The sequence below is a fragment of the Epinephelus moara genome, chromosome 10, assembly GCF_006386435.1.
Source record: "Epinephelus moara isolate mb chromosome 10, YSFRI_EMoa_1.0, whole genome shotgun sequence".
Lineage (NCBI taxonomy): Eukaryota > Metazoa > Chordata > Actinopteri > Perciformes > Serranidae > Epinephelus > Epinephelus moara.
Genome location: NC_065515.1, coordinates 5,632,312 through 5,703,977, shown reverse-complemented (window position 1 = coordinate 5,703,977; position 71,666 = coordinate 5,632,312). Strand labels below are relative to the sequence as shown.

General features: G+C 41.8%; 3 protein-coding genes across 10 annotated transcripts in view; all 3 read left to right on the top strand.

Annotated features, from left to right (window-relative positions):
* nek1 (NIMA-related kinase 1) overlaps positions 1-2,628 on the top strand; it is a 26,211-nt gene extending 23,583 nt beyond the window's left edge. For 3 of the 4 annotated variants that reach the window (XM_050055547.1, XM_050055548.1, XM_050055546.1), the window contains one exon: positions 1,672-2,628. In XM_050055547.1, coding sequence (XP_049911504.1) covers positions 1,672-1,685 — 14 coding nt within the window. In that variant the 3' untranslated portion in view covers positions 1,686-2,628. The remainder of the gene's footprint in view (positions 1-1,671) is intronic. The other variant, XM_050055549.1, reaches the window with a different exon arrangement.
* A 9,079-nt stretch (positions 2,629-11,707) lies between these two features.
* Positions 11,708-59,665, top strand: sh3rf1 (SH3 domain containing ring finger 1). Of its 3 annotated transcripts, none has more exons than XM_050054731.1 (12): positions 11,708-11,983; positions 12,867-13,366; positions 36,193-36,468; positions 37,029-37,124; positions 39,064-39,369; positions 45,655-45,765; positions 50,575-50,702; positions 51,467-51,637; positions 53,441-53,724; positions 53,819-54,135; positions 55,197-55,546; positions 55,690-59,665. In XM_050054731.1, exons 2-12 carry the CDS (start codon positions 12,992-12,994, stop codon positions 55,856-55,858), a joined length of 2,583 nt encoding a protein of 860 aa, XP_049910688.1. In that variant the 5' UTR covers positions 11,708-11,983; positions 12,867-12,991; the 3' UTR covers positions 55,859-59,665. The 3 variants fall into 3 exon arrangements, with proteins under 3 accessions (XP_049910688.1, XP_049910687.1, XP_049910689.1); XM_050054730.1 differs by having other exon boundaries at positions 12,867-13,372; XM_050054732.1 differs by lacking the exon at positions 45,655-45,765 and having other exon boundaries at positions 12,867-13,372.
* Positions 59,666-65,162: 5,497 nt separating this feature from the next.
* On the top strand, positions 65,163-69,529 carry cbr4 (carbonyl reductase 4). 3 transcript variants are annotated; one of them, XM_050054552.1, is made up of 7 exons: positions 65,173-65,302; positions 65,423-65,508; positions 66,514-66,671; positions 66,984-67,104; positions 67,356-67,492; positions 68,616-68,750; positions 68,851-69,529. In XM_050054552.1, the coding sequence occupies exons 3-7, from the start codon at positions 66,527-66,529 to the stop codon at positions 69,027-69,029; spliced, it is 717 nt and encodes a 238-aa protein (XP_049910509.1). In that variant the 5' UTR covers positions 65,173-65,302; positions 65,423-65,508; positions 66,514-66,526; the 3' UTR covers positions 69,030-69,529. The 3 variants fall into 3 exon arrangements, with proteins under 3 accessions (XP_049910510.1, XP_049910509.1, XP_049910511.1); XM_050054554.1 differs by having other exon boundaries at positions 65,174-65,302; positions 65,407-65,508; XM_050054553.1 differs by lacking the exon at positions 65,423-65,508 and having other exon boundaries at positions 65,163-65,302.
* The last annotated feature ends 2,137 nt before the right edge of the window (positions 69,530-71,666 follow it).

Here is a 71,666-nt window from a genome sequence, read left to right as displayed (position 1 = left end):
TTTTTACTGTCGTCAGTAGAAGAAATGGAGGATGCATGATAAATGTCAGATATCTCCCCTGAGGACCGATCTCAAGATCTGTGAAAGATGTTTCTCATGGCTCCCATCCGTGCAGCAATAACACTGGGTTTATTTTGAAATATTTTTTGAGGCAGCGAACAGAGAACAAACCCATGTACTGTTGTAATGCAGTATAATCTATCCGCTACAGTCACAGACAAAAAATCCATTACATCCAAGCACCAAGTTTCAGAAGACTTTACTGTCAATTTGAGGTCAATTCTGACGCCTGTTGTTCCCATTAAAGGGATAGTTTGGATGTTTTGACGTGGGGTTGTATAAGGTACTTAGTTCTAGTGGGAGTATTACCTGCAGTAGATGGTAGGCAAGTGACCAGTTTCTAGAAGCAGACAGGAGAACCGGCACAGACGCTAACCAGGGTTTATGCTGGACTTTTTTTTGACGGCCAATATGGCCATTAATGTTCCAGAATTCCAGCCATATAGAACGTTTTAAATATGTTTAAAATAGCCAAATGACAGCCTACATTTGAACAGCAATAAAACACTTCAAATTAAATAATAACGGCGTATCACCAAGCCCCCTATCACCGTCTGGCTCGCTGTGGTGAAGTGTTTCTCCAGTCTGTTCTATGAGAAGACCCATGGTGTGCTGGAGAGCTTGATGTGGAGAGCGTGATCTGTGATGCCGTCACCTAAGACCGTGACTGCTGTGGATGTGGCATATGCTCTGAAGAGGCAGGGACGCACTCTGTATGGCTCCAGTTGATAAATAGATCGGCTGGTAATTAATATCCCAAAATCTGCTCTGCATAATAAATGTTTATATTAAAGTTGTCTTGGCAACATATTATAGACCAGTGGTTCCCAACTGGTCCAGCCAGAGGGTCCAGATTTCTCCATAGTCATTAGGTCAAGGTCCGCACCGTTTGATAAGTTCAGTGTCATACTTGCATTTGGCCATGTCGTTGAGCTAGTTTGCTGTCTCTGTTAAATAGCTGTATGTTAGTCACTCACTCTACAGCATTAAACAGCACTTCACAATAAAACCTTTGTATCAGAAATTCACTGTACTTCAAAATAAAGTGTGTTTTGACACATTTGCTACGTGTAAAATGTAAAAAAAAATCAGTTTGGGTGTACACTGAATTTAGAATATTTTCACCACTTTACCTTGCCGTCAGACAGCCCTTTCTAACAGGGAACTGAAGCAATTATCTATTGTCTTTTCAAAGCCACCAGACTCCTGACGAAAAAAAAAGTAATTTTACCTTGCCAAACATGTAAGCTACCTGTCTACTGCCCCCTCGATCCGTTTGTTTGATTCCGTTCTGTGGCAGTACTCCTGCCTGCTTCTCCAAACTGGGTGAGTGCCAGCCGCCATCTACAGTAGGTAATACACTGACTATGGATAAGTACCTCATACGACCCCACTTTAAGAAATCCAAACTATCCCTTTGAAAAGGATCATCAAAGTCATGAGGATATGTCATCTGGGAACCATGAAAGTCTGTACCAGTTTTGTGTCAATTTAGTCAACTGCTTCCCTTTTGTCATTTCCCATTAAGAGACATGATCTAACCAATGACCTCTGCCTTTCTAATTAATTATCTGTCCCAACACGATTCTCTCTCTCCTCTCTCTCTTGTAGATAATGATGAATAATGACTCGAGCAGTAGTGCTGCTGGCAGCTAGGACAATCTGCTGGCTATCTGATGTCTTCCCATGTCGCACATCATTGGCAGAAGGATCTATGCATGAAGTGTTTGCAGCCACGCATCTAACAGTGTTTCAGGCACACTTGCATGATGAGTAACTAGTTCACTCGAGGCTGTATTTCATACCTTTGACTATCAGCACCTGAAACTATTTTCTAACTAGTGTTCATTCAGAAGTGCATTATCAAATACACGTTATTAATAACCAAAGTTAACTCGAAGGTTCTGTCAAATGTTTATGAAAGTCTGTATCTGTAAATGAATGCAACACATGTATTGTCACGTTGATTAAGAGCATAAATTGTTGTTTTTCAGTTTGTTGTCGGTTCAGTCAGAATCGGCTGAGGCGTTTTATTTTGGTGGGCAAAGATCTGATCCTCTCAGGTGCTCTCTTTCTAATTGTCACATACTCGACCATAGCTTCAAAACATAAACCAGGTCACCCTCAAAGCAGGTGTACCATGATTTACTCAGAACCAGTTGAACCTCCTTTTTCTTACAACTCTTTTCACCAGACACAAAGTGAGATATAATCTAATACATTTTTTCCACATTTCTTACTGTTTCCCTTAACCCAAATTAAATCAAAGGATTTCTGTGAGACTGCTGTGTGTTGCCAAGTACTGTAGCAAGACTGTGGCATCGGAGTGCTTGGTGTGATTTAGTGGGCCCGGTCAGGCTGATGGTGGTGTAAGCAATGGTACAGATGATAATAATAATAATATTAATAATTAATATTTGATTATAAATTAAATGTTGTGAATCTTTATATGAAATAAACACTTTTTTTTAAGAATCTGAGGACTATTATCTTTTTTTTATTCTACCATGCACGCTGTAGGGTATGGCTAAATGTAGACATATCTGTGCTTACAAATCAGCTGTTTATTACAAATGCTTTTTATTAACCCTTTCACACCCCCGTCCATCCCAATACATAACTTTTCTAGAATGTCCAGCTGTGCATTCCAATGCCCATAATACCATACTATATAGCAGTGGTTTTGTTTTTTGGCCATGTCATTGATCTAGTTTGCTGTCTCTGTCACTCTACAACCGCGAACAACACTTCAAAATAAAAGCTTCTGCCGGAAATTCACTGTACTTAGAAAATAAAGGGCCTCTTTTACAAACTTGACATGTTTGTGAGTGACTTGAGGTCCATTCAGACCCACCAGGTTGACCACGACCCACCAGTTGGGAACCACTAATGTGTAGTATACCAGAAAAAGATTTAGTATGTCCCAATCCATAATATGTCGAATACAGTATGCCAAAAATACCAGGATGTTCTACTACATTCGGTCCGATTTTGCAGTATGCAAGCCAGCATGCTTTTCTGGCTGTTCTGACCCACCACCCTCTGCACAGCGGACAATCCGTCACATCAACTGAGCTGCAAACAGATGACGGCTTGACAGCTGATTGACAGCTGGCAGAAGTCACAATGATGGATGACCAGCCGAAACAGTTAAAAAAGGAATAATAACTGATTAAGTCAACAAAATAACATAACTATAAAAATAACAATGAAAGAGAAATGCATTTCTAATTTCACTGTTGCAAATATGTTAGAATCTACAATCTAAGCAGTTCTAACTTTAAATACAAACTACATACATTGCCAAGTAACAACAGCAGAGCTCTCCAGGTTGTTCATCATCTGGCAAATTAAGTGAGTGGCATTTTTTTTTTGTATTTTTGTATCTCCAAGAAATAAAGACAAGACGGTTGAAGTTCAGGGGCAGCTGCAGTACATGAATCAGGACCACCGTAGATTCATGATTACTGGCACCTGACTTCACTCATATGCACAGACTTATTTGATGGTAAATAACCCAATCAAAGTGTTCCACATCATCTAAAGTGGACTGCTGTAGAGCCACGCCCCCTTTTTAACAAGCATGGCCGACTGTGAGGCACATTTCAGTTTATTAGTCATATTTCTTAACCACATATTTGTGTTTAAACTGTTTAAAATATACATGAGCTGTTACTATTAATTATACATTTCAAAATATATAAAAGATTTATAGCTTTTACTTTGATTTTGCCCAAAATATCTGTGCATTAGAATTGATGGGGGATCTGAATGTCACCAGAAAATGAGCATGGAAATACTGATCTGATTTCAAATGACACAGTCAGCTAATAATGCATTGTATCGATTATGTATAGAGAATATTAATCTCAGGAGGTTTTCAATGTACTGTTTTCTGGAGATACTTCAGAAATTGGGGATACTTTAGTCGTGATGACAAAAACTTAACAAAATACTTATAGTTTTCTGTCTCTGTCAAGTAGCTGTCCGTTAGTCACTCACTCTACAGCAAGAAATGACACTTAAAAATAAAAACGCTGTGCTGAAAATTCACTGTACTTTGAAGTAAAGCGCATTTTTTACAAACTTGACTGTCCCTTGTGTCCATTAACAACAAACCCGCAACCCACTTTTGGACCACGACCCATCAGTTGGGAACCACTGCTCTAAAGCATCATTTCATTCAATGATATGAGTTAACAATTAATGAAAAATAAATAAACTCATGTTTTTCTTGTTGGAAAAAAAAGTCTGAGAAGACAAGTCATTTTTACTGTTAGGTGGTTTCTGCGTTCAGATGATCCATCTATTGGAATGGACAGAAAAAACAACACACAACAGTGTATCCTAATCGGGTTTTTCTAATGATTTATGAAAGCATTTGGAATAAAAATCCACCATTACAAATTGTTTGTGTGTTTGGAACATAACTGAACGAGCTGAGAGTCTTAGATTGAAAATGTGAAGGTCTGAAAGAAAATCATTCTGCTTTCCACGTATCATCAGACTGCTGCACCACTGGTGAGTACATGAGACTATTTTCATCCCCAGCCCTTGAACAGACCACTAACCCTTCTGTCAGCTAGCAAGATTTATTTGTGGTCGCAATCCCCGTGGAATAATATAACAAGAGCCTCCAGTGTTCTAACACCATGTCTGATTTAGTGTGACAGGAGAAGAGGGTGTGTTTCCTCTGAGTTGGAGCATAACCAAATAATTGACTGTAGCATCCTCCCAATAAGACTAAACAAACCAATTTGATAATGGAGCTCTGCAGCCTTTCATGACGTTCATGCTGCAGTAATTTAACAAGTTGTAATTGTTTTCCTCAATTCAAAGTCCTGGTAGATGTTTCACTTACAACAGCCCGATAAGAGCTTGCACTCCGAGCTTTGATGGATGACCAGGCAGATTTCGAATACCAACCCCTAGCATGAATCTGCCATTATTAAAATTAAACTGCAAACTTTTTGTCATCTGTGCTGAAATTATGGCATCATAAAATTCAAATGTAAACACCCAGCATGCCTTTTCAAGCTGAGGTTGCACAGTGTATATCATATTAAATATGCAAATGCAAAGTCAAATATATTAGACTTTATTTTAACCATGGTGAGGTTATGTAATGGATTACATTGTAAATATGTGTTGGATGGGTTCTTGCTGGCTCTAGCCTTTCACATTATCCACTCTGATTTTATTTAGGCTGTTAGTCAAAGGACGGAGAGGAATAGCACTTAAAGCTGTTACATGCCGTACGCAGCACAGAGCACTTCATTCAATATTTATGCTGCATGATGCCGTGTTTGTTTGTTGTTCCATTTCAGATTTGGTCATTCTAGTTTATGTCCTGCTATGTGGCTTCCAGTATCCATGGGTGGTAGTTTTATCTCAGCAGTGATTTGCATTTTGTTTGTTAAGAGGCATGTAGTGTACATGAAGGTAGGCAGCTGTCCTACCATGATAAGAGCATGAGAGGTTCTGAATGCTTATGGTGTCTTTGAAGTATTTGATGAGGAAATGACATCATAGGCTGCATTTGGAGTCAGATTAAAGCATTGTTGTTGGTTTTGTTCATCCCTGTCCTATTTGAATGTCAACCTTGTCACTTTTAAATTTGTTGACTGTAAGATTTGTTTTTGATTTGCTAAAATACAACTGTGCTCATAAATGTATCTACCCCTGGCAGAATTTGTGAAAACTGGATGCTTTTTATACCTCCACACCAGCAATAGCCATGGCCGGAGGCATTATGTTTCCATCAATCAGTCTGAGTGTCTCATTCTCATGAACACAATATCTCAAGAACACCTTGAGGGAATTTATTCAAATTTGGCACAAATGTCCACTTGGACTCAAGGATGAACTGATTAGGAGCACCCAGTAACTCACCTGGTAGAGCAGGCGCCCGATGTGCTAAAGCTACGTCCTTACTGCAGCAACTAAGGGTTCAGTTTCAACCCACGCAAAAAAAAAAAAAAAAAGGATAAGTTGGTTAAATTTTGGGGGACATCAAAGGTCAAGGTCGTTGTGACCTCATCTGTCTCATTCTCATGATTGTGATATCTCAAGAAAGCTTTGAGGGATTTTTTTCTTTACTAATTTGGCGCAAACGTCCCCCTGGACTCAAGGATGATATGATTAGATTTTGATGGTCAAAGGTCAAAAGTCAAGGTCACCTTGATCTTGCATCCATCTCATTCTTGTGAACATGATATCTCAAGCACAGCGAGCAAAGCGTGAGAGAATTTCTTCCAATTTGGCACAAACATCCACTTTGTGTCAAGGATGAACTCGTGAGCTGGGTCAAAGGTCAAAAGTCACTATGACCTTATCCGTCACTTTCTTGTGAACTCGATATCTCAAGAACATCTTGAGAGAATTTCTTCGAATTTGCACAAACATCCACTTTGAGTCAAGAATGAACTTATTAGACTCTGGTGGTCAAAGGTTAAAGGTTAAAGGTTAAAGGTTATTGGTTATGAATGTGATATCTCAAAAGGGCCTTGAGGGAATTTCCTCAAATTTGACACAAACGTCCACTTAGGCTCAAGAATGAACTGACTAGAGTTTGGTGGTCGTTGGTCAAAGGTCACTGTGATGTCACAAAACATGTTTTTGGCTATAACTCAAGAAATCATGTGCAAATTACGACAAAATTTCATACAAATCTCTAACAGGATAAAATGATGAAGTGATGACATTTTATATCCAAAAGGTCAACGGTCAGCTTCACTGTGACATCATAATGTTCTGCAAAAAAAACAAACACTTTTCTTTCTGGCCAATATTCAATGTCATATCTCAGGAACAGAAGGAGAGACATTTGGTCAGATACTGAATTAGTGACACTAATCTTGGGTGCCCAGCATAAAACTGTACTGACTGTATAGATCGTCTGTGTTGCCAGGAAAAGAAGCATTCATGTTTTTACAGACATGGATGTGACCTGTACGTGCACCTTGAAGGGTTCACAGAGGCATACAGCGGCATAGTGGTAATTCTTGTTTGATAATGTGACTAATCATGCAGCCCACTTCCAATACGCAAAACAGCACCTAGACAAGCCTCAACACTTCTAGAACAAAGTCATTTGGAGTGATGAGACCCAAACTGAAAATGACAATCACTACGTTTGGAGTATAGTGAACAGGGTGTATAGTGAAAAGTACACCATCCCTTCTGTGAAGCATGGGGGTTGATCAGGTTGACAGTGGAACAAGGAATTTAGTCAAAATGAATAACAGAGTGAATGCAGCATGTTAGCAGAAAATACTGAAGGACAATTTGCATTCATCAGTCTGGAAGCTGCACATGGGATGCACTTGGACTTTCCAAGATGACAGTGATTCAAAACACAAGGCCAAGTCGACCCTTCAGCGGCTACAGCAGCAAAAAGTGAAGGTACTGGCGTGGCCATCACACTCTCCTCACCTCAAGACCATTGAGCCATTTTGGGAAGATCTCAAGCCTGCAGCTCAGAAAGAATACCCAACAATTTAAAGGACCTGGAGGCTTTTTGGCAAGAAGAATGGCTAAATAAAGGGCCTTGTCTACAGCTATTACAGAAGACTGAAAGGTGTCATTGATGCTAAAGAGGGCACTGCATACTGTTAAGAACTAAGGGTATGCTACTTTTGAACAAGGACCGTCTCAGTATTTTCTTTATTGCTATGTTTTGTTTAAAGATTGTGCTGTTATGTGATGCCTTGCAGTTTTTTTGTTTTGTTTTGCTCAAGGTCTCTTTATTGAAATTTAAAGTCATACAAAAGCAGTGAATCCCAAATACGACTGGAAAAATACAATGTACCTCAGTGCTGCAGTGTTTACTGGCATTATATCACTCTTTTGCAAATTAACTTTATTTCCCAAAATTTTGCAGAAGTCTTCTAATAGATTAGGTGTCTTTGATAAGCTAACTAACAGATCAGATGGATATAAAAGCATGTTGTCAGCATATAGTGATACTTAATGCTCCAAACTAGTGATGCGCAGGTCGGGGTTTTTTCCAACCCGCGGGTCCCGCATTTATGAAATAATTTGACCCGCTCCATCCCACCCGCACAACCTTTCCCTCACTTCTTCTTCCATCCTCACCACTTCATTGATTCTGGTTTGTTGTGGCCGCTGCTTAGCGCTTTTGTGATGTCAGGTCGCACGTAACATGCATTTACCTAACCTACAACAGTGTTGTTAACAAGTAGGCTATATCCGACATATTTAATCTTTAATGACCTGCCCCACCCGCCCCGCGAATAAAGTGAACATTTCTTGACCCGACCTGACCCGACCCACGGGTTACGGGTCGGCCCGCGCATCACTACTCCAAACCACTTCTCTGTATTCCCTCGATGCCAGCGTCACAGCCAGCTCCAAAGGTTTCAGTGTGTAAAAAAGATAATCCTACCCCACCCTATCAAATGCCTTCTCGGCATGAAGCGATACTAATATTTCTAGAAAATCGGGTGGAGTGGGATCATAAAGGATATTAAGAATTATAGTAATGTTAAAGTTCCACATCAAGTTTCACCATTTTACACTGGTTTAGAAAACAGTCAGAAGCAACAAGATATAAAGGCTGAAGGTTGAAAGGTTGAAATACTGAAAGAAGAAAAACTGATGATGAATCTTGAAATATGAAATTGAATCAAAGATATTTTTCTATGACACTAAAATTACAATAATATACTTTAAAATTCAAACCTGTACTGTAACTGTTGTTATCTATTTCTAATTATCGTTGTATATCAATAGTTTGTTATTTTGATGTATCCCTGGGTGACACATAATTTCTCACTTTAAAAAAAAAATGAAAGAAATGTCATCAGTGCATGAGCTTCGTAATGAGTGAGATACATGAAATGATATGACAATAAAAATTATTTTAGGAAAACATTATAACAGAAATGTGTGTTTGCCTGATCTCTCACGGTACACATATCACAAATTCTTCCAGGGTATGTAAACTTATGAGCAGAAAAGTCAATACTTGGTTCCTGCGCCTGTGGTGGTTTACTAGTTAAACACAAAAGAAAGATATAAATAGCTTAAGTTCATCTGTATAAACAGAATAAAACAGATCTCTTCAGCTCTTTGTTCACGATTTCTGTTAGATATGATAACAGCACTAAAATTAGACCGGGCTACAAGGAAAACAAAAACATCAGAATAGGTTACAGTCTCACACACTCCAGCCCATTGTCTCTGTTTGACATTATACTTGTGAAGAAAATTAATTAAATTCTCGGTCTGAATTTTCCATAAGGTCGGTGGTTGGCTTGATCCCAGCTCTCAAAGGGAAAATCACCCCACAGAGAAATATACGCACTGAACCGTTATCAGGCAGCATTCATTGACATTCAGCTGTGGTCCCTAATCTAATTTGAAAGCAGGTTGCCTCCGGCTGAGTTAGTAAGTTTGAAAGCCTTATCAAAGTAATACAAATGGAGATCACTGAATGAGTGTCCTGATCTTAATAGCATATTAGGCCCTTGAGAATTCTGGTCTGGTCTCAGTTAAGACATCATTGTTTTAAAAAGTGAATCGTGTAGTATTGTCATCTTGTGAGCAGCACTGTAAATAACAGCTCTGTGATCTGCACTTTGCTTTTTAAAAATGGTCCTTCGCTTTGGTATTCGCTGTGTTTCAGCGCTTTGAATCTTGAACATCTATTTACAGTAATGGACTGTACGAGAGGGGCAATATTTCTGTCAAGGTTCATCCATTCCTGGAAATTGGGACATATGTCTTGTCGTGTCCTCTCCTGCTTCCCTTGTCCCCATTTATAGGCTGTAACACAGCTGTCACCTCCATCATACTAGTGTGTAAGTGTGTTTCTGAGTGTGTGTGCACACACTGATCTTGTTTTGCCCTCAGGTGCCGTCATTATAAAAGATTATTGCCTCTCAAAGTCTACTAATCATTTCTGCTGCCTCTCTGAATAGCGTTAAGTAATGTCTGCTGAAGCCTTTTCACAAAACAACACTGAATGTGTGCAGCATGTGAGCATGTGGTAATACATAGGGGTCAAGCAGAAAAGGAGGGCAGGGGCCATTGTCTCAGCCGAGGTGGAGGGGCGGATTCGCTGCCTCTTCACGGTGAGGAAATATGACCTGAGGGCTCCTGCCAGCTCCCATGGGATCACATGTGACAGAAGAGAGCCACCTCCATATAAATCTCCGTCTTTATTGCTCTTTTCTTCCTCCACTTCATCCCTCTCTCTTGCTCAAGATGCAGTGTCCTCCAAATGAGATAAAAATAAATCACACATTTATTGTCAGACTGCGTCTCACTTGCTCTCCTCTCCCTCAAGTAGTTGTGTGCCTGTGCCTTTGCTGTGAAGGTTATAAGGAGTCAAAGGTCTATTCCAAGTGTATTTTTTGTAATAAAAGCAGTGCCTCTGGAAAAGTGCTCTCCCTCTCCCTGTGGGCCTTTTGTCTATTTTTATATCGGGCAGTGACAGATCCATCAGTTTGCTTTCACCACACGAAAAGATAAAGGATAGAATAATCCAAAGTAAGGTTCTTTGTTTGTTGCAACTTATACTGGAATATTTTTTGCACTGTAAAGCAACATTAAATGAGATAAGGACAGTTGTTATTTCACAGTTTATTAATAGCTGCCTCAATAACATGACATTTCGTCAAGCAGGATTAAAACTAATATAGCATCAACATCCTATATGCATGACTTGGCATTAGTTTGTTGGCCCAAGACTACAAAGTAGACATGTTTGTGCTGCTTGCTGTCACTATAAAATACTGTAAAATATGACCACCAGATGTCCCTATTCACTCTGTGGTTCTCATTTAGCTGCAGTATGTTGCAAAAAATAAGGGCATAAAATAAAAGAGCATCTTAAAGTAAGTAATTGTCCATTTATTGGTACCTATTACATCAACACAACAGTCCATAAATCCTTTAAAGTGTCTGAGGGTTAGATATCTGTGACTGAACAGAGGATGCTGCTGACATGCAACAGAATAACATCCATATCTTGCAGGTAATTTAAGTAGCTATGCCATTTAGCTACACTATCAGGAGTGCATGCTTTCAGCTAACCGCATGACATATCCACGGGGGCAGCCAAATAATAAAATGAAAAACAAGTTATTTTCCACTCCGCCTGGGAAAAGATGCTGCTATTTGACACATCATTACATACCATTAGGCGATTCAGTTCACGCCCGTTTGACAACGCTGGACGCCGCGTTCTATGTCACCTCGGAAATTCCGCTTCTCTACTGAAGGATTCGACTTTCAAGTAGTTGTGGAAGGAAATAATGATATACAGATCTTACAATGTGATTAAGTTAGTGTGTGTAGAAGTTATTAGTTTCAAACGCCACGAAATGATAGTGAGTGGCAGTGATATAAGAGAAGAGAGGACATGTCGGAAATGTATTCGTTGTTTTCTTCATCTGTCTAACTTTTTAAAAAATATAATCTGTCATCGTATCAATGATTAAAACTCAAAAAATCAAAACAAATTTATATGCAAACACTACAACTCGGGTGATTTTTTGTCTCCATTATGCGCACTTACTACTTAACCCCCCGATAATTGCCCCGTTCCCGACAGCCCCTGAAGCCCACACACTCCCTCCCCCTCTCTGCTTGTTTCCAGCAACACAGTCCAGCAGAACAGAAGTAGCGTACTAGCATGGCGCTCGGTGCGGTCGGAGTTCCGTTGTCTCGCCTGTGTCCTTTTCATGTTAGCTTTTACTTGAGTATCTGACGAAAGTGTATTTATACTACAAGCTGTACACCTCAAAAGAAAACCTCTCTCTTGAAGGACGGCAGTGTTCGTGTGGTGAAGACTCCAGATAAGTGGCTGGTTTATTCCAGGTAGCTTGCTAACTAGCAGGAAAGCAAAATTTGGGAGATACGAGGCAACAAGAGGAGGAGTCCTGTTTTGGAAGAGGTAAGCTGAATTGTATTTAGCGGGTAAATGTGTTTAAAGTGTTACAGATGAAGTGCTTTCGTCTGAGAAGTTATAAAAACATTATTTTTTAAAGTACAAACGCTGTAAAAACTTCTTATTGTTAGTTTAAAGGTACAACATTAAAGTAGCCTCCTCGCTAGCGGCGGTATTTGCTAACAAACTTACTTTATTTCCACGTCGGTAGTTTTAATTTCTTTCGTTACCGATAAACCACTATTGCGCGGTCATAAAAAGTCACATAAGTCTCAGTACACGTTTTTCGTGCTTCATGTTACGTAATATTGACATTTTTGCCGGAGTAACGTTACACCACCGCTGCACAGGCTTGTAAAATCTGTGTTTTATCACTGAAATGCCTTATTGTGATGTCAGCACTTACAAAACAGGTTGCATCAGTCTGGTTTGGTGGTGGCTCTGTTATTAACAATCATACAAAGTGAGCTGATGACACTCTTGATACATTTCTCTCCATGTTTTCGCCCCTGAAACACAAATCACAGTCTTTCACTGATGTACGCACATGCACCAGGGTCCAAGGAGTCACCGTTTATAGATGCAATCATCTGCTGTCGAGTACATCAGATTAACTTCAATCCTTTATTTCTTTGCTGTTTTGACAGACAACAGGACAGTAGCTTTGCGTGTTCCCAGTGTTGTCAGCTCATCAACACTTAGCTGTGATATCAAATGTGGCGTGAATGTGTCAGTTTGTCAGTGTGACAGCTGAGATGTAACCTTCCCCATGCTTTACAAATGGAGCAACACTCCACAGTTTGAGCCATATGTGATGTGTGTTGTGCACTTATCGTGACCTCTTTCTGGCCTGCACAGTTGATTAATTTGTTTTGACCCTATTTTATAGCTGATGCAGATGCCATGGCCACAGCCGAGGTATGGGAGTGACGTGACAGTGCTGGTCCTGCATCTGAACAAAAACCTCATCAGCATCATGTATTTCTGCTGAAGTAGTGGCAGAGCACACAGAGAATGGACGAGTCAGTGTTGTTGGATTTGCTTGAGTGCCCTGTTTGTCTGGAGCGGCTTGATGCCTCTGCAAAGGTTCTTCCCTGTCAGCACACCTTCTGCCGCCGATGTCTCCAAGGCATCCTAGGCTCACGCGGAGAGCTGCGTTGTCCAGAGTGCCGGACGTTGGTGGAGTGTGCCGTGGACGAACTCCCCAGCAACATCCTTCTTGTGAGGCTGTTGGATGGCATCAAGCAGCGGCCCCGAAGGGCTGGTCCTGGGGCAGGAGTCTGCACAAATGGGACGTCTGGAGCCGTGGCCAGAGCGCACAGCAGTGGAACCCGGGACCAGGGCACCCCAGGAGCACAACCCCAACGAGCTCAGGCTAAGAGCACCCTTGTACGGGTTAGTATACTCACTGTGACTGCACATGGATCAGTGAGCACGAATCTGTGTTTCCCATTGTTAGGGTCAAGCTGAAACAAAACAGAGAAAATCTGTGTGGATTAAAAGCAGCATGTTGCATTACTGGCTCTCTAATCTTTGCTGCGGATTAACTGTTATCATGGTGATCCGAAAGCCAGCCAGTTGACTAGCAGCCCAACATTACTAATGGCAGTGATTGAGAGCAGTAAACAGTTGCGCCAACAGATGATTCTGCTCTCTGTGCCGACTGCAGCCGGGCTTTTCCTGTAAGAAGGGTTCTCAGTTCTTTCTTAGTTGCTGAGAATGCCATATGCAAAAGTCTTTCTTTCTGTTCAGATCCCTGCTGTAGTGTGGCTTGTGAATGTACGTGAGAATTGCAGGGCGGGACTACAGGGTGGTTGTTTAATCTGCGGTACTGAGAGGAGTTGTAAAGTATAGTTAGAGAAGCAGAAGAAAACGTGAAATGCTGGGACCCTGTTTTTCAGCAGTTTTATTTAAAGAGGTGAGAGAGGGAGAAAGAGATGAGCTTTCCAACTCAGGGAAGTAGGAAAAAAATACTTAAGATTCTTCTTTCTGTAAGCCTCTGTACGGCCAAGTTAACATGGGTGGATTTTAATGAGTCAGTGTTTTTCTCTTAATGGTTATGTGGAAACACTTACCAGTTGAAAGCAGGTGCTGAGGCTAACAGATGTCATGGCATTTATTGCTTTAATATTTTGGTGGCATTTTAGTGGCATTTATTGAACCTTTACCTCCAACAAAAACTGTTTTTTTCTGTATTATTTACACTAATCTCTAGGAAATTCAATTTCCAGTATGTTGTTGCTGCTATGTATGTTATAAAACTCAAAATCACACTTGCTTGTGGATGTGTTACTTTTCTCTGAGCTGCCCAGAATATTTTGTTTGGATTTATAATGTCAGCACGTAACAGAAAAAAATACCGTTGTGAAAAAAAAATAGTGCCTTTATCAATATTCTTGGTATTTCATGCTGTAGATGTATCCAAATGACACTTCTAGTAGTACATACTATGTGTGACGGTTTCAGAAAATGTGAGAGAGCAGAAAAAAATGTGGAAAACCCGCGGGCCCCTTGTTGAGCACCTCTGGTCTCCACGTAGGGAGGATAAGGTAGATGAAAAGATGTCAAGGTCCTGTGTAGAATCATTGGAATGTCAAAGAGCTGATAATGTGTCTGCCTAGCCATGCAGGTACGAAGATCAGAGGCCTTGCTGTAAATCGCTACTGGGAGACCCGCCTCATTTGCCATAGTATCACTTCAGAGGATTCGTGCTCATTTCAAAGCTGTTTGTGCATTGTGGAATTTCCCTCGATTCTGAAAAGCCTGTTTGTTTGAGATAAAGAGGTGGACACTTGAGACTGCCACATTATTTCACCTCTCTTATGTTTTTTTTAAGATTGACAGTTGATTATAATCCCCCAGTGTAGGCATGCGGGGTACAATCCTCCCCCATGCACACACCGTGTATAAAAGCGTTTTGTCTGAGTGTTACAATTGTGGAGTGTATTCAAATGCCGTTTCCTATTTTTCTTGCATTTCCAGCTATTCTGTAGAATGTCATGCTACTTACTAATAGCGTCTCCCAAGTCTATGCCACCACCCTAAGGCATTCAGCTGATGACAGAGAACAAGAAAAGACATGGCTGTGCAGGTGTAACGTTTTCAGGACATAAAAGGCAGAGATCAAAGCCCTTGCTGATTGCCCATTCTGATCTCTGGCCAGTGCTCCATGGGGACTGAGCGGTTCACTGCCCCTGGGTGACACCCTCGGTCCCACTTCTTTATTGTTCGTCATCTGTCCCCCGAATTTTTGGGGTAACTCAAAGCTTGAAGCAGCTCTTCTGGTGCTGTGCCCCCGTTCAAGCAGAGCTCCACCTCCAATTCTTATATGGCCAGAGAAAGGCTGGGAGGGGAGAGCGGTGGGGACTGCCTGACAGATGCACAACAGGGTTTTGTTTCGGGTCCCCTCTGATCTTACTGACTGACCGACACGCGCATAGTAGCCAAGAGAGAATTTGTGTATATGGAAGGCTACCGGGAACAGAAGCTGATGAGTGTTAAGTGAAGGCGTCAGGACCAAAAGGGACAAATGTTTAGCGAGTAACCTCGCGCAGTCAGCTCTTCTGCCCCTCCTCTCACCATCTCCAGGGTTGCAGCAGTTGTTTGACACTCTGCCCCGGCATTTCTTTGATGAGGGGAATGAAAAGGCTCGTCTTGAATGTGGAGCTGTGGTTGTCTGGCCCTTCACAGTCAGGTTTATGACTCACCTCCGTGGTGCTCCATTACATGGATGTTTTGTCTTCCTCTTGCCCTTGTTGACTCATGTAACACAGTATTTTGTTCACGCAGATTGAGAACAGATAGCTCAGTGGTATTTTTGCGTGAGAGTGAGTAAAGCCATTGGAGCTGTCTGGAAGTCAAAGGTTAGGGAGCAGAAGTCATGGCAGTCAGGGGTCGAAGCCAATGAGGAAGAGGGAAGAAGAATTAGGGAGAGCTTTCTGTGGATATCTTCAGTTATCTTCTGTTATGGTCCTCTGGAGAGTTAAGCCAGTACTCCCTCACACTCAAAATAGAGTTCCTTTTATGATTATTTCTGTCTTTGTCATAAAAGCTTTCATGTTCATTTTTTTAAAAACCTTTATTTTATCCATTTTTTTTTCTCAAAAAGCAAACATACAAACCATAATGTTACAGCACTAGTCCATAAAAGATAAAAAAAGAAATGAGGCACTGCGCTTGCATAATAAGAGACACAATATGGTGAAATTAAATGATAATTATTGTACACATGGATCCGATTCATGCCCAATTCAGACATTTGTCCACAGTTATTATCCACTTAACTCCAGATTATATTTAACTCCCTGAGATTCCTACGGTTTCCTCCATTTCTGCAGAACAAGATGAGCTCTTCCGTTGATATAGTGTCCTATTTCTTGCAGAGTCGCAACCTCAGACATCAGAGGTTTCCTTGTGGAAGTAGAAGGAGGGTCATCCCTGGCTCACTTCACTATGATGGCTTTCCTCGTTAGTGTTATAAGCCATTGAACCACTTCCTTGTATTGTTCAAGAGAGTCAGGGACATTTCCAAGCAGACATAAAAGCGGATTTGCTGACTTGTGTTCATTTTTATTTGATGCTGTGTATTAACCAAGCTTAGGTTATATGTAGAGCTCTAACATATGCATTAATGCTTATGTATTAAGGCTTTAATTAACATTAATAACGTCACTCTACCTATTTGATGAGTGTGTTGGTGTGCGTATGCGTGTCTGTCTTTTGTGTGTTTAGTTGATGGGAAATGAGACGCTATTCTTTCCTCGGCTCTTGGGGATGTAATTAGGTCATTGTCTCGTCTTTGGTAATGAGAGCTTTATACAAGGAACATTTTTTTCTTTTTTATAGGCCTCTTACGTTTGATGGATCCCTCCACCTGCCATTACTTCTCATTATCTTCAAATCCACTGAATTGATTCTAAACAAACAGGAAGCAAAACGCAGCCTTTTAAGTTGGTATTATTTGCTACTGATTGAAGGAAGACGTCTAATTCTACCCACAAGACATTGCCAAGTCTTTCGTTTCCCAGTTATTTTTATAATAACGTTGCGGTGTGTTTTGTCCCATCTCTTTGTAGTTGATTTATTTCTTCGGAGAAAAAGAATGTTGTTTATGGGTTCCTTATGTAGAGGTATCTCATTAAAATTCCTGTGCACCTCCCTTGTCTGAGGTCGATGAGTCACACTGGCCCTCTTTGATGACATCATATTGTTGTTGAAGCCTTTCCTCTTGGCCGACTGGCTGACCTCTGCCTGCGCGACAGAACCCCGTCATTACACCCTCACACTGCCCACATACTGGCAAACACATACTTACTGCTTTCCACCGGGAAATTTTCAAGAGGGCTTTGGTTTATTCATTCCTGCTCTCTCAACACGCTCACACTTTTCCCTTGCCTCCTCTGTATTTCCCACGGAGGTCTACAAGTAGCCGTGACCTTCTGGACAGTGTGTGTCAGGGATTTGGGAGCCACCTGTAATTTTCTCTTATGAGACACTGACACAAGCTGTATTTTTTTCCCATAATTTCTGCCATGTACCTCCTCCCTCCTTGCTTTCTAAATCCAGGCTGGAGCCTGTTAGAGGTCTAATGAGATTAGAGTTTATTAGACAGTGAGTCGGCACCGCTCCCCGCTCTCCTCTTACGGCTGACTGCTGACTCTCATTCTGAGGAAACAAAACACTTGTTATTTAGTGAGGCAACCTGTGTGTCTGCATCTCTGGTTGCCACTATTTGTTTATACGCACTTATCTAATACACCTCAAGTCAGTTTGCTTCTTGTTGACAAGTGCAGTTTTTCAGTGCCAGATAATTGATTATATTTTTAAATGAATGTTTTCTGACTGCGTTAAAGTATTCAGAGAGTAAGCAGATAATGAGACATTTTCACACCACCAACTTGTAAGTGGAACATAATGATGTGGAGCCCAGACGGTTGAAAATACATCAATTTATCTGTTTCTTAAACTGCCCATCCTTTACAAGCTCACAGTGGAGTGGAGCCTATCCCGTTATGCATTGGAGGAGAATCTGCAACTTGAACATGTGAGCAGTCTAACACACTCATCATCACTTTCACATTCCTCATCATTCTTACAGTGTTTTAAAAAACATACAATGAATGAGTTACGCTGTGGGAAATTACTGTCCTCTACGTATAGGTTTACATAATCCCCAAGGTGCAGCTCAAAAGACGTAATCTTATGATTAAGGTGCAGCCATTGCCTCTTCATTGTAGGGTAACACTGCTCCCCTGACTAAGGGTGTGTGCCTCTCTTTGTCTTTTAGGGCTTTCAAGATTTTCCAGACTCACAAAGGAATGAGTTGACTTGTTTTGCCCAGTCTCCTTTTAACCTCTTTCCCCCAGACGGAGAAGGATGTTTTGTGTTAGTGAGTGTGTCTCTGAGGAATGCCATGAGTAGTTGCAGGTCACTGTTTCTCCTCAAAACATTGGGCTTGTCTAGTCTCGCCCCAATTGCCAGCTCATGTTCACCTTCTTCAGTAAACCTTCTTTAAATCTCAACGTATATTTATGTGTGCCTTTTGACTGTTGTTTTTGCTGTTCGCTGTAATGCTGTTCTTTGACTTGCTGGTAAGTGTGGTGGATTTGAAAGGATGGTAGAGGCCTGTGTCTGTCGTACGCATGAATTCTGTAGTTCTGGTGATAGTCATTCATGCAGTGATGTGCCTCAGCCTCGGCAACTGAAAGCCCCGGGGCAGACTCAGCTGCGGCAGTTGTGTCTTGTTGCAAGACATCTTTTCATATTCATCCAAAGTGCTAGCCATCTGGCCATTATTTTCTGGACAGTTTCAACTGTCTTGCTCTGTGCGAACTGATGATTACATTTAACCTCACTGTGTAGGTTGTGTTAACAAAGATGTGTTTGTTGTTATTTCCAGCGGTTTTAACAATAAACTCTGGGGTGGTCCACCAACCAAAAATGCCACATTTGCCAACAGCTCAAGCCTGCTTCTTCCGTCCATATCTCATCTCCTGCCAAGTCTGTCAGCATGACAATAGTAAGGGAAGCAGTCATGACCTTCTTTAAACATCCCCCTGTCACACCTGTGGGGGCCAATGAAAGCCTTTCTTTAGCTCTTCTTTATATGTGGGGTCCAGTGGCCAAGGTTCCTGAAAAAATATTTTGTGGACCTGCTCTTATCAGTTGTTTTACACACCACTTTGAGTAGGTGTGCTGTCATATATTAATGCAGTCTACATCAGTAACATTATGTAAGCTGGTCTCCTGGCTTTGGTGTTATGTATTGACACCAAATTGATTTACAACTGTTTTTAGTGTCGTATATTCTTTTAACTGTTTTGTCAGCTGTTTGACAACATGTGTCTCATTGTGTCCCTCCTTTATTCCCAAGGTGCCCCTAATACCTGCCTGGCCTTAACAGAGCAGTTTGACCTCTCACCCTGTGTTGTGATTGGTGGACCAGGATTGGTCATCCATGGGCCGTTTGACCGCTGGCATGTTAAGTGCTCAGTTCCCATCCCTAAGGCAGAATCATGATTTGCTGGGAGTTTCGTTTTTCAGTTGTTTGACCTCTGACCTGGGAGCTATTACTGGCTCTTGATACATCTTCACACAGTGCGGTTGCCTGTGGCTCACCTTGCTGCAGTACAAGAGATGTGTGGTCCCAGACCTCCTTCTGAGATGGAGAAAAATATTTCTATCAAATATTTTAAATGTTTTCCTCAGATCTCTGGCCTTTCTTCTGTAAGCTGAGGGTGTTTGCTGTTCTGCTATATGCTGAAAAGTTTCCTGTTTTTCTTAGAGAGCCCAGAGGTGCAGTTAATCTGCGGCTGTCCCCTGAGTGACATCTTTGTCCCAGCTGTGAGAAGGCACTGGGTATCCGGAGTCCAGAGGATGATGTGTTGCATACTTTATTTTGAGGCATTATGTATTTTTTCCGCATATCTGCTGTAATGAGTGCCAGTGTTACTGCCCAGCCACAGCTTATGCACGATGGGTTGTCGCAACACATTTATTTGCAGTCAAAACAGTAGTCACAATCAAAAGAGACTCGGAAACTGTAGATGGCTCCCTAAAGCATACATTTCTAATCAAGGCTGCTTGTCACAGGTAGTTAAATGCAGTAAAACTGATAAGTGAAACTAAATTGCAGCATTATGTATCTTTGAAGAGAATGATTTTATCAAGATCCCAGGTTAACAATATCTTGTGAAAATTATCAGCATTCCAGGCCTACTATCGATGTGTGTCTGCAACTAATGAATAGTTTTTCAGATGTCTTTTTTTTTTTTATTACTGACAGCAGTCCAAGACTCGAAGGGATTCTGTTTACAGTGATAGAAAAACACAGATAAACAGAGAACCCACCCCAATTAAGCTGGAATCACAGAGTATAGTCCCTTTTGTCCTGCCTGTTCAAGGCGGGAATGTCACGCCATTATTCCACTTCGCCGTTCTTTTTAAAAGGCACAATTGTGGAATGGGGGTACAGAGTTATTGTGCCTTTAATCCGGCAGCAAAGGCAGTAATAGTGCCGAATCGATGTCTGTGAAAAACAGCTGGCAAGACGGGACCATGGACGGGACAGGTGTGACGTTTTGATGGTGTACTATGTGTGCAACCCGATGCTGGGAGATTTAAAAAGCAACAAGCGGCAGTTAGTAGATAACTCACAGAGGATGAACAGTTCCAGAAATGTGCGCAAATTGGGGAGACAATGAGGTCTCAGAGCTCTTTACCCTCTGAGCAGAGGTTAAGATAAACTGCTATATCACAGAGATGGTAAATGATTGATATTTCCGTGTTATGCCATGTGTTATTGATAAGAAAGGACTGCCGACATGCATGTTATATGTCACACTAGAGGTTGACACTAGCTATGTTTCCATCCAAAAGTGATTCAAATCATTGGGAAATGCGCATTAAAAGAAATACGAATCCTGTGTGTTTCCATTAAATGTACGGACTTTGGTGAAAACTACGAACTTGCGCGAGTTTTCCGCAGAACCGGAAACAAAGCAAGTCTCGCATTCTTCCTCTTCTACGTTTTCTGGCGGTTGGCAACCAGCTTGTAAATGCATTACCGCCTTCCCGACCCGGAGTGTGGATATCACCATGGAGAGAGGTGCGCTACGTCAGACTTAATTCGAACATAACTGTTTCCATCCCCCGTTTTGCGAATCAACATTTTTTCGAATCAACCAAAACCCGGCTAAAGCGAGCGTATTTTAGTTTGTGCGAATCAGGGGATTTTAATTCGAATTTTGCCATTTCCATCATAATTTTCCAATGCGATACTTCTAGATTTGCTTCCATCATAATTTTCCAATGCGATACTTCTAGATTTGCATCTAAACAGGCTGATGGAAACATGGCTACTGTTGCATATCCCACCTGACACCCCTCTTTGCTGGCGTATGCTGTCGCAAGGTCCAGACACACCAAACTGGCTCCAGACAACTAGCGGTGACGAAAGCCCTACGCTGCGTCACCTCTCGTTGCCCAAAAAGTTGCACATGAGCACACCGCAAAGACTTCAACTGGGGGCCAACCAGCACATATGTTCTGCATTAGCGTAAGCGGAAATAAATTTTCACACCAGTAGATGGCAGTGGTATGTAAAAACGTCACTCAAAAAGGGAAACTGGAAAACCGTCTTGAGGCTAGTTAGCCAGTTAGCATATTAACAACACCATTCAGTGTTGAAAGAATAAAGCATATTTACAGTGCGCTAGTAAACAGTAACACAAACCATCAACCATCATGAACTATTTCTGCCAGAGAGCTCAATGGCTTAAAAAAAAAAGAAAAAATTACCTTATGTAGCAAGCTTGTTTTGGTCTCACTGCCTCTGGACTCTAGCTGTTTGCTTACTTTCCTCACTTCTGATTCTGTTCTTGTGCACTGAGCTGAACTGCCAGTCACGACTGCCATAGCCGCTGATGCCAATTCAACATGCTGAATCAGCTGAAAAAGCCAACTAGCACCGACAAGAGCCAAGACACACAAGAGGGCCACGGATGCTCACCGAAGCCCTCCCCAATGACCGAACACCGACTGCTTGGTGTGTCAGGGCCTTAAAATCCCACACTGGGGCGACATTGTAGGATCGTTGTCTGGTCCTGTGCTAAAAAGTAAAGAAGGCGCTTCGTAGTGGCCATGTAGTGCAACTTCTGTGCTAAAACAGCTTTCGACAGTTTTGGCAGAATAAAAAACAGTATTTAATAATTTATCAAAGTAGCTTTTTTCAATAGATTCATTGAGATAGTTTTTGAGATTTTCCTTCTCCAATACAGGTGGTAAGAAAATGATTAGTCTGCATTGTATTTTGGAATAAAATAGCATGAATCTTGAAAACCAGGCTACTGAAAGTGTGTGTTTGCAGTTACTCCACATGCGTGGGGTCTCTGTTGCTGACAGTGTGTGATTAATTATTGAAGTGGAGTTGAATATGGGAGAGCGCTAACAAAGACTTGGGGTAGGGGCTTTCATCCATAATATGCTGTCTCCACACACATCCCACCACAAGCGCTGACTGGAGAACTACGTTCCAACTCATATCCCATCATACCTTTTCTGATTAGAGGCCCATGCACTTTGAGCCCAGTTGTTTTACACAACCACAAACCGAGCCCTCTGTGAGTTTGGCCTGATGAAGCCAGGGCGATGTTTGTTTTAATGAGTCACAGACTGACTTTAGATCCACGAGGACCATTATACAGTGCACACCCACAAAAACACAGGTGTGTAGTCAGTACACAAACAGGTCCACGACAACAGCGTGTTGAAATATCAGTGCAGGCTTGAGCCAGCCAGCCTGTGTTTTTATTCTCCATGTTAGAAAGGTGTGATCTTCATGCTGATTATGTCAAGGAGAGGCCCATTAGCTCCCATGTATATGGACATCCTGATTAGTTTTAGAGGCACCAGCATCTGTCTCTCTTTTCTCCCCAGTGCTTAATGGTATTACTGTGGACTGAGTAACCACAGCAACCTGGGATTTTTGTAATGTGAGTCTGTGCCAGCAGAATTGTCTGCTTGTCAAATGTCTCCAGGCTTATGAGCTTTGCTCCGGCCTCTAATGGCCAGTCAAAACCAAGATAGTCATGAAAAGTTTAGATTCTTTACTAACACGTTATTGTATAAATATATGCTACATACTCTCTTTTTATACTGAGCGCCAGAAAACATAGAACTGCTGGCTGTTTTCACATTACATTTCTGCTGTAAAGTGAAAACTGAACTGTCCTTGCAAAGCACAAACCTGAAGACTCCGCCAGAGCAGGAGTGACACAAACTCGTTAAATGGAGAAACTGCTGTAATTGTGCAGCACAGTCCTGTTAAGTTTTAACCACTCAGCAAACCTTTTGCAGAAGAACAAGAAACTAGTGAGAGCTCCAAAATGGAGTTCCTGAGATTTACACTTCTTACTCCAGAACGTGATGCCTCACTTTAGTATTCAGTGGAGAGTAAGGAAAGCTAGCAACTACATGTTACATCTGGGCTCAGTTGAGGGTGGAATGGGCAAACACACTCACACACTTTCTTAAGGAAGTGAAAAATGGTCAGTGCTGTGGTGCTTCTTGAGACGGAAAACAGATGCAGTGTTTGTGCCTTGGCCCTGAGCCAGTACTGTGTCAATATCCTGGCTTTGTTTGTCCACTGTAGAGGAGTACAAATACCAGCCAATGCAAGCAAATGTCCCTCAGTTGCCCACTAGTCTGACATGCAACAGTGGACAATTGTAAGATAATTCACAGACAACAATAGACAGCTGTGATTATAGCAGGTTTTATTTGAGATTTAGCAGCCCACAGAGTGGGTAGTTGTCCAGTTCCTGGTCAGATTTCCCGAAGACTTGCAACTCCCTGCGTAAATCGAAGTCAGCCTAAGCAGAGCAGAGCAGGTGGCTCACCCTGAATGACTAAGAGGAACAAAAGGCCACAGACACTGCACGCTTTCACCAGCACAGTGGAGAGTAATGTGAGGAAATGCTTAGTATTCAGCTCATATTGACTGGTACTCAATACACAGATACTGTGACATTTGTGAACTAATCCCTCTGTAGCTTGGATACAAGCAAACTTCCTATGTGCATCTCCTCTCTTAGTGCTAATCCAGGTTACTAAATACCTGACAAATGAAGGTGCCTATGATTTTACAATCTAATTACTGATTAAAATAATTAGTTTTACTCAAGTACTCTATTGATTAGTGAGGTGCTTACTCAGCTATTGCCACTGGTAGTGGGTGAAAATCTAATTGTACTCACGGGAGGCAACATTGACTCGTCTCCAGTGTCTTTAAATAGTGTTACAGCATGGTCAGAGGCAGTGTTGGCCAAGTTGGCGAGTGTTTTGCTAGATTGAGCAACTTTCCAGATCCTTTCAGTGACTTTATGTCTAAATAGTAACCAGCGACTAATTTAGTGACTTGATTGGACTAAACAGAGAAACAATTTATTCCCATGCATGCTGTAAAGAGTAATCAAAATCCATAGCTCTTCCACCATCAGCCGGGGTCTCTCCCCCTCTCTCCTCTTGTGCTGTGCAGTAGGTGTGGAACAGGCAGGTGGAGATGCGATGCTGCTCGCCGTGGGTGTTCAGTTATAGTGACTTTCTGTAGATAAGTTGACACGCTTGCTGTCTGGATTGGAAGCGCAACAAGGTGTTGCGCTATAGTGTACTGTATATGCGATAGTGTGCCACTCAAATATTTTGTTTAGGATTTTTCTATCGAATCTAATACATTGATTTCTCGTAACCGCTTATCCTGTTGGGGGTCACGGGGGGGCTGGAGCGTATCCTGGGATAGGCAGAGTACACCCTGGACAGGTTGCCAGACTATCGCAGGGCTAAGGGGGCGATCACACAGAAATGAGACGCTAGAGACACGGGTGCTTCAAAGATGCTTGAAACGCTGGAAATGCTTATTCAATGCGCGCTAGCTACTGCCGTCTGATGCTCAAAAAGGTGAAAATATTTTAACTTTTCAGTGTCTACGCGCATCTAAAAGATGCTGGAAAAACACCCGTCTAAAAAGACGTTTGAACGCCGGTCAGACACGCCGTATTGTAGGAAAACAATGGTTTTACTGGCGTCGCATTTATAGCGTTTCATCTCGGTGTGATCGCTCCCTTAGACAGAGACAGACGGCCACTCAAGCTCACATTCACACTTGCATTCAATGTTGGATTCATCAATTAACCTGCATGTTTTTGGGCTCCCCCTCCCAGAGGTTCGAACCCCCCACTCCGGGTTTGAACCAGGAACCCTCTTGCTGTGAAGCGACAGTGCTAACCACGGTATTCAATCTAATATAAGGACGTTTTAATGCTCCGTTAATGCGCAATATAGTCACCAATATGCAAATGAGTGTATGAAGTCATCTGGCAAATATAAGCAACTTTTGGAGCTAGTGCAACTACTTTTATTGGAAACGATTCACCAATACTGGGTAGAGGTTGAGTAGAGTGTTGCAGATAGAAATAGATATTAAATGGACATTGTTATCCACCATGCGCATACATTTTGCTTTTTGACTGATTTCTAGATCTGATCTGTAAAACTCTTGAAAATTATTTGGAAATGTTACTCATCTGATTTTCATCAGTTGCCCATCCCAGTTCCGTTTTTGCTACCCCTAATTGTTCTTACTTTACTAGTCTGCGTGTTCGTGTCACAGAACCATATTATAGGTTCAGAATGGCAAGCCTTGCTTCCTCTCTGTGCCTCATTTCTTTTTGGTCTTTTGATCTCACACTGTTTCTCTCCCACTCTTTTTCTAGTTTGCGTCTAGCTTCCTTGCTCTCTCTGTCTGCTCTGAAATGTGAGTGGGTTCCTGTGAGAACAGTTGTTAAGCCCCGTGTATGAACTGGCACAGAGTTAAAAAGTTCTGTTCTTTCAGTTTCGTAGTCAGACACGCAGACTGGGTGATCCCGGGGCCACCCAGAACCGGCCTTTACTCCTCATCTGAGGCCAGCCAGGTAAAGAAACCAGCCCATACACATAAGGCTCCCCAAAGAGATGTGCCAGTTCATGTGCAAGTGGTTTCGTGCAATTGCATTTTTATAGTAGAGCCTACACATAAACCCAAACACACGAGCTTCATGAAAACCGCATGTGTGACAGCTCTACGGTGTGTGCATACGCTCTCCCATAAATCCATACTCCCTTCCTGCTAAAATGCTTTTCTTCTGATGACTAATCTATAGCTTACTAAGTGCACTCAGCTCAGAAATGTCTTGATTGTATGTCCATGTGTTGAATGTTTTTATAGACCCCACCACCATCACCACCACCTAAACACAGAAATCTCAATGTATTTCCTGGTTTTGCACATGGCTGCCTTATGTACCCTGCCTGTATCCCAACCCCAGGAAGAATGGCTTTGATCATAGTCTAGCACCCAGATTCCCATGAGCCCCCAGACTGCACCTCAGGGTCAGGAACTGGCATAAAAATGGTAGATTGCTGGGGTCAGTGAGTGGTTACCCCTGAGATGTGTTTGTGTGTAACTGGCACTTAGGGGAGTAGTGGCCACTGTCCTGTTTTTTTGTATCTTAGCATGAGGCGAAGTGAGGGATGCTTTCACTGACTCAGGAACATGGAAGAAAATTAGGAGGAACAGCAGGAGAGTTTCGAGGACTTTTGAAAATTTCCTGTTCATCTCATATGTGATCCAAGCTTCCATCTGGGCTCCAGACTGCTCTGAGTGTTGTCGTGCTTGTAGACTAATGTGTGGGACCTCATTTGCTATGTAGTGAGGGAAACAAACAAGCACAGTGGATTGTCGTAGGGTAAAGCTTTTGAAAAGCCTGAATGGTTTATTGCCTCTTTCCCTCCCTACAAAATGCAGTCAAGTAGATAAATGATTCACAGTTCCCCAGGGCTGGGCTTGGATTTGATTGATTCAGATTTCTGCTTGTGGGCTCCGTTTATTGCATTATGGTGCTGGTATAGTGGAAAGTGGTCCAACAAAAAGCATGGAAAGTTGTTTCTCTATGGGAAATGCCAGAGAAATCAATACCTGGGAAAGTTAAGGTAATTTATCATGTTGATTCACAAATACTGTAAATCCAATATTGTAATAATAATTCATTCATTTGTAAACATTTCCTATAATGACCTAGATAAAACTAGGACTCCATAAATGCTCTCATGGGGTCTTTATTTCCTCAGTACCAGTTTGAGTTGCGGGCTGGATAAGTGATCAGTCTGATCAGAGCTGATCAGATTGATGAATGAGAGGATCGGCTGTTGCAGAGGCGAGTGAAAGCAAACTTTCAGACACGGTTAAGTCTCACTTTCACTTTGCCTGGCGTTCTGCTGCTCTGTCTGTATCCAGGGTACACTCTGCACTCCCTTGGTACAACAAATTACCAAATGGTGTCTATATTTCATTAGGGCTGCAACTAACGATTATTTTCGACTAATCTGTCGAATATTTCTTCGATTAGTTGACTAATCATTTTATCGAAAAATGTGTTAAAATGTTGAAAAATGTCGATCTGTCTCTCCCAAACCCCAAAATTATGTCATCTAATGTTTTGTTTCGTACTCACGCCAAAGGGTTTTAGTCCACCGTCATGGGAGTGTCTAAAGCCGCCAATATTTGATGGTAAGAAGCTGCAATAATATTTTGGGGTGCTTTTATAGTACTTTTCTGTGAAAAATGACTCAAACTGATTAGTCAACTACTAAAATAGTCACAGATTATTTTAATAGTCGATTAGTCATCGATAAGTCGACTAATCGTTGCAGTCCTATATTTCATCAGTGCTCATAATGACCGGTCCAGCTCCAAAAATAACGAATCATTATGTGGTGACAGATGTTCTTATCGTGGTGGGCCACCACAAATAAATGAATGTGTGGGAAACCTTGTGTTTATCTGTCAATTACTTTGTCAGTTCATTGATTAGTTGTTTTTTTTGTCTAAAATGGTGAAAATGGTGAAAAATGTCAACCAGTGTTTCCCTAAGGTCAAGTAGACCCCCCCAAATGTCCTGTTTGGTCCACATCCCAAAGATATTCAATTTATTGTCAAAGAGCAGTAAAGAAACCAGAAAATATTCTCATTTAAGAAGCTGGAATCAGACAATTTTGAGTTGAGTTTGACTCATACGATTATCAGATTAATTGGTGATTAATTTGAAGTTAACAACTAATGGATTAATCGTTGCAGCTCTGAGTACAACCATTTGGATTTGACACTTAACATTTGCAGATTCCTGGACTTCATGGCTTGGGGATGTATAAAAATGATGCATTCAGTACCATGCTGCCATAAAGGTTTTGTAGTGTCAGAGGGACTTCCTCCTTTCTACTGAATATTTATTTAATGCAAAATGCACATTTCCCAAAATGTCAAACTGTTTTTTTTGGGGGTTTTTTGTGAAAGCCCATTAACTTCACCACTGCCCAGGGGCCCATCATTGCACTTTCTCCCAGAACGGGACACTGGCTGGATTCTCGGTAACTCCCTTTTATAAGATTCACGGCACTGTCAAGAGACCCATAAATAGCCAAAAAAGTGCTCCTGTGTGGAGTTTCCATAGAAACCAGAGAATGGAAGTTTTTCTTTTGTCTCAAACTGAGAGGGAGACAACGGCTCCCAAAGAGGGAGCTGTGTCATAAGGTTCTGCTGTGACAGGAGCTGCTCATCTGAAGGTCCCTGTGTGACGGCATTATTCAAATGTCAGTGAGTGACAGTTTGGCATGTCCTATTTATATATTTTCACTCGATTGGATCATTCTTGGTGATCGTCATGTTTATACTTTGTGGATATAGCTACTAACTGGATATACACCACATTTACCTCTAATGGGACCAGTGTTGTCACGATACTGGAATTTCTAAAGTCAATACAGTACAGGTATTTGATACAATTTTGGACACCACAGGAAAAAATTGGAAATTGAGGGCGTACACTATATTTTTTTATTAAAAGATAAATATAACATGACATTAACTTTTCTTTTATTGGATAGTAGCAGAGAGCAGTAGTTTGACTGTAATAAACCTTAATAATTAAAGCCCAGACACACTAAACGGACTTCAGAGAACTAGCAGCAACGAAGGCCCCCTGCTGCATCCGCTGACGTCTCCATGTCTCGGCCAAAAAGTAGCACATGAACATGCTGCAAAGACTACAGATGGCCAACCAGCACCTATGTTCGGTACTTGCGTTAGATGAAACAACTCTCCACGGCAGCAGACAACGGGAGTCTGTAATCATCATTCAAAAAAGGGAAACTGGAAGACTGTTTTGACGCTAGTTAGCCAGTTAGCACATTAACAATAAAATCTAGTGTGGAAAGAACAAAGCATATTTAACATTTTATCTAATATCACAAGTTTTGTTTTGGTATCAGTCCATCTCGACTTACTCACTTCCATTTCTCTTCTTCTGTGCTGAGCTGAACTGCCAATCAGAGTGATTTCATTCACTGATGGACTCTGCCATCACCGACAGCAATTCAGCATGCTGGGTCAAAGCTGACTGGGGCTACAGTGTGGGACACACCGTACCAACTAGGGCGACAGATATTTACCGACAGCCGTCCGTCAATCAATCAATACCAATTTGTTTTCAAGTGCAGCAAAAATATGCCATGAATAAAGATTCTCTTTTAGTATTATTAATAAACCTACTGTCAGTACAATTAGACAAAAGATTTATTCACCATAACCATATATCAAGTACAGTTTAAAAAAGAGAAGTTAATATAGAAACAGACTGTATATGAAACATACAAAAACAACTACATGTACAATTTCAGCCCTTCAGCTGTGTGCTGGTTAGTTTTGTTGATGACATCTAAATGGTCTCTTTCTGGCTACTGGCTTGATATCACTGCCTTTTGTCTGCCTCTCTTTGTCTGTAGTCCAGTTCCTGCATTTGACACCAATAAACCCTCAGGTTTTTAGACAGTGTGGGGAGGCAGTGAAAGAAGCCTGCTCTACAGCGGTCATTAAAAAGGCCATTAGGAATCAATTTAAACTAATGCAGCGCTAATGGAATCAAGATGGCCCATGCCATCAGAATTCCTCACTCCCATCATGTGTCAGTGCTTGTGCCACAATGTTGGTGGCACGATTATCAGTTAACAGCGACTTGGTAATGAACACCAAATGTCCTACGACCACCTGGTCAGTGTGGCAGATGCCGCTTGTGCTCCCTCTCGTAGCATGTCTGACATGTCTTGGCCTGGAAATGTTTGTAGAGGGGCAAACCAGACAGACAACCCCCCACCCACCCGTATACACTGTTTTGGCAGTAGTACCCCCTGCTCATTCTCCACCCCCTGTGGAGTTCCTGGAGGTGTCCATATGGGAGTGGAGTCATGTCTGGCACTTACACATAGGGGGTAAAGGTTTCTGTCTACTGTGGTTACACACAACCCTTGAACTGCTGAAAGAGCAAAAGCTACGTGTAACCTTGACGTACTCACAATAGCAGGTTCATAATTTATTGAGGTTTTTGCGCTGGTTGCTTGTCTGAACCATGTTTATAGCATAACAATTTAACTGTGTTGAAACTGCATCTGTAACAAATCTACAGGACGCCTGTTTTTATTGTCATTAAAACATCTCTTGCAAACATTACTGCGTAAAGGCAAGCTGTTAGTGTAATTATCCCCATTTGACCTAGTGTTACCTCCGTAGCACTACGTGCATGCATGCATTGTGTTTTTATGCCTGTCTGCTCGCTGGTAGTTGACATTTGGCTGTGCTGTAGAGCAGAACACTTGGGTAATTCAGTTATAATCCAGTGCTGTGGAAGAGAACACTATAACAGCCAAATCCCTTTAGCACACAGGTCTAATTGCATTATCTGCAGTACAAGAGTAATTGCACACACCAGCTGATGCTCTGCACGTTGGGCCTAATCGCTCTCTTTTCCTCTGGCTTTCTCCGTCTTTGTTTATCTGTCTGTCTGTCACTCGTACACACAGGTAAGATAACAGCGTTAGCACTCTCGACTACTGCAAGCAAAATCTAATGATGAAAGTGAAGAGGCTAATGCCTGAATACTGATTTCCAACAAAGTGTTGTACTGAACTGAACCCGGTCGTCCAGCCCCTAGAGGAAAATGAGTGCAAACACTTATCGACTTCTGTTTTCAGATAATCCAGATGTGCAAACTTTGGCTTCCTGTGTTTTGTTTGGACTTTTCCGATCTTTATGTAAGAGGAGGCACTGTTCTCACACATGCTTGTTGAGAAGTAAGATCTTGCCCCATCTGACCTGTCTTCCCAGTTGTAGTTTCAGTTTCAGTATGTTCGTTCCCTGTCATATTGTAACGCTGCAGCTGACAATAAAACTGTAAAGATGTGGGTCTTCTTTGATACACAAGTTGTTGGTAAAATGTAAAGCAAGTTTAATTTGGTTTTAAGGGGCAGACGTTTCAGTTAAAAACAAATTACTGTAAGGTTTTCTTTTGATCGTTGAACCCCTCACAACTATTAACAACTCTAAAATGTGGTGTGAGGAGGTTGTGAAAGCAGCTGTCGGCTGTCGACCGCTTAATTAACTGATGTGTCTCATTCTCTGTTTATCCAGCTGATACAGGGTAATAACACGAGTCCTCAAAGCATTCATTTTAACTGGTAATATGCTGATGGACGTATTCATTATGTCAAGCAGTCTGCAAAACAAAATATTGGTGTCAGCAAATTTCTACTATCTAAAGCTGTACATTCACTATATGATTTGAGCCTCTTTTAAAAATGTAATTGTGAAAGTCCAAAGCCCAATGTTGGAGTAGGTTGTCTGCAATGTTAAGCCAGAGCTCGCGATGTATGTGCTCACATTGTACATGTAAAATAGAGAATGAAATGGCCCATCAGCCCCTGCCCCCTTTTGGCAATCGACAATTGTAAATTAAGATTTGTTTGAAAGCTCCAAGTCAGGTAGAAGTGTGTTTGCTAGCGGCGGTCTGTAATAGTACAGCAGTACGGCTCACAATAATGAGTTATGTTTCTCTCGTTTATATTAGTTGTGATAGGAGGAAGAGGAAATATCAAAGAGACAGTATGCTGTTGTCTCAACTCGGCCAACGTGGCCTCCATATTTTACATTCAGAGATGTGTTGTGTCGCCATAGCACTTTCAAACACTCTGTTTGTTGCGTTGGGCAGCAGGCACAATGAAAAAATAAGGCACTAACCTTGGAGAGGTAAACAGCATGGCTAACAACGCCCAATGAAGCTGAATTTCATCCAACTGACAAATGAGATGTGCAGCTTAAAAATCGGGTCAGAAATGTGCTCACATTGTACAGCTTTACCAGTTTGAAAACGTTTGGCAGCTGAATATTATTACTGGATTTTTGAATATTATTGTAAGTGTAGGGATGAGAGAGCAAGTGACTGTGCAGAGTGAGATTTTATTTTACATTTATTTTTGTAGGATTGTAATAATTATGAATTAAAATCAGACCATGTTGGGGGCCTCAAAATAAAGATCTTGTGTGCACACAGCCCTGTGGTTACCTATAGTTTTAAACAGGGTGTTGCTGCTGTGGGTAGTCATCTACTTTAAATCTTTAAAGAGGCTAGAAGTCTGAGAAGTTTTACAAGTCTGATACAGCAGCCCAACAGTGGTGTGTGCTGCTGTATAATTACTTCCATAAACTTTCACCACAGATGTTGAGAACAATTGCAGAGGTGGAGTGAGGGAAAAACTTGCCTGCTCCTCCTTAGGCCAGAAAAAATTCTATCTGATGTAGATTTCTGTTATCGAGGGCTTTTGGTGTTGGAGCCTGAACTCAGGACCGGCTTTTCTGTGGCAGAAATTAATGCAGAGATGTACCTTAATGCAGTCTGCCCTGCCCGTGGGGAGGGTCTAAAAGTGATAAAGGCAAGGAGGATCAGTGTGCATCTGTGTGTGTTTATGTGATGTGTTGAGAGAAGCCTAAGATGAGACTCATTTAGGAGCATTTTATGTTGACGCAGATCTTAAGCTCTCTTCTGTACATTCCCGTTAGAAGCACAGACCCCTCTCTTCTCCAGAGGGGATGTTTGGTCAGGACTAGTGGTGCGACTTTATGCAGGTCCACTGCAGACACAACAGCACTGTCTCCATGGACACGAACCGGATATTAACCCCCAGAGCCATCACCCATCATCCCCAGTTTTGCGCTGCCATGCACACTCACACCACCTCTTATATCCAGAGGCCCCTTTAGTCAATCTCTTGATTTTCTCTCCCTCTCACTAAGTTTAACCGAATGAAACATGGAAATGTACCTCTGCTGACAACTCCTCTTTTATGAGGCCAGAACAGGGAGTTCAAAAACCAGCTGAGAAGTAGGCAGTAAGAGTGTGGGACTGTAACCCATTAGCTTGTCAGGACTTTGTTCTGTTCTGTCCCGTACAGAACTGCTAAGGAAAAACTGCTAATTCAGTAGATATCAGCTGGGAAATCTGGACTTCCCATGAGTCTAACCCTAACCACTCTGGCTAATAGAAAGTAGATATTTTTCTAGTACAGTGTTTGTATATACAAGACTTTATTTACCAGCACCTTTTATGAGTGCAATCGTTTTTACCATGTGCAAAAGTAATTACATAACCACGCTGACTTTGGACACTGTGCTGCTACTAAAGGTTTTATTAAGCCTCGGCCTCGGTGTGCAAACAAGTGCTTAAAAACTTTCAAGGGGAGAAGCATTTCATATTTACCATGTAATTAGATCCCATTGGCTTTGTGTAGCTTGAACCTGCTCTGTCATTTGCAACAAAAATGGCAGAGCTTCAACTTTCATTTGCATTTTCATCACGAAACTCCCTGCCAGGCCTGGGTGGGCTCAAAAGCCCTGTTTCCCCCTGAAAGGAGGCCCAGTTCCAGTGCAGTGTGCAGGGGGCTGCAGTACCCCTCCTCCCTCCTTTCCCTCCCCACAGACTGGACCAGCAGAGCCAGAGACCGATTGGCTCTGTGCTTTAGGCTGTGTGATTCTCTGCAGCAGGGTAATGTCACCCTGGCTCACCATCACGGCTCATTCTGTACTTTTATTCTCCTCTGAGCCTTTAAACGGTTCATTAGCCTTTAACAAGACTGCAGAGCCTGCTCGAAACTCTGCTTTAACCCCTCTCTCTCTGGCTTACTTTATCACCCTGGCAGTATCTGCCTGAGTTCCAGCCATTTTTCTTATCAGTCTATATTCCTCGTTGACTCCGCAGTGTCAATTCCAGAGTTTACGTCCAGTGATTGTGATTCTGATCACTGCAAAAGATGTCTAACAGCAGTGGGATAAATGGTGGGGGGTTGGTTTGGACTGAAGCCTTCCTCATGGACACCCACCCTGAATGGAGAACATTGATGCTTCTCTATCCTGCTACTCCCCCCTACTCGCTGTCCCTCTTTCCCTGGATTGTCATTCCCTGAATGGGCCTTTCAGGACTCCAGGCTAGCAGGCTGAGATACAAAACCTTCCTCTGCAAGATAAAGGGACAGAGCCCTGGGCCCTCTGAAGGCGTTAGTCAGCTAGTCACAACCAGCGAGGCTCATCACACTTAAACTGTGAACACACTACATAGACCTTTTCACTATCAGGGAACAGACAGGACAGTTTACGGTCTCTGTAGAAACATACACTCTCAAATGTATGTGTCCTTTTTGTTTGTAGTGTCCAAAAACACTTACTAATAATTTTATTTCCCATAGTGCCTGGCTTCTAAATGATTCAGAAGTGACAAGACTGTGAATACTGTTTTGAAAATGTGATGGCTTTTATATGGGCTGTTGTCAAGCTTGTTACAGTGCCTCTTTGGGCCTTAGCCTTGCAATCCACTGTTCTCTAGCACTGCTCTAGCACTTCTCTGTTTTTGATTGGTGATTCACTTTGTATGAATCCTAAGCCCTGTTTGAGATTGGGCTATGGGAACGCTACAGAGTCCCTTCTTTTATGCCGCCTTTGCATTTTTACGCAGAATCAAACAATGGTGGCATCATGCCGCTCCAGTGTGTGATTGTTAGACAGCATGCCAGCATTGCAGAGGAAAAGTAGGCATGACAGGAGCATGAAGTTAAACACAACAACGTCAGCCTCTAGTGTGACATGTAACATAGGCGTTGGAAGCACTTTATAAACAATAACAATGACATAACATAGCAGTAACAATCATTTACCATCCCTGTTATATGGGGGCTGATGTCATCGTCTACTACTCCGCACTTGTTTTTCTCACAATTTGCAGACATTTTGGGCTGCTGTTCTGCTTCTTTGAGTTAGCTGCTAACTGCTGTTAGCTGCTTTTTGCAGTGGGTCACAGACATATGTCATGAAAACGTCACACCCATGCCGCCCATGATCCCATCCTGCCGGCTGTTGTGTTTGTATAAATATTGTTTTGGCACTTTTACTACCTCTCATGGCAGCTTAAAGGTGAGACCACTCTGCCCCCCAATTCCGCAATTTTACCTTTTATACAGAACGTCAAAGCGGCATAACGGCGTGAAATTCTCGCCTTGAAGAAGCAGCGTAAGAGGGGCTCTACAATTAGGCTTGAACTGACTTCACAAAGAAAAAGCAAAGTTGTGCCACTTTAATTTTTGAGTCTGAATGTTCATTCTCTGTTTTACGTTTTATTTTATTTTTTGAATTCATTCTTGCGTTGTTTTGTTTATTTTGTTTTGTTATGTTTTTCCAGAAGCTGTCTTTTCACTACTGCAATTTGTTTAAATTTTAAAAAGCTGTTTCTTTTTCATAAGCAAATTAAGTATGCATACCAACTACTAGGGCTACAACTAATGATTATTTTCATTGTTGATTAATCTGTTTAGTATTTTCTTGATTAATCCCCTAGTTGTTTGGTAATAAAATGTCAGAAAATGGTGAAGAATGACAATCACTGTTTCCCAAAGCCAAAGACGATGTCCTCAAATGTCTTGTTTTGGCCACAACCGAAAAATATTCAGTTTACTGTCATAGAGAAGTAAAGAAATCAGAAAATATTCACATTTCAGAAGCAAAATCAGGGAATTATGACCTTTTTTTTCTGTTAGAAAATACTCAAACTGATGAATTGATTTCTGAATTAGTTGGTGTATAATTTGATAGTTGACAACTACCAATTGTACTTAATTTTGCCCCTTTTTCAATATGAATTCACTACAAACTGATGAATGGTAAGAATTAGTAGCTAGTACAGAGCTGGAATACAGTGTAACTTGTAGCCTTTATTCATTATTCCTCTCCCCAGCTCACTCTCAATCTCTGTTTGTAGGGTGTACCCCAGCTCCCTTGTGCCAAGGCGCTCTACAACTATGATGGCAAGGAACCAGGAGACCTCAAGTTCAGCAAGGGAGACATTATCATCCTGCGCCGGCAAGTGGATGAGAATTGGTACCACGGGGAGATGGGTGGAGTCCACGGCTTCTTCCCCACCAACTTTGTCCAGGTCATCAAGCCGCTGCCACAACCACCACCTCAGTGCAAAGCTCTCTATGACTTTGAGCTCAAAGACAAGGAGGCAGATAAGGACTGTCTGCCGTTCTCCAAGGTGAGACAAAGAAACACTGTAACACCCACTGGTCTGCCACGTGGTCACTGTAGTAAAACAAAAATACCTCTCATTACAGTGACACTCTGTCTTCTAAGCATTCATTTTCTCAAGTTATGTGTGTGTTAGAACATAACGTCTGTTCATAAAAACGCCTGGAGAATTGGTTTAGATTTTGAGGCAGACTTCTTGATGAACAACTGTAATTAGACTGGATAGAATGAACGCCACATAGAGCAAGGCACTGCTTAACTACAGTCATTGAGTGGTTATAACTGTCCAGCTGTTTGGGTCATACTTTGATGTTTTTGTATTCTGTCATCAGTTGTTTATACTCCACATGAGCAAAAACAGAAACAAGCTTACTAAGTAGTTTTACAGACAGAATGCCATACCTTAGACTCTAGTGTATTTACTCTTGGGTATGTCCTTTTAATAAAACATCGCCCCTACCTCATTATTTCTGTTCAGTGCTTGTTCCTCGAGGATGAGAAACACTCTTAGTTAGCAGCATCCTTAATTAGGTTCTTCCTCATGCCCCTGTGTGTCTTGAATTTCAGGACGATATCCTGACTGTGATCCGCAGAGTGGATGAAAACTGGGCAGAGGGAATGCTGGGAGATAAAATTGGAATTTTTCCCATCTCATATGTCGAGGTAAGAATAAACTAGATTCTTTAATGTCAAAATGCCACCGAGCATTAATAGAATAAAGTGCCAAGGTCCTTTGAACGCAGTGTTCTTTCCATATACGTCTCACAAAAGTATCTATGATACTTCTTCTCCTTTTGAAATGCTCATACGTTTCACAGACACTAAACATGTCTTTGAAGATTTAGACAGTCGCACTCTCTCCCTGTCTGAGCTCCACAGGTCTCACATAAAAGCTTTAGGAATAATCCAGACAGTATTAAGTAAATCTTTGTCCTATAAAGATGATTTCATTTTTTACTTAAAAGCTGTCAATGGCAGCGTGTGTTCTATTGTCATGAATATTATAAACAAGCGGAAAAAATATACGAAATTTCACAACCTTTTTGCACAGTGGAAGAATCTCAGAATAATGTTTCAATCTTAAATAAGGTACTGGGTTGAAGCATTGCAGCAGTGTGTTGAGGTTAGTCTGTGGGAGAGGATTTTTATTTCAAAGCATTGACAGTTTTCTTTATTCCCTTCATATGTGTTCTGTCCTTTTATATTCATATTTTTTATACACTGTGAGGGTTTTGTAGAAGCAGTATGCAGACTATGTCTAAAGCTATACATTTATGCAGCTGGAACTTTTGTAGCAGAATACAATATGTTATTTTCTAACTAGATAGTATGCGGTCATGTTCAGGGACTCATAAACAAATGCAGTGCTGTCACAAACATACAGAGCATCCCAAAATGCTTTTGGTTGTGCTTGATCAGTGAATATTTAGGTCATAGCGTTTTTATTGCCTCAGGATCTTCTGTTGCTCTTTCAGTTGTTTTCATACTGTACTCTACAATTTCTGTTAAAGGTGGTATTAAATTTAATGAGGTTAAGGTTCCTTACCTGGTATTTTGTTCCTAATCCTGCTTATCTGGCTTAAAATGCTGACATGTCAGTGATGAACCTGCACAGGCTGACTCCTGAATTGGAGTGAAATGCTTGGCTTTTATGTCCTAAGTAGAGGGAGCTGCTTCGGGCAACATGTGACAGCAAGTGAGAGCACCCTCTGATTAACTGAAACCATTTTAGTGTTGCGCCTTTGATTTTTACCTAAGAGTTGCACATTACCGAATGAAAGGGTCACAAAGCCTGCAGTTAAAGAGCTGTCTCAGAACCGTCAGCTCCCTCAGACTGAGGCCACATCCAAACTAATACGTTTTCATTTTAAAGTGGCATTTTATCATGGAAACAATCTCATTAAACACAAGGATTTTAGCACTGTTTCAGAAAAAAACCTGTCCATACTCACACGACTGAAAACATATATTACTAGGGCTTTATTCAACCAACCTGAAATTCTACCTACCCTTCAACCAATCGATTGTTTGATGGGTGAAAAAGAGCTGCACGTTATCTCTAGATTAACTAAATGGGCCAGTGTTCTGAGTGAACTTTACCTGGTACCATTGTGTGTACACCAGAGCAAGTTTTTTCTTGTCACAGGGCTCGACATTAACACTAAACTAGAACTAGATATAACAATTTGGCCTTACACGTTGTGACTGATAAGACCGGTCGAGATCAGGAAGCAAATGTGGGTGTTTATATCATTGTTAAAAGTCTCTGTTTCCTCCCATCCACACTACTAAAACGGGGTCAGCAGTATTTTCCCAAAACGTCGTAGTAGTGTGGAGTGTAGTAGTGTAGTGTGTGTGTTTTAAAACGAAAATGTACTGGTGTGGATGTACCCTAATACAAAGACCTGATAGATCATGCTGCTGCTCACAATCTCTACTGACTAGATAAAGATGGAGGTCTTCCATGACAGCTTTGTGATAGAGAGTGACATTTTCATGATCACTTTAATACTTAAAGCTCCATCACGCCTTCCCCTCTATCTGTTATTTCCACCTTACTACTCTCTCCTCATTGCCCCCTGCCTCTCTTCCTCTCTCACAGTTCAACTCAGCAGCTCGTCAGCTTATAGAGTTGGACAAGCCGTCAGACTCCAGTGGAGACTCTGGTGAGGGGGCCTCCTCGGGGCCCCAGAGCAATGGTGCCCAGCGTGCAGGGGAGAAGAAGAACAGCAAGAAGCGACATTCCTTTACCTCTCTCACCATGTCCCACAAACCCATGCTAGCTCCTCCCCCCCAGCGCCACTCCATGGAGATCAGTGGGCCCGTCCTCATCAGCTCTAGCAACCCCACAGCAGCTGCCAGAATCGGGGAGATCAGTGGGGGGCTCTCCTGCAGCGCACCTTCACAGGTAATGTACTCCACAGGCAGGGAGGGGGTAAAATAGAGTGGCTGCTGCATTGCAGATCCCTTCCTAGAAGTTGTAACTAATGTGTTGACTAAAAACAGAGGAGTGCAGTATGACAAATAAGCTTAATTTGAGATTAGATAAGATAGAACTTTTCTTATCCTGAGGGAAATTATGCAGCAGTTGAAGTACAAAGTGGAAAAGAGTGCAAATATAAAAAATAACATACCATATATTTAGCTGTTTAAAGGATATTGTCCTTTTTTGTAACTTTTTCTCCACAATTTACAGCAGTATGTAGAAAGATGGAGTAATGTGCAATACTTACATTATCATGTTCCCTCACTTTGTTGCTTATTGACTATTAAGCGAGCACCTCATGGCATGTTTTAATTCAGTGCACTGAATAATTCTTAAACAGCTGATTGTCAGTATCCCAGGTTTCTGTCCACGTTGGTGCCAGACCACATGTCCTGAAAAATTCAGTGTGCCAGACAAATGGGAGAAATTATGGTCAGATAAAATCTGTGTTTACTGAATTGACTCAGGAAGGGCTGGGCGATATGGAGAAAATCAAATATTAAGAGTATATCAAGAGTCTGATAAGTTTAGAAAACAAAATTACTAATTTACTGTAATGCAGCCATATAAATATTCAACTATTTGTTCCGTATTTCCATATGGGGTTTGAAAGTTTGAACGGGGTTTAGCAGGACATTCAGTGTGACAGTAACATTCACATATTATAGTAAACAAGCTTACTGTGCTAACGACTGATTGTAAATGTGCAACAACATTTTTTGCCAAAACTAGACAAAAGCCAGAGACTGTATCGTATTATGTTGTTGTGAGCTGTAACCACCCCTTCTAAGTAGAAGCCAGATAATGACAATATTTCGGAGCCTTACAGTGCAAAGCCTCTCCTCTTCTGTGCCGTGTCCGCAGCTGCCTGTACTGGAGAGCAGCGTGATAGTGAGGAGCACTCACTCTGCAGCAAAATCTGGGGACCAAAGTGTCCCCAGAAGTACACTTCACACTGACTGGCAAAAAAACTGCTCTACTAAAAGTGATCTCAGTCAGTTAAGAGGGGTCTCCAACTGATCGATTTTCAGGAGGCAGCCCTTGAAAAAATCTATATCTAGTCTCATATCACGATGTGGATATAATATTGATATATTTCCCAGCGCTAGACTCACATGCATAATAGTGCTATTAAAAAAATATGAATAAGTACTACACTTGTCTACATTCGTTGGCTTACTGTGTCCTAACTGAATGCAACCTGACTAAGCATCAGCAACAACTCAATTTGATTGCATTGTTTTCTATCGGAATGTCCTACTTTTGTTGGACGCCCTGTTTCTGTTTCTTCCTGTTGCTTAGTAAGTTTTGCAATGTACAGCTGATTCTTGAAGTTGAAATGCAGTGTTATCTATACCACACATCCTCATTTCCCAAAAACAAAACCCAAATCAGGTGGCAGCTGACTGAATAAGAGATCAGCAGGGAGCTAAAAGTTTCTGGTAAATGACCATCGCTAAGAACAACCTAGTTGCTGATGGTTGTATTTTATGCAATTTCCAGTAAATATCAAAATATAAAACAGTTTTCTGTTTAATAAGTGCAAATATAAGTACAAATATAGAAAAAGAATCACGTACTCACCCATCTGTTAAGTGGTTGCAACATCTCCAGTGTGGTCTGAAGTGCACAGCTGATAGGTACTTGGTTTGTTTACATGACGTAACAGAAGTGCATATTTGACAGATTCAGTGTGGACAAAGAGTGAAGCTTGCTGTTAGGACGCTGTATTCGGCCTACATATTCTCAGAGGGAGTTATTTTCACCGGATATTATGACCAGAGAGATTAAAATATGTCGGACTTCACCAGATTTCCCGGTCAAAGACCGGCAATTATCGGATAAAGGAAACCCTACAATATCCTGTTCAGTGGTATTTAAATGCAAAACTGTAAAAGAAAAAAAACGACACAATCATGCAACTGGAAACCCGAGTCCAGCCTCAGCTCTTTTTGTTTTCACAAGATGTTTGTTGCTGTTCAAAGGCTCCACTCTCCTTCTGTCAGCAATTAGGCTTCCCTTTTCCCCATCATACCAAACAGGCCATTGCTCCATCCAAGCGTTTGAAATCATGGATGCGTGACTCCACTCGTCCGCAAAAACGACTCCAGCTCAGCCCTCAAGGTTTCCACACCAATCCCGACATGACAGGAACTCGCAGCTGCTTTATGGTTGCCAGCCGCTGGAGATCGGCTTTGACTCGGTGCTAGACTGTCAAAACAACAGACAAGCAGATTTACAAGTGTCCTGCTGATTTACCACAGTATGAGGCCCTCTGTGACCTACACTGAAATGTGCAGCTAATAATAATAATATGTAAACCGTGTTCAAGTAGGAGCCACCCATTGTGTGGTGATTTTGAACTATTAAACTGTAATGAATTCATTGTTCAACTTTTGTTAATGATTCTTTAAGTGTAACCACAAGTTTGAGAACAAGCAGAAAATCTAATCAGGTGAAGGTGACCTACAGCAGGATTTTGAAAATTGTTACGTTGTTCTTTTTAATTTAAACTTTGGCTGCCATGTCCGTATAAAAGCTGCCTTTTTTCTTTGTTATCTGAACACTTAAGGGTGAGCTGTTTGACAACAGATTTCAGACTGTACCTACATTGTTGTCCCACTTTGAGGCTCTGGGAGCTTGTAGCTAACTCCCTTTCCTCTTTATTTTCTGCCAGCTTGTTAGTTTTTTGCTCAAATGTCCTTTTTTGTGTTGTCTGGGTGCTGCAGACTTCCTGAAACGCTCCAAAACTCCCTATTTAGCTCAATCATTAATCTTTAATCCACAGCGTATGTGTTTTTGCGCTTCTTTGTAAAAGGCAGACAAGGAGAGTGCTTGTCTACAGTAAAGTGGATCTTGAGGATCTTCTGTCTTTTTTTCAAACCAAAACCTTTCATCTTGCTATGATTTATGTGGCATCAAAGACTTCTTGCCATGCGGAAGGTGTAATCAGGTTTTTAATGACTCCAGACGTGTGCCTGTGAACTTATCCTCCCAGGTGACAACAGGGCTAACAATACATTTGATTTACACATCACTGTGTTTATTAAAGACACAATCGAGACTCTGCAGGCACTGTATGCACAGCTTCTTTCGGCTCCTCTCTCCTCCTTCACCTCTACTCATCTTCTCTCCTTCCAACACCCAGACAAAACCAACAAAGGTAAGCCCCAGGTGCCTAGGGGGCTGAGTAGTCAGTCTCGGAAATAAACATGCCTCTCATCTACCAATGAACTAAACAAGAAGAGATTTTTTAAGGAATTAAAGCAGGCTGCTGTTGATTGCATTCTGCCTCAATTCTAAAAGAAATGTACTTATTTAAAGGGGACTTATTATGTTTGATTTTCTTCATATTTCACGTCATCTCAGGCCATTCTGAATTGTCTGTCCCTTTTCTTTTTCTTTTTTTTTTTTGTTCTTTGGCTACAAGCTGACGTCATTGTTACAGATTTCTTTAAATGGTCCTCTGCTCCAGGCACATTACTGCAAGTGTTAACATCACATACACGGCTACATGTAGCTACCTGCTAACATCAAGGAAACCATTAATCTTGGTTGCTGGTGTTGTTAATTTTTTCAGTTTGGACCATATTACTGCTGAAACGTGACTGGTTGTGAATAGTTTGGTTTTGAAGCTTTTATTTGTGATTTTTCATGGTAGAAAGTAGGCATGTCACAATACCAGAAATTTAGTAGCCATAACACGAATCTTAAAACCCAATTTGATATCGCAGTAAAAAACAAAACCATGAATCCTGTGTACTTAAACAAACACTCCTTTATTACTCTCGCTCATCAGGAAGAAAGTGCACCTGATGTAGGCTGAGTCCTTTGCAGTGGCCCGAGTTCGATTCCAACCTGTGGCCCTTTAGTACGTGTCATCCCATTTCTCTCACCCCCCTTACCTGCCACTCTCTAGCTGTTGTGTAATAAAGGTAAATGCCCCAAAAATAATCGGAACATTTTTTAAAATTAGATTACATTTTCTATTCATCCCTAATGGTCCTCCTCCAACACAAAAAACATATATTACCGTGTATAGCCCACAGTATATTAACATATTTCTCCTCCATTGTTGTTATTGTTCAGCTCTTGTACATGTGACACTTGGTTATTAAAGTAGTTGTCCCGCCCCTTCTTCACTGTTAATGGACGGCTGGGTAAAAAGTAACAGTGACAAGCGCAGTGTTTTGAGTTTCACATTTAAGTTTAACATTTTTCAACTTCAAGAAGACGCTTAGCCCCTGTCAGGCTGCTGCCATTTGTTGCAGAGTGTAAATATGTAGTTCTCCTATTGCATGTGATTCAAAAAATACACTGATCTCAGAAAAAAAACAACGCTGTTTTTTTGCAGCTGTTGCTGCAGCTGGACTTGACACCATCCTCCACATGTTATTGTTGGTGTGCCATGCTGGTAGATGTTCTTCTTCCTTTGGCATTTAACAGCAGACTACACTACACTTGTAGGCATATATGCTGCTGCGTCCGGTCTCGAAGAATTGCATCCCCTCCCCTTTACCTATGGTACTGAGGAAACAGCGAATTGTCACGGCTTGTCACGGTTTCACAACTTTGGCCTTGACTGTGAGTATTGATTTCTGTGGATCCCTAGAAGAGGGTATACTCTGTTCCAGTCATTCCGCGGCTACAGTGACGATGCAGAGACTCCAAGATGCGAAAGACTCAGAAACCCTGACCAATCAGAGCAGACTGGGCTTTTGCAGGAGAGGCGTTTAAAGAAACAGGCACCAAGGAGCATTTGAGACAGAGGCAAGGCAAGGCAAGGCAAGGCAAGTTTATTTGTATAGCACAATTCAACACAAGTTAATTCAAAGTGCTTTACAGAGACATTAAAAGCAACAAGACACAATTTAAAACAATAAAAACAGTCGATTAAAAAGGGAAATAGAAATTGAGAATGATAGTGATAATAATAAAATACAGTAACATAAAATAAAAACAGGCTCAATACATTGAACAGTCAGGATAAGAAAAGAAGTAGAATAATAAAAGGCATAAATCAGCAGTGTGTAGTTAAAAAGTACGGGCAGTAGAATACAGCAGGTAAGTATTTAATCTAAGAGTACGCTTCAGTAAACAATAGTGTTTTTAGCCCTGATTTAAAGGAGCTGACAGTTTGAGCAGACCTCAGATCTACAGGAAGTTTGTTCCACAGGTGAGGAGCATAATAACTGAATGCTGCCTCACCTTGCTTGGTTCTTGTTCTTGTAACACACAACAAACCTGTTCCAGATGACCTAAGGGGTCTGGATGCTTCGTAGGGAACCAGTAGATCAAGCATGTATTTTGGTCCGAGACCATTCAGGGCTTTGTGGACCAGCAGTAAGATTTTAAAATCTATTCTTTGACTCACAGCTGCAGCTGTCTGATTGATTTTTTGTTAAGGCCTGTAAATATGCCATTGCATGAATACAGGTGTTCCAGCACAGACAGTATGAGGAAAAAGTTTTTTTTAAACATGTAAATCTGTTCTACCAGAACCTCAAAATACAACTATGAACCTAAAGATGAGCACAATAGGTCCTTTTTAAATTAGCACAGCATACGTGCCCAGCAGCCATTTTCCTCACAGTGTCACCTCTGAGCACTCTGTTATGTTTTGCTTTCCTTTGGCACACCGAGTGCACAATAGATAAGGAAGCAGTAAAGATTGAATCTGAGGTTTGTCTGCTTTCTGAAAGGTTCACCTTAAGAGGCGGCTCTGTCTGGAGCAGTCATGCATGGAGAGAGAGACCACAGGCTACAGGGAGATATTGTGTGTCCAACAGTATAGCCTTGTTACCAGGACACCACCATGACTCATGTGGATGACTGGTTGGAGAAAGCATTTCTCTTAAACATGCCCAGTGAAATATCCTGATGGGCAGTCACCTGGTTCCCATTGGCCAATAAAGTCATCAGACCACCATTGTGGTTATGGCTAAGTCACCAGAATACAGTCCCACATGTGTGCATCCCTGTTCTGAATCATTTACATACAATGTGACAGGAGAGAGGAAGAATATTGTTAAAATGAAATTGTGGTGTGAGCTCTGAAATGATGTAGTTCATCTTCCCATATGATGATATATGGTAAGACAAGCATGTGGTGTTTTGTTCTTCATGTGTGAGTGGAGCTTGTCATGGAGCTATACATTGAGTTCATTATGGTATATTTACTGGTCCACGTTTCCATCTTGTTGCCAGGTACACATTTGCACAACTGGACTAATCGTGACCCCACCCCCTAGTAGTCCTGTTACTACAGCAACGGTCTTCACATTTCCCTCGGAGACAAGCTACACATCCATCACTGTGGTAGGTGGAATCCTCTACAGGTCTAATAAATCTTGCAAACACCAGGCCCCAGAGCAACAACCAAAATACCCAAAACCTGTTAAACATTATTGGAGCAATGGATTCAAATTAAGTAAGAGACTGTTGCTGGAAAACTAAACAGATGCTTATATGGCTCAAGCCAAGGGAAATGCATTCATATTCAAGTTCTGTTTACTGTAAAATAAAATGCGCTTCTACAAATTCAGACAATTTTCACATTATATTGTTTTGACAGTTGACTTATTTGTGTGTGCATGTGTCATTCTGTGACATTGTTTCTATCGATTTAAAGTGAAAATGGACAAGTCTCTGCTTTGGATTATTGTGGAGTAAATGTTGATTGCACAATCTAATTGCTATAGAATAACGACACCATCAGCGTTTAGATTGGCTCCCTGTAAGCCTTGCTTTCACTTCTAAATGCTGTCTGCCACTGGGTGCAATCTTCTGGGAAAATGAAGGCTCCATTTATGGCACAAAGGAGGTGCGTTAACCACTTCACAACCAAAATAAGAAGAGGATCATGCTTTTGTTTTCCTGTGTAGGTATCCCCAGTTACCACAGAGCTTGTAAGTTCTTTGCAGATATTGTGCCCAGTAGCGGGAAATGCCAGATGGTGGAGTATCCGAAGTAAATGTGGAAAACAAGTGTAGTGTGTCCTGTGTTGTTGGTATTAACTAGGCTCTGAGGAAAACGGAAAGCTTTCTGGTTGCAGTGTTTTCCACAGATTTTGAATCAGTGTGGCAGCAGTTGAATGATCATTCTCGTTAATAATCATTCTGTGTCCTCTCTCTGAATTTGGACATTTTTGCAGACCTGTGAACGCAGCACAGGTGGAACTCTGTTACTTTTTTTTTTACTCACAGCAGCAGTTTGTTGAGTTTGAGTCGTGGGAGGGAGAATTGATCAGTTGTTTTGTTTGTGGTCAGATCAATTATAGCTGATCAGATTGATGTATTAGAGGAGCAGCTGCTGCAGAGGGCAGTGACAGTGAAAGTGACCCAGTGCTGGATTGCAGTAGTACGTGGTTTCCATGAAAATGTAGCTGGTTTCTTCTAAAGTATGTCTTTAAAGGGATAGATAAAACTAAAATGAGTATGCTGTTCTAAGAAATAAAGTGTTTTATTTTTAGATGAATTGATGAAAGTTAAAGTTTCACTTCTGACGTCCTGCTGCTTCGTCTGTGCCCAGAGTACACTCTTTGCCCCAAGAGTGTGGTGCTCTCAATAACTGAACGGTGTATATACTAGGGTTGTCAACAGTATCGATACTCTGAAAAGTATCGATACTCAAACGCTGTATCCGGATACAATACTAATTTACAAAAGTATCGATACTAACAGTGCACGCCACCTCAGCACCTGTCGGGTGCGCGCGACGGGTCCGACGGACACGCTCTGTGCAGGTAGCATCTGGCAGGCACAGAGCCCTTGCTGCAACCCAGCTTGTTGTCGTCGCTGTGCATGCATGCCGTTTCTGTAATATGGCCTGCACGGCTGCAGGAGGATCAGAGCAGCCAGTGTTGGTCAAAAATAATAAAGGAAAAAGCGCTCTTTGGAAATATTTAGTGAAGTGAACACAGCAAAGCGCTCTTTGGAAATATTTAGTGAAGTGAACACAGCACGCTGCAGACGGCAGGTACAGCCCCTCTCCTCACTAGCAGCTGAGCAGCCGGTGTCGCCAGCATCAAACTAAAATATAACTTCTAACGTTAATGTGGGAGCTAAGCAGAAAACTTTATCAGTCATGCCCGTCTGTAACTTTAATAGACAATGTTGTGTGTGTGAGTGTCTGTGTGAGTGTCTGAAAAGTTATGTTAACTGTAAAGTCACAGATTGAAGCTGAAAAAACGTTTGGTTTCTCCCGTAACCCCTGGTTCTCTGATCACATAGTGAGGTAGAAACAGGAGCATCCTGAGCCTAAACTACCAACTCTATTTGATCAGCAATGAAAATATGGTGCCAATTCACCAGAAGCACAGAAAATAAACAGGGCTGTAGATAAATACATTTGTATGGACAGATCTTGTTTCTGGTTGTTATTTATTTTGGGGGGATTTTTTGTTGTTATCATTGATGTTACTGTTCTGATCTTTATTTAAAAAATGACATGCCTCTTAATTTTTTGCAGCTGTATCGAAAATGGTATTGAATATTATCCTGGGTATCGATATCGAGTTTGAAATTTTAGTATCATGACAACCCTAGTATATACTCCAACAGCACTCCTAATGAACGGTCCAGCTCCAAAAATAGAAAATTGATATGTGGTAACAAATGCTGATAATGTAGCGGGCTGCCACAAATAAAGCCCAGTTTCCACCAAACACTTTAGATGTGGTCCCTTTGGAACCAAAAGTAACCCCGCAGAGACCATAGCTCCGTTAAGCGTTTACACTGCAAACAGTACCCTTAAATGTGGGCAGTGTTGTTGTCACTCACTGCTCCGTCCAGCACACACTGTATTTCCTCATAGATAGAACGTCTGCACCTCATGTATTGTCTGCAGAATAAGGTTGCACGCCGACATTTTCAGAACAATATAGAACAGGCTGCAGTGAGAGTCTCTACGTGGGATATTTTAAAATAGTGGGTTTGTGCATTCAGTCCTTCTCAGGCAAGCCCACAGAAACGATGCTCCGTGATGCTTTTTTTTCTCCAAGTGAGAATTACAGTATATGCAGGTCACATAATCCAGTTGAAATTACCATATATATTTTTAAACATTTTAAGATCCACTCATTAGTAAAAGTCTGTGTCATCAAGAAAGACAAAAAACACCAACTAAATTTTCAGAAGTGCTGATGGATTCATGTCGTCAACTCATACATGAGTAAAATTACAAGGAAACATTCCACCTTAAAAGTTGCCAGCAGACGGCCAAGTGAATGAAGTTATTTTTTTCTTTAAGTCCAGCTGCTGTAACAGCCAGCAAAACATATTTTTGTGTAGTTTACTAATGTAAAACTTGCCACAGTATGAACAATGGTTACATGAGCCTCAAGACCAGCAACAGCTCCACCTTTTAGTACCAGATCTGTGTGCTAGGTACCCCAACAGAGGGGGGACCAAACATGGGGACGGTACAGAGTGGTACCATTGGTACCATCCACAACTTTTCACTGTGGAAAAATGCGTACCAAACTGAACTGAACCGTACTGCTCAATGGAAACGGGTCTTAAGTGGGAAACTCAAACAATAACACCACTTAGACCAATGGGGGCAGTTGTCCGTTTCCTCTTTAAAAGACTTGTTATTTTAATCCAACATTCAAATTTGAATATTAATATACTGCATGGCAGAAATCTAAGGGTTAAACGTGTTTACATAAAATGGCATAAAGGTATACAGTATTGAATTATCTGTAAACACTGGCTTGAATTAATCAATGCACATAATAATGTGACCTTCACAACTTTTGCTCTCCCCTGAGAAGATGAGTTTGTTTAGATGAAAAGAACTGCCTCATGGCACTTTGCCATCAGCTGCTAACACGCAGCCTTCAGGTATTCATTACTTCAGGCTGTGTAGCCACTAAACGTTAATCTGGACTGTGTTTAGAACAACATACAGAAGCTTTATTATTTCACAATTTGTCAACAAACTCCATAAAGAACATGGAGGAGCTGTTAAAGCCGAAATGAACTTCTTAACATGTTCCTGCTTAGCAGAAACAATCAGTACAACTAAAAATGTCAAGAAATCCCTTTATCCACACAAAACAGCACGCACACTTCCTGTCTGTCTATGTGTATGCTCTGGCATGTGGAGTTTCTGAATGAGCAGGAATGTGTGCACAAAAGGTTGAGCTCTCCGCTTCACTTGGGAACCCTACATGATGTTTTTGTACAGATGATTTCTCTAGCCTGCAGGCAACCTAATTATCTCAGCCCAAGCGTCAGCAGTGAAACGAAATGCACATCGACACTCACACATACACATAGGCCTATACACATACCACAGGGCTGTCTGAGTGCCTCTCTCCTCCACCATTGTGTCATGGAAGCTATAACTCTGCAGCTCAGTGCTGGCAACATTGAGCTTGGGAAGTCTTGTCTTGCTCTTAGGTATAAGACTATCATTCGACACGCAGCGCCCTCGTTTAGTATCTCATAATCTTGAAATGTGTGTTGTGTTGTTTTTAGTGATCTATGTTGACATAGCAGGTTGGTGGCTTATTTTTAATCCTGTAATCTTGTAGCACACAAAAGACTAATTTATTTAGGGCTCTTCTAACATCATGCCGCAATCATTAGCCTCTAGTCAAAAGCTTGAGTCTCTTTTGACATTAGACGCTCAACAAGGGAAAACAAGAGAGTCAAGATGAATCCACTCATGTTTGGTTTGAGGGTTACTCTGAAGTGTGTTGACGGACATGTTTTTCATTTCATATGGTCCCAATTAAATACTGCAATGGATTTAACATCTAGCTATGTGGTTTCCTAGCAACAAACAAACAAGCAGAATAGGAGATTCTCAGTTGCAGGGGGAAGTCGGGGACAAGGCTACAGTGTCTGCCAAACCAGACTCTCCCTGAGTGTGTCGGCAAACCGGAGGGAATATCCCAGATGACAGATGATCTCTCATTCTCTTTCCCTCTTTGGTACTCATAAACAAACTGGTTTCTCCTCTTACGCAACATACACTCTGTTTTCTGAGGCTCATGTTACTTGTTTTTGTCTCACTGCGTCATACTGAAACGAGATGAATGATGAATTGTTGTGTAATTGTAATTAAAATGTTGATACTATCAAACTACTAATATGATTTCCTATTCTTCTCTTACAGGATGCTCTCCCACCGCCCCCACCTCCTCCCCCACAGTCCTCCGTGGATGGAGCAGCATATTCATTGGCTGCGGGACAGAGACCCTCCCCCAGCATAAGCGACCAAAGTGGGAGACAAAGACCCACAGTGTGAGTTATAAAAACAGTCCCACACAAAAATATGCAGTCTTCTTAAATGTGCAGTGAAATGTCAGAAGCGGTTTGTGCACCGATGGCCCAGGGCCTTCATGGAAATGCTCAGTGCACATGGGGGAAGGTTTCGCCTGTCTGTGACCCCCCTCAGCTGTCAGTGTGAGGCTGCAATGTGCGAGCATGTGCACAGGTGAAGGGGTCAAAACTTGTGGGTGACAGTCTCCTGGGTCTCATTGGAGAATCCCTTCTGTCACCCCTGACTTTCGACCTTCTCACCTTCACCCTCATTACTCCTCTAAGACACCATACACCTGATAAGAATTAGATCCACCCATGCCCTGCTATTCTTCCGTCATCTGTGTCTGCCTGTGCGTGCATGTCAGACTCTGAGGCATTTATGCTCCCCTCCGCTGACAACATTGAAATCAGAGTGAAAACATCCCAGCTGAGACTCCTATCATCTTGGCTGCCGTTCCAGGCCTGTTCTTGCACTGCTGTAGAGAGATGACCCGCAAATTGTTTTGTCCTCCAGTGCTGATTCTCTCTGGGTCAGAGGGCATGGTCTCTGCTGGAGGGCCTCAGAGGAGATGATGACAGATGTACAGCGGGAAAGCAGGATAAATCCAGAACAAATGGCGTTCTGTACAAAATGTCAAACTGCTTTTTTTTCCATATGGGAGAAAATAATCTATGTTAGCTCCATGTTGGCATGTGTCCATTTGTGTTGTCTTATCTGTGTTTACTGTTTGTTCTGAATCTAGCTATGTGGCGATGTTCCCCTATACTCCCCGTAAGGAGGATGAGCTGGAACTGAGAAAGGGAGAGATGTTTCTGGTGCTGGAACGCTGTCAGGATGGCTGGTTCAAGGGCACCTCCATGCACACTGGCAAGATTGGAGTTTTTCCTGGGAACTACATGAGCCCAGTCAGCAGGTCAGTCATTTATTACACACTGTACATTCAGTCACACATACACACGCCTGGTTCCACATCCACTTTGTCTGTGATGCATAGCCAAAGGTTAATAATACCACTTGTTTATGATAACTTATTACCTATTAGACTCTACATGGGGAAGCCCCAGAGTATATTTCTGTTCTGCACTGTTGGCACCATTCTGCCCTTGTTGGGTGTTTTTGGGCCAACTGAGCATATTGAATAACCGTTGGAGCCTGTTGGTCAAAGAGATCACTCTGATTGGCCATTCAGCTTATTACATGACAGGAGAAACGTTAGTGAGGAAAACAAACAAAGGACTAAAGTTAAAAGGGCGCGAGGACTTGTTACAGTAGGTGAGATTAATTTTGTAACTATTGAGGTCTTTAGCAAAAACACTTTGTTTGTGCTATTGTTTGTCAGTGCACGGTAGATATCATTCTTTCAACATCAGGCTGTGTTTTTAAGATTTAGGGGGATTTATTGGCATCTAGTGGTGAGAATTGCAGATTGCAACCAGCTGAAACTTTGCTCAGTAAGACTTCCTTCAGTCTTTATTGTTTAGGAGGTTTTTTCCGGGAGCAAAATTATCCGCAGAGGTCTGTTCCCCTCAAAAGGACCTTGTGATTAAAACCAATAAAAAACAGTGAATGCAGCCATTTTACCTGGAAAAAAGTGTTTTCCCATTGCATTCGTTGCTGATGGGCCGCTAACTACAGTGGCAGATGCAAAAATGTGAATGGCCCTATCTAGAGCCAGTGTTTGATGCAACATGGCAATCTCCGTGGACGAGGACCCGCTCATTATATAGATATAAATGGCTCCTTCGAAGGCAACGAAAACACAGCGATTCCTATTTTCAGGTGACTATACACTGAAGACAACATACTCATTAGATTATATTCCATTTCTGCTAATATATCCTCTAAATCCTTCACACTGGATCATTAATGTGCTAACTGGCTAACTAGCATCTTGAATCCATCTAGTTTGTCTTCCAAAGTTTCCTTTTTGAATGATGAATACAGACTACTGCCGCCTGCTGCTATGGACAGTTATTTCCTGCGTGAGAACGTACATGCTAGTTGGTCGTTGGTTGTAGTTGCAGTGTGTTTGGCCGAGACACAGACGACGTGAGGCCTTGCAACAGCCGGGCTTTGTCGCCACTAGTTCTTTGATGCTGGTTTGGTGTGTCTGGGACTTTAGATCACCCTTTCAACTAAAACTTAAAAAAATGAAACAACTTCTGAAGACTCACTTATAGTCCTGGGCTTTTTTAACTGTCATGCTTTTTGTGTTGTTATTTCTGTCTTGTAAATTTTGCTTTTGTTGTTCTTATTTGTTTGAAATATAATGCTTTCATTGTGAAGTACTTTGTAACAATTGTCTTGAAAAATGCCTTATAAATAAATCTTACCCATCATTTGACCAAAGAAACATTCCAACTTTACACAAAATTCCCATTAAGCACACCAGTTGATTGCCATGCAGATTTCTTGTAGTAATGTGTTGCTATAAAATTTATTTTTGTTGATATCAGCTTTCAGTGTCTGTCAGTGGGTTGTGTTTAGTAGATATGTGTGATCCCTAACTGCTTCAACTTAGATAAACCCCCATTTTTATAAAAAAAAAATAAAATAATTGGAAATAATTACAATCACACTGACACAAGAGTCAGCTCATTTTTTAACATAAAAACTTAATACAGTTCATGAGATATAAAAACATCCTGTTAGTCTGTTGTTCTACTGTCACCTCAGACTTCTAGATCTTACCCGTCTTCGTCCCCTCTCTCTTCAGGACGGCATCAGGGAGCACGCAGCCCAAAGTGCCCATGAGTCTGTGCACTCAGGCTGGCAGAGGGGTCACCATCGTCAGCCCCTCTTCTGCATCCCTTGGGGCCATTGTTCCAGGTCCAGATTTCAACAAACCCCTGACTGTGTGCTCCAGCGTGGTGCCTGCCAACTCCCAACCTGCAGTTGTGGTAACAGCAGCTCAGACAGCCACAGGTCAACAGCCGAAAGTCCCTCTGCATGTCAGCTCCCAGATGACTGTGAATCAGGCTCGTAATGCAGTCAGGACAGGTAAATCTACCGGCAGGGAAACGGATAATGGATGTTGGCTTGTTGTATAAAAGAGGTTTTTAATGTTTGATATTGTTTTATATCTTAATTGCAGCTGCATGTCACAGTCAGGACCGCCCCACAGCAGCTGTGACACCCATCCAGTCTGCAACACCTGTGACTTATATCCCACACCTTACAGTGTGTCCCCAGCCTTCCTCCAATCCTGCCCAATGCTGTACCCGGGCTGGCGTGGCAATGGGCTGTGCCGCCGCGTCTCTGACACCACCCAATGTCAGCGCTGCATCCTTGGAGGGTGATGCTTTGAGACCCGTAGCTGTCCTCACTGTCCCCGGCTCTGGGAACAGCTCTGCTCTCAATTCCACGTCTAACAGCACAGCTCTCGCTTGCCGACTGGACAAGGACGTCAAGGTTGGATATGTTTAAATATTTCCTGTGTGCTTAAACATTATCTGTATGTAATTATCCATTGCTGTTACAATTTGCAGTAGATGTCTGCATGTTTTATCATGGTAAAGAACTTGTCATCAGTTTGACCATACTTGACAAATAGTATGTGTTCACATGGGCGTTTTTGGACGCAAGGGGTGGCTGCGCTTTCCAGCTTTGGATGCTGGGCATGCCTCTCAAACACTAGTTGGCTGTCTGCACCCAGATTTCAAACTGGGCCAGCTTTCTCTTACATTAGTGAAAATAATTCACCACAATGCGTTTCTGAAAACATCTGATGCGAGTAATAAGCCATGCAGTTGCTGAATCTGTCTTCATTTTGGATCGACAATGGTTTGTTTAAAAGTTTTTGGGGAGTTTTCAGAGGCTGCGAGTCACACTGTATGCTCCTGATTTGCATAAAGTAGCAAAGAGCTCAACTTTTTGCAAATGATGAGAGGCCAATGTGACGCCCTGTATCTCAAAATGCAATGTGGTGCCACCAGAATGCATTGCACAGCTGTTTACATAGACAATAAATACAAAGCTATCGGTATATATAATTTAAGCTGAGTCCTCACTGTTGCAGCAGTCCTGGTCAGGGCCATTTGTTGTAGGTCTTCCTCTCTTTCCCCCCTTTATATCTTTATATATAAATAAAGGGGGCGAAATGACCGATCCTTTGAACACATACATTTGCCCGATGATTAAAATGCCTTGTAGTAGATGGGATTGTGTGACATTTGTAAGGATGCTATGACTGACACTGATGGGATCCACCAAAAATAGTCAACATGGAGAGTTGTTTCTGTCTTTCAGTCATTTAGTTGTCTGTTGCAACAGACAGCGGTCATGGTTTTTGTCTTACAACCTATGGTTTAAAACCTGTCTGTACTAAAAATAGGAGTTTCAGTGGGGAAGAAACAGCCAGTTCCAGGCACTACCTGTCTGTGGTTTGTGAAATTGACTTGTGCCTCAATGCCTCAGGAGTTGTGGCAGTTCTCTAACATACTTAAATTATGCTGTTGCGGTTGTTGCTGCAGAGAGAAAAGAAAAGTCTTCTGAAGCTGTTGTCCAATAAGAAGAAGTCTCGTCCTTCACCGCCCTCATCTCCTACCCTTGAGGCGGAACAAGCTGCTGCTGGAGAGGTGCTACATGGCGCTGTGGGACCTGACACCTCCCCTCCCTCCGGCTCCGTCAGCTGCCTCGAGCCTGAACCTGCTGCTGCTGCTGCTGCTGTCGCTTCTGCCTTTCCATCCTCTGCAGTCCCTGAGTCGTCACATCGGAAGAGCAGTCCCCTTGATGGATGTGCACCTATTGCTCCTCCTCCTCGCCAGCCATGCTCCTCTCTCTTATCTCAACAACACGACGCACGGCCCATCATATGTGAGAGGTGCGTTGGTGTAAATCTGCTGCATTGTCTTGCTCATCTTTTCTCTTCATAGAAAGTGTAACACTATATTACAAGTATCATGACTTATCACATTGTTGCAGTGTGTATCAGTCACTAACTGTGCCTCTGGCTGTCCTCCCCAGGTACAGAGTGGTGGTATCATATCCTCCCCAGAGCGAGGCTGAGCTGGAACTTAAGGAGGGCGACATTGTGTTTGTTCACAGGAAGAGGGAAGACGGCTGGTTCAAAGGCACACTGCAGAGGAACGGCAGGACCGGACTGTTCCCTGGCAGCTTTGTAGACAGCATCTAATACACACTGCAGTAAACCCTGGTCACCACCACCATGACCCAGTTGAGCGCTGCTAGCCTCGCTACAGTGTGTCTCCGTGCAAAACAAAACGGATCGGCACTTGTGAGGTTACCGGGACCGTACCATCATTTTGACACTTTAACTCCTTAGAGCCCGTAGTGGCTGTGGCCACTGAAAAACAACGCTAGTGGCACATAAGAGAGAGCTGCAGAGAAGAACCGAATATGTTGTCATTGAAAGCACAGTGGACAGAGTTAGAGGAGAGCACACTACTCATGAACTTTTCCTTTTTGTTGATTATTTATATCTTTGTAACAATTCAGCTGTTAAATGTGTGCCTTGTACTGTTCCTCACTTTATTGTACATAAGGACACAAAGATGATTAGTCCTAAAACAACCAGTATGAGCTGTTGATATAGATATGTTACACATTTTAACTTATTTCATAGATTGGCCTTTTTGTAGTGCAACACATTAAGGGGTTAAGCTGGCACATGCCTTATGCCATATTTTACAACATCAGATATGCTTTTTCCCCCTCTGACTGCTGTTTTACCATCATTTCAAACTGTCAGCAGATAGGAGCAGGTATATCAGATGCAGCAGACCAGAACAAATCAGCAGTGTCATCATCGCTTGTGCTGTATCTTAGGAAAAAGGATACTTCCCCAGCTCTAAAGGCTTTACCTGAACCAGAGGATCATAAGAGAGACCTGCTGTATTGCACATTCGAGCTACAATTCACAGCCATGTGAACATTGCACATAGCAAAATATTTCCGTGGGCCGTTCAGTTTTTTCCCCTGAAGGCTGAAGTGCTGAGGACTGCTACCTGCAGCGATCAAATATTTGCATGTGATTAGCAGAGCCTCCTACAGGAGACACAGTGGTGTTAGATGGGTTGCAGGACTGTTTGGTTATGCCTTTTTAATATATGGAAAAACACACTCCAAGATAGACTTTGCAGTCAAATATTGCTTACTTTGTACCTTCTTTGTATTTACTGACCACAGTAGCTTCTCTCCCAGACGTAGCTCTACATCACAAGAGCGACATAACATTACAGTGACGGTGCACAGCAGATTCTTTTCAGTGTATATTTATGTTTGTCACAAATTCCACAGAGGCTGACATGTGCTGCTCTTAAAGGGTCTGTTGTCTAACTAACCTGGACATGCAGTAAAGCTCACAGACAGGACACACTCACTCTTCAGCAGGCTCTCTGTTTTTGTACACTATAAGAGCATGTTTATACCTGGTATTAACACGTCTAGGGTGATGCGATCACAAGTGAACAGCTCCGACTCTCTGTTCACACCTGGCATTAGAATGCGTCTCAGCATGCGTCTCGACCACCTGTGATCAGATCTCACTTTCCCGCTCTATATGCAAATAAACATGGACCAAATGTGTTGTTGTTTGTAACCGGCGGGAGATTTGTCTTGGTGTTGGCACACTTACAGCCTTTACTATGTAAAATCAAATGAAGCCAACGAGGTAGTGCCAAAAACTGCAGTTCTTTGAATGGCCACTTGAGGCTGGCTCCAGAAGTGAGTCGTAGACCCCCATGTTCAAATGCCTAACTTGACAGCAGATATAAACATGTTTACAGCCTGGTATGAAAATGGTTTTGGTCTCTGTAGCTAATATCCCTGTTCATGACAACTGATCAGGGATTAAGGCTCAAAGTTGCACATTATTAAGGGTGGACCACTTTGAGTGACAGGCTGTCTGCCGATTGTGTCCTCAGCTTCTCAGTCAGACACACCTGTCACCAATCACAGCGCCAGCCTCTCGCCCAAATCTGGTCACTTCTGGCTCAAAAAAACAAAATGGCGGTGGCCGGAATACCAAACTCAAGGCTTCAAAGTGAGAGTCCACAAACCAGTGGATGACGAAATGGTAGCTACGTCCATTATTTTTACAGTCTGCGGTAAAATCTTAATTGTAGGGCTGCACACAGTTTATTGATTCACAGACCACTCTCTGTCTCTCTCTGTTATCATGAGACAAGCAGCACTAGGAGACTATTGCTGTTCTGGGGAAAGTTGAGAGTTGTTAATGGTAATTAATGTTTGACAAAAGATTCAAGCCGTTTCGGTGTCAGTGTGAGTCTGTTGGGACTGTTAAACTGCTGCTGCTGCTGTGTTAGCTCGTGCTAACCGTGCAGATGTTGAACTCACCATTCGCTTGGAGGAGAGTGGATCCCGAGATGGTCCTTCAGCGCTGTGTCCGTGTAACTGCACTAACAAAGTTTTCTTATGCGCTTCAGATAAGCAAGGATGTCAGCTTTGGCGCCCCTTTAGTGTGGCCCAGGATGCATTAACGTTCACACTGCTAAAAGAATGCGGCCCACGCCACCAACAAATGTGGTCTGAGCAGTCAAATCTCAAGACGCATTGAGGATGCATTTGGTGCATTTCACACCTGTACTCAGAGCTGTGCACTTGTGATCCGATCACCCAGGACACATGTTAATACCAGGTGTAAACAGTGCTTAACTCATTCCTAATGTGACTTGTGGCAATAAAAACACAGCTAGCTAAAGCACAGAATGTTTGCCTAAAGTAACATATCATTGTGTCACTCCACAGGAAGAGATGTGTAGTGTAATTCTGTTTATTTTCAAAAGTTAAGGTTTTATTGAAATCAATCACTTTGACCCCCTTGATTTATTTTTTTGATTTTGTGGTTGGGTTTTGTTATATATTACGTCTATACAAAGTTTTAAATGTTAAATATTGTATTGACTTGAATTACTGTAAGATTTATATGTGATTGGAGGGGATATGGTCGTAGTTTCGGTACTTGTTATAAACATACGTTAATGGGCAGTTTTAGAATTGATACTTTGGGGAAATAAGACCACCAGATCAAATATCCCAACGTGTATTCTTTAAAAAACATTGGATAAATTCTTCAAAGTAAAGATATGCCTCCTGCCTCAGTTGACCCCGCAACATTTAATGTAATGTGACTTATTCATCTGATCTTCAGCAAGTCTTATGGGGTATTTAAACACTTAAAAGTTGAGGCAATCACTGAATTGTGCCAAATTTGGCTTTGAGAATGGATTTACTGACTGAATTGGACCCATAGTTTCAAGTTTGTTTTTTGTTTTTTAGTGTTTTGTTGTTAATTGAGGGGACCACTGTGTAACTGACTGCTGGAATATGTTGTAGCTTGTTTGAAATTTGGAGAGTGTGTGGAAAAGGATGGTACAAATCACTGTTAGGGCCTTTTTTTGTTGTCTTTCTGAATTGGTACTTATGTAGAATTAATCTGATGTCGCATTGTTGTCTTGGCAATCACCACACCAACCTCAGGCTCTATGCTAAACTGCTCCTCTTGAGTGTCTTTTCATTTCACTGGTAAGCCTTTAATATATACGTCAGACTTACTCCAACACAGATGTACACATTTATGCACTATCATAACTTATCTAATCGTACTGACTTCTCATCCGTATTGTTCATGCATAGGCTGCACAGTTCTCAAAACATGAAGCATTTCTTATAACAGTTAATAAAGTATATTTTTCATTTAGTGGAAAACACGGCAACTTAAGTTTGCTTGATTCAACTTAACAGATTTTCCTCATGCCAAGGTGACTTACTTGATTTTTTTTTTTTTGTCTGTAGTTAGTTTGTTGTATGTCTGAAAATGGTGAAACTGAAATCAACCTATTTGGCACAAATCTATTATGTGAAAATAAACATTTTGAAGTATTTGAGGGAATAGCACATTTTGTAAAAGTCTCTATAACAATAAAAGCTAATGGTTTCCATAATTTCCTCTGGCTAAGTCATTAATTCATGACAGTAATGTGTTGTCTGTGCCTCTGTTTTTTAGAGAGAAAGTAAACATGCATACGATAAAACACAAGCAGCAAGTCAGTTGTTCCTAATTAAGTGTAATTAGGGCAAGTCACAGAACATGTGGTCATTAATGTCTGCAGGAATAAAAAGGGCTCTGGCTGCAGAGGAGCTTCTGCTGTGACTTACAGCAGAGCAAAATGTTGCAAAGAGAGGTGAGCCTTTCTAGTGTGTTCAGCGGGAAACGCTGACAGGAACTGACAAGCACCCAGAGAGGTCATTGTGCTGCGCTCAGTTCCCTGCAGAGGATGGGTTACCATGGAAATAAGTTATTCCAATGTATGAGCATAAGACTATAGTTAGGAGGAATAATACAAAAACCACTACATTCATTCTGCAAAGATTTTGAATCATTCTGTCTGATTTGTTTCTTACTTTTTTCCCACTCTGCTCGTTATACTTTGGCAGATGCAGGAAAATGTTGAATCTGATGAAAGGTCATCGCTGTCTGACTGAACTTTGAGTTGTGGGTGGATTTAAGGTCCAGTGTGTAGGAATAAGGGGCATCTACTGGCACAAATGGTACATAATATTCATAACTATGTTTTCATTAGTTCATAATCTCCTGAAAATAAGGCTCTTTATGCTTCGTTACCCTAGAATGGGTAGGCAGCCTGTGGCTCTGGAGCCACATGCGGCTCTTTAGCCCCTCTCCAGTGGCTCTGTGGCTTTTACAAACAATTATATGGAATTAGATAAGTTGATTTTTAACATTTTAATTTTAATTTTTCATTACTGTAGGCCTAAAGTGCTTCTTACAATTTCCAGTTGTAAAAATGTTTAAACTATACACTCAAAAAAAAGAAAAAAGAAGGTTCCACATTTCGTCAGCTAAAGTGTGCATCATATGTCTGACCTGGTCCCTTCTCCTAAATCTTGGTAAACCTAAATAGCGGTGGCTAGTTGGCGGTGAAGCCTCCCTCGCTAGGTTAGCTATTGATTCCAAATCCAAAAAAGAAAGCCAAAAATGGCTCGTTTGATAGCAAAGGTTGCTGACCCCTGCCCTAGATTGAGTCTTTGAGATCTACATACAGAGCAGGTCCTCTTCCACGGAGTCGACCATGTTGCTCTACAGTAGCCCAGAACAGACAAATCAAACACTAGCTCTAGACTGGGCCATTTGCCTTTTCGCTTTGGCCACCGCAGGAGAAGTTTCAGTTCTGGAACCAAACCACAGCTGCCATGAGATTTAGGGGGGACAGTGTAAGAAATGGAATATAATAAGTGTGTTTTCTTTAGTGTGTAATCACCTGAAAATAAGACTTGTTAAGTTTTTGTTACCTTAGAATGAGCCGTTGTATCTACATAGTGAGTGGGCCTTGTGCAGGGAAATGGCCATGTTCACCGCCATGTTTCTACAGTAGCCCACAACAGACAAACCAAACACTGGCTCTAGACAGGGCCATTCACATTTTTGTGGTTTTGCGTCAGCCGCTCTAGTTAGCAGTTTTGTTTTTTGCGTGAAATGGCTTTATTCTGGGCTTCTATGAATTTAAATCACCTGCTCCATTTGTTTTGGAGAGGAAGAGACCTCTGCGGATAATTTGGCTCCTGGTTAAAACCTCCTAAACGTCTGGATCTTATGTTAGAGAAAAAAGGTGAGCACTGATTTCTAACATGAAACTGCTTCATTCAGTGTTTTCACTGGATTTAATCACCTGGTCTGTTTGTTTTGGAGAGGTATGGACCGTGAAAACCTCCCTAAAACATCCTGAGCTCTGACAATGAACAACAATGAACTCTGACGGAATTATAACTGGGAGCAGTTTCAGCTCTTTGCAATCTGCTATCCTCACCAGTAGTTCCCTCTAAATCGTACACACTGCTCCTTTAATACATGTGAAAAATGGATATTTGAATGACATGAGTAAATGCAGGAGGAGCTGTGTGCACGGAGTATCGGTAAAATCCAATAATCATAGCTACTATGCTGTCAAGAGCTCAGCAGTCTCTAGGTCAAGAATCTTTTGATAATGTTAAGCTCAGGGTGTGTCTGCCGTTTCAAGTCACTCACTCAAAGGAGTGTCAGTCAAGTCCCTCTTGAACCCTTTACTGTACATAACAGACAGGCAGGTATTTGGCTCCTTTGAATATATTTCAGTACGCGCTGGGATTTCAAAGAGATTTCACAATGACCGAACATGTTCAAAGAAAATGTCCCGTCTTCTTTCTCTCTGAACCAAATTCAAAGGTTCCAGCTATTGGGATTTTAGATGACTCCAGTATACTAATACTGAGAAAAAAAGTAACTTGTAAAAGTATAAACAGCTGTGTTAGCTTCCAAAAATAGGAGATAGTTCCAGAAATTGTTTTTGTCGTGCAGTTCTGAAAGTACTGAATTGTGAATATGTGCACGAGCCAGTAGGCAAGAAATACTAAATTGATCTCAGGACCTACTGAAGTGCTACAGGGTTAATACTGTGTGTCTGAGTGTTTGTACGTGTGCGTGCACTCATGTGAGCGAGCAAAATACGGTTGTGTTGGTAAGTATAATTAGATCAGTAAGGTGTGAAAGAGGGGAATAATGTCTTGGTGTTCAGGAGGTGATCGGAATACAAATCAAGCTCCATTCCTCTCTCTGACACACAGACACTGTTTATTAATGGACATTGTGGTAAAGAGTAATAACATTTTCAGTAAATTACACAGTTCGGAGTGGTTGTGTTTTTCTGCTGCAGTATGGATTGGATTCAGACTGTAGGTCTCAGTGTCAAAGGTCCACTGCAGCACAGGTTGTGAATGTGATTTAACCTCAGAAAATCAATCCTGCCTGCCTGTCTGGGTCTGATGGACCGTCCAGGTGTAGGCCGAGGCCACCCACTCTCAACATCACTCACTTTTTTTTTGTCTTTAACACTGGTGACAGTTTTGCTTTCCTGGTGATATATATGTCTATGGGGAACAATGATACATGAAGCACAATGGAGAATGAATGACTGCAATTAACAGTCAATGAGCTATTTCAGTGTGCGGACTATGTGTCAGTATTTATAACTAATCTTCTGAAAGTTAACTCAGACAGAACTGTAATTATTCATGTTAAATAAGAGTCTTCTTACATAGATATCGCAGTAAATGCCTCCATATTGAAAAGACGTTATGGGAATGTTATCATACTATTAAAGGGACGGTTCAGGTTTTTTGAAGTGGGGTTATATGAGGTACTTATTCACAGGTCAATGTATTACATAGAGCAGATGGTGGTTGACACACCCCCAGTTTGGAGAGGCGTGCAGGAGTACCGCCAAGAAAGCTAAGAAATGAGCTGCTGCAGATGGGGTCATAATAAAACGTACTCTAGCAACCTTAAAAAAGTCCTACCAAATATAATCAATATCAGTGTGTGCTATGTGTCCGTCAGACAGTGATTTCTGATGGGGAGCTGAAACCATTATAGTGCTTTCTTCACAGCCAGACTCCACTGAGAGAAACAATGACTTAACACTGCTGGACACAGGAACTGCTGGTCTACCGCTGCCTTGATCAGCTACGTTTTTGTGCTATTGTGTGACTGGTGTTTAAAGTGGTTAGTTTGGCTTCACCAATAACACATACTAACTAAAAGATTGAGGCAGCAGTAGACCAGCAGCTCCTGTGTTCTCCGCAAGCCAAAATTACTTTTTTTTTGTCAATGGAGTCTGGTGACTTTGAAGAGAGAGCCGATATCAGCTTCCCCACTGGAACAAGCTGTCTAACGAAAAGGTGAAATACTCTTATTATAGCGAACCCTTAACTCTTTGAAACCTGGAGCTACATCACTTTTCTTGTGCTGCTTTCAGACACCTTTTTCAAGTATTTAAACCTTTGAACCCTGAGCAGATCGGTAAGAAATATTCCACAAACTGCAAAAAAAATAGAAGATTTAGAAAATTATAAATAAAAAAAAAACTAGGGAAAAAGGAAAAAATGTAAGGGAAAATTATATTTATAATAACTATTATTACATATTTAAAATTATGGTACAGAATTATTATCATTTTTGAGCACTCCTTCCAGATCATTTCCTTTTTGTTTGTTTTTAACTTTCTTTTTTCACAAATTTCCTTGATTTTAATTTTCTCATTTTACTAATTTCTTGCAATTTCTTTTCCTATAATTATACTTTTTATTGTTTCCTTCATATTTTAGGTACAAACATTACAGTTAAAAGGTATAAACTATATATTGATCACCTTAGAAATAAATATTTAATTATATATATATATATATATATATTATTATATATATATATATAAATTGAAATAATAACAATAATAAATAGAAATAAATAAATAAAATAAAAAAGTAGTAGAAATACTTGACTGAAAGATTAATATAACTACTAAATGAAATAAATACCTATATGAATGAGTTAAAAAAGTATTTAAAAAAATGAATAATAATGATAATAATTAAGTAAAAAATAAAATAAATGAGTAAATAAGATAAAATAATGACAATAAATTAAATAATAAATAAAAGTAATATACATGTGTATATATGCAAACAAAAAACAAAAACAAAAAACATCAACAACAACAAAAAAACTTATACACTTACTAATTAATAATAATAATAATAATAATAGCAATTAATACATACAAATACATATACACATATATATAAATAAAAAATAATAATAAAAAATAAATTAAACAAATGAACTAATGGGAAAATTAATACTCTCGTAATACCTGTAATAGTACCTTATCAGGAAGGAAACCTTTTCTTTTTTCTTTTCTCCCATCCCAAACACCCCAAAGTGCACTAAGAGGTCATTTAAGGACTAATAATTCTCGCAAATTTTTTTTTTTATAATTTCTTCATTCATTGCTCGTTGTCTTCCTCCCATGTTTTTGAAAGAAATCAAGCCAGTTTACTCAGATTACAAAGGGTTAACCTGTTATAGATTGTTTTAGGTGGGACTTTTTTTAGGTCGATAAAATACATTTTGCTCCTGACCCATCCACAGCTGACATTGATTGCTCCCATTTGAGCACGCCTGCTGTAATACACTAAGTATAGATGGGAAGCTCATACAACCCCACTTTAAAAAATCTGAACTGTCCCTCTAAAGTAGGCCTCAGTGAGGTCACTGAAGCCTCTGGCACTGCAAACACTCCCAACAGCTGTCATATAAAAACACATTTTTCTGTAGTGATGTGCCTTTACAGTCCCAGTTATGTGTTAGTGACTGCTTGTGTATCCAGACTGCCATTTGCAGACATAAGGAAATAATGTATGAAAGTTTTACTGGGCTTTTAAATAACTAGAGAACTGAGAGCTTTCACGGAGACAATGTCACGTTGTTGTGCTGTTTGAATTCCATATCGACAAATATTAACCTGGCTGCTTAGAGGCTGCCTAAAAACACAAACCCTCACCATGACACATGAAAAGCATGACTGGTCCTGTGCTGCTCTGACTGTGTGTCCACTGCGCCATCTACCGACTGATGACGAGCAGCGCAACAACACTGAGAAGAAACATGGCGACCTCCATGAGCGTCCACCTCTCTGACACTCGGTCGTTTTTCTGCACGTAAACTTATTGACGGAGGAACAAGGAACACACATCAGTCAGAAACAAGGTACGTTACAGTTAGCTCTGTGAATTATATGATACAGGCGCAGTTAACAAGCTGAAGAGCTGCTGACGCCCCCAGACAACAATATGACCCTAACATTCAAACAGTCTTTCATGCTTTCAGGTTTTATTAAATCCTCTCACATGACTCCAACCACTCTCTCCAGAGCTGTACCCACCCTTAGCTACATGCGCTCAAACTTTTAAGAGGTATTAGTGTAAGTGTTTTGGTGTATGTGTACTATATGTATTGTGGTATGCGTGTATTGGTTTGTCTATTGTAGTAGATGTATTGTGGTGTACACCCATCAGCCAGAACATTAAACCACTGACAGGTGAAGTGAATAACTTTGATTATTTTGTTCCAATGCATTGTTCTGCTGAGAAACCTTTGGTTCTGGCATTCATGTGGATACCACCTGACATGTTCCACCCACTCAAACACCGTTGCAGACCAAGTACCCCCCCTCATGGCAACAGTACTCCCCAATGGCAGTGGCCCCCCAGCAGGATAATGCACCATGCCACACTGCAAACATGGCTCAGGAATGGCCCAAGGAATGTGACAAAGACCTCAAAGTGTCAACCTGGCCTCCAAATTCCCCAGATCCCAATCTGAATGAGCATCTGTGGCACGTGCCATTAACCCACCTCACAACCCACTGGACTAAATGGATCTGCCGCCAACGCACTGGTGCCAGACACCGCAGGACACTCCCAGAGATCCTGTGTCCATGCCTCGACAGGTCAGAGCCAAGTCCGATCCAAGGAGGCCCCACCTTGGATTAGGGTACATCTGGGGTACCAGCACATCACAAGAATCCTTGAACAGATTGGGACCTGGGAAATTTAGAAGCCAGGTCGACACCTTGAGCTTTGTGTCACGCTCCACAGGACATTTCTAAACAGTTTTTGTAGTGTGGCATGCTGCTTTTTTCTGGTGGGGGGCCACTGCCATTGGGGAGTACTGTTGCCATGAAGGGGGGTTACTTGGTCTGCAGATGGAGATGTGAAATACAATACTTTTCAGTGTATGTGATAATAATTCATTGTACAAAATAAGAAAAAGCATGTTGGCTGATTCCAATATTTCATTTTAAAGCCAGTATCGGCTGTCGATACAAAATACATGTGGGACCCACTCCGTTGCTCTAGTTGTAAATACAGTTGTGTGCAGTGCTGTGTTGATGTGCGATGCTGCCGTCTCTCCTGCAGTGTGGTGTCAGTCATGTCCAGGCTGGCAGTGGTGTGTGGGGGCTCCAGGGGCATTGGGAAGGCTGTGTCCCGCCTGCTGGCAGAGAGAGGCTGCAGGTTGGCTGTTGTCTCCAGGAGCGAAGAAGCTGCCCGTGCCACTGTTGCATCTCTGCGTGGAGGTACAGAGCTGTACACACAAACATGTATCAGTAGGCAACATGTAAACCTCAGGCAATGAACTGATAGTGATTAGAAAGCCCCGACATTTACTGAGATGGAAAGCCAGACGGAATTATATAAAATAAAAATGAAGCTGACAGTGTTCCCCCACTTCCCTGTCAGTCTCACACACAAGTGTAAGCACACAGTACCTGATTCAGTGCTTTTGTGCTATAGAATAGGAGAAATGTAGACCTACAATACCTGCAGCTGTTATAACCAGATAGTCTTGTAACTAACATACTCACAGACCTTCTGTATCTGCACTCTAGATGACCATGTGGCTTTCAGCTGTGATGTCTCTAAAGAGCAGGAGGTGCAGAAAACCTTTGAGACGATCCACAAGACCTGCGGGAACATCTCTTATCTCGTGAATGCAGCTGGCATCAACAGGTGAGCAGACACTTGAGCCGGCTCCTCTGCTGATGCATTGCTGAATTTGCAAATGTATGTATGGACATATATATGTCATATATATGACATATATATTTTTTCTATGCATATATTTAATTTTTTTTTTTTTTTTTTTTCATTTAATTAAAAATTAAATTAAAAAATTAAATATATGCATAGAAAAATGGATATGATGTTGTCACAAAACACTGAACTTCATGACTCTCCTATTACTGTGTGTGTTTGTACAGGGATGCCCTGTTACTGAGGACTAAGTCGGAGGACATGGTTGCTCTGCTTCACACCAACCTGCTGGGCACCATGCTGACCTGCAGGGCAGCGCTGCGCAGCATGCTGCAAACCCAGGGAGCTGCCATTGTTAATATAGGTACTGAGGCCCAACTGCAGTGTTCACACTCTCAGATTTTGAGGCGCGTTCCCACAAAGTCAGTGAGGGCTTAGGGCAGCCCCACTGTCAAATTGTCAAGTGCACGAGAGCTCTGTTGCAGATATTTTGAGCCCTATATGCACACTTTCTGCAGATGGTTCCTGAGGGAATAACCCACAGTTCATAGCGGGAGCCTTTTACTGAAGGTAAACAGGACAGCATATTAAGTTTAAATTAGCCTAATAGGTCTAAATAACCACACATTAATATGTTTTACCACAAGACAGCTACTCTGCAGAGGAATATGTACGATTATTTGGTACTTTAATTTTGCAGCATTGGTGGTGAAAGCAAACAAACTGTCCATGCACTGTTAAATGCTCTATTTTCTTTAAATTGATTTGTAATCCATAGCTAGCCTAGCCAAGCCTATAATCAAGACTATTGAGGTTTGGCAAAATCTAGAGGAAAAGGTGCCAGGCTGTATATGTAATAATGCACTTTTAGATGACTAATTGTTAAAACATTTTATTCAGTGTATGGGCTCCTTTCACCATGAAGAGGGTAAAAACGTAAAACAAAATATCCCAAACCTGTAGGTGTACCATACGTAGCATGTTTTGGCATCATTAAGCCCTGATATGTTGCTGCAAAGTGCTGTCCCATTTCTGTTTGTACCATTTTGAGCCTAAATCTCCACATTTTAGGGTGGAGATTGGGATTTTCCCTGAATCCAGTGGCCCTCATGGTTGACAGCATGTTTTCAGTTTGGTCACTAGGTGGCACTATGCATCATTGGTACTTCTTTGGATTCACCAAAGTTTTGCAGCCTTACTTTAAAGCTTTGTAGTGGTACATTTTACATTTACATCCATGTTTTTGCCCATTTACTACATTGATTTTATTAGTATAATGCGATAAATTGAAACCAGTTGCTGACTTGAACCGAGTTAAGCCTACAGAACGCATTAGATTGGTACATGTGTAAATATTAGTGATTTGTATCTATCATCCTGTAAAAGCATCATGGCATCACATACTGTAGTAGCTTCCTACAAGTGTTTCTTTTGAACATGTCTGTCATACTAAGTGATCTTAATGGATGTCTGTTTGTTGTTTGCAGGCTCTGTTGTTGGCCTGAAAGGGAACGCCGGCCAGTGTGTTTACAGTGCCAGTAAAGCCGGTCTAGAGGGCTTCACACGCTCTTTGGCTAAAGAAGTGGCATCACGCAATGTCAGAGTTAACCTGCTGGCTCCCGGTACAGTACACCTTCATCTTCTTGCATCACCTTTTTCTGTCTCTGTCCTCTTATTTGTCCTGTTTTTAAACCTCTCTCATGTCCCTGCCCACTCTTTTAGGTTTCATCCACACCGACATGACCGCAGGGCTGAAGGAGGAGGTTGGGGTACGCTCCATCCCGCTGGGGAGATTCGGCGAGCCAGAGGAGGTAGCCCATGCTGTCCTCTTCCTTTTGGAGTCTCCCTACGTTACAGGACAGGTGCTGGTGGTGGATGGAGGACTGCAGCTGGCCATGTAAGGGAAGGGGCCTTCCTCTGGAATCATCTCTCCTCTGAAAACAATGGCAGCGAGGCAGGTAAAAGCCTCACTCTGCTTTTTCTTGAAAAAACTATCAGACTGTAGAGGAAATGGTTCAAAAATAAGATGAAGGGGCAGTGGGCTCTGTGTTACCCATGACTGAGGAGCATCAGACTGACAGAAAGTGGACATTTACACGTAACAATGCTTCATAGCTGGAGTTGGATATTGCCCTGTGGCCACATGTCGAGTCACATCTGGTAAGCTGTAGGAGTGTGAGATTGGACATAGTGTTTGCCAGCGCTGTGTTACTTGAGATTGGTTTTGAAGGTCTTGGTTTTGTCTCAGACTCGACCACATTTTCATCAGTCTTGTCTCGGCCTCAGATATAGAGGACTCAGGATTTTATTACAAGACCTGTCAAGACCACAGCTGCAGGGATATCTCTAAAATGCCATTTGTGCAACAAAGGAGTGTTGAATAAAGATTAAGTTGGTTTCAGCTCTTTAGTATTTGTTTGAATTTGTTTACTCATAGAAAAAAAAGAAAAATTCCCACACATAAAATTCAAGATATTGCTCTAGAGTTGTTCCAAAGCTAATACCAGTATCGGAACCACCCCGACACTGCCTTAAATGCTGGATCAGGTATCAGTGAGTATGCAAGTCTATGCACTGACCTAATACCACGTAATTCCTCAGAAAACTTAAAAGTAGTTTCACAGCCGGATAAAACGACAGTTTTCCTGGAAGGCAATTCTTGGCTGCTCTAAAGCAGTCGCCTGCATAACACGTTACGCTGTGCAGCCACTGGCAACTTCTGTTTTAGAGTTGATTTCTGGTAAGTAGTTTAACGTTAGCTGTTAAGGAAACGTCAACAATTTGGCAACATTTTACACTGGAAAGCCCCACTGGTAAAAAGCCAACTGCACAGTTTGCAAGGCTTTAGTTTCAAGGGGTGGCACCAGTGTTGCCAGTTTCAACACCAGCAATCTTATAAAGCCTTTCTATACACCAGTCATAGCAATCATCTCAGCTCCCTGGGAGCAGTACTCGGCATCAGCTGGTGTACAAGAGCAGGTATTGGAATCATTATTGGGAAGGAAAAATGGTATCAGAACATCTCTACATTTTTGATGGTACAATTATACTGTACATACTCACATATGGACCTGCACTTGTATGGTGCTCTTCTAGTCTCCTAACCACACAAAGTGCTTTTACACTACATGACACATTGACTCATTCACACACTGGTGGCCAAGGCTGCCATACATGGTGCCACCTGCTACTCAGTTCACACGCTCTCACACAATTTAAGGTTCAGTATCTTGACCAAGGATACTTCGACATACGAACTGGAGGAGCAGGGGATTGAACCGCCAACTTTCGATTTGTGGACAACCCGACCCGCTCTACCTCTCAGCCACAGTCGCCCACATATGGTGTAGCAGTACAAGAGGTGAATGAAGTTGAATCTCCATTTGTTTTCCGCGGGTGTTTTTCATGTGCAACTGGTAGGAGGCCCCGGGGCAGACCCAGAACACACTGGAGGGATTATATTAGCTCATGTGGTTTGGGAACACCTCAGGGTCCCCCAGGAGGAGCTGGAAAGTGTTGCTGGGGAGAGGGACGTTTGGAGTACATTGCTCAGCCTGCTGCCCCAATGACCCAGCCCTGGATAAATGGATGAAAATGGATGGATGGATGTTTTTATGGCAATGTGGATCTTTCAAATCGCTTTGAGGAGTGCCTATGATTTGCATCTTTCACATTATAAGTGTGTCATGCAGCGTGGTACTTGCACTGCTCTGGTCTTGGTCATGACTTAGTCTCGGTTTAGGCGGCTGTGACTACGACATAGGTGTTTACCATCAAAATTCTTGCTGCAGACCACAAAAAGTGAACAAAATTTTTGCCCAAGTTGTAAAAAGGCAGTTAGTTGTTGACATAGGAGACACAAAACCACATCTCTCAGAGAACCACTGTCCTGCTGCTCTCTGTCTTTCTGCTGAGTCACTCTGTCCAGCCACAGTAGGCGTGGCCTGATGTGTGTGTGACACTCGGTCATGACTAACGCTACTGACTCCAGAGTGTCTGGCCCAGTCCAGACCTCCGTGCCCTGAGGTCCTAAATTTGATCAGTGGATTGAACGCTGTTGGTCTTTTTCCATGACTGTAAAGCGCCCGCCACTGATCGTAGCGCTCGTGTTTTGTTTCCCTGCCGCCCCAGGGAGACCCCCTCACAGCCAGCGGCCCCTCTGAGCCCACCTCTGGAGGGGCCTGTCGAGGGGCCAGGCATGTTGGGCTGCAGCTGGAGGAAATTAGAGGTAGTGGTGGAGGTGGGGAGGGGGGTATTTTTAGCTCTGGGAATGTTTTGAGTGTCTGGTTACAGCTCTGGACCAGTAGTGTGGATGGATGGGGTTGGAGGTGGCTGTCATGCTCAGTGATGAGATTTGAAATGCTGTGCTGGTTGTTCCTTTCACTGAAGCATGCCGTTACCTTCCATGAGTGTCATAACTTCAGATGAACAACTTTGATTGTTCTCTTTCATGTACAAACATCCTAAACGCTGTATTTCCTATTAAAGCATTGGATTGCATTACACTGTGATTAGCAATCTTAGCAAGAATGGTATTT

What these genes read in the sequence shown, in the direction of transcription:
- sh3rf1 (XM_050054730.1), top strand. Translation starts at nt 12,992, where the DNA reads ATGGACGAGTCAGTGTTGTTGGATTTGCTTGAGTGCCCTGTTTGTCTG. An exon ending in ACTGTCTGCCGTTCTCCAAG is followed by an intron (nt 36,469 to 37,028) that starts GTGAGACAAAGA and finishes CTTGAATTTCAG; the next exon opens with GACGATATCCTGACTGTGAT. An exon ending in GACTGGACAAGGACGTCAAG is followed by an intron (nt 54,136 to 55,196) that starts GTTGGATATGTT and finishes TTGTTGCTGCAG; the next exon opens with AGAGAAAAGAAAAGTCTTCT.
- cbr4 (XM_050054553.1), top strand. Translation starts at nt 66,527, where the DNA reads ATGTCCAGGCTGGCAGTGGTGTGTGGGGGCTCCAGGGGCATTGGGAAG. An exon ending in AATGCAGCTGGCATCAACAG is followed by an intron (nt 67,105 to 67,355) that starts GTGAGCAGACAC and finishes GTGTTTGTACAG; the next exon opens with GGATGCCCTGTTACTGAGGA. An exon ending in AGTTAACCTGCTGGCTCCCG is followed by an intron (nt 68,751 to 68,850) that starts GTACAGTACACC and finishes CCACTCTTTTAG; the next exon opens with GTTTCATCCACACCGACATG.